This window comes from Myotis nattereri, assembly GCF_964212035.1.
Source record: "Myotis nattereri genome assembly, chromosome: 3".
Lineage (NCBI taxonomy): Eukaryota > Metazoa > Chordata > Mammalia > Chiroptera > Vespertilionidae > Myotis > Myotis nattereri.
The window spans coordinates 96,173,495-96,245,583 of NC_138077.1; positions in this window are offsets into that span (position 1 = coordinate 96,173,495).

Here is a 72,089-nt window from a genome sequence, read left to right on the forward strand (position 1 = left end):
TGTAAAGAAGCAAGTACTGCCTTGCCTGTGTTGCTCAGTGGTTGAGCGTCAACCTATAAAACAGGAGTTCATGCTTTGATTCCAGGTGAGGGCATATGCCGTGGTTGCGGCTGCATCCTGAGTAGGAGGCATGCAGGAGGCAGCCAATCACTGATTCCCTCTCATCATTTATATTTCTATCTCTCCCGCTCCTTTACTCTCTGAAATCAATAAACATATATTTAAAAAATAAGTAGCAGAAAGTACTGAAGAGAGAGTTGCCAGTGCAAACATTTAATAAAGAAACAGCACCTGTGAAGAAGTGGGGACAGAAGCAGAATCAGGCAAGAGAAACCTACAGACCACGATAAAATCCATACCAGTCAAAGGAGAGTTTCAGAGAAAAGCCTCCTTAGAGGAGCTCTGTTACTGTCCAGGGCTTTTCTGGAGAAGGGCTTGTTCTCACCTAACACTAGCATTTTGCTCAGTCTTTGGCTTGAAGAGATCATCTCAGCTCAAAAAACACCAAGGTGAATCTTGAAGGACCTAACAGCTAAAGGCTGTCAGCTGGACACAGTCCAGAGAGCTGGGCAGCTAATCATTTCTAGAAGGGCGAGCGGAGTAGCCCTTCTCCATGTCAGCCACAGTCTACCCTCTGTACTGCTGTGGTCCACTTCTCTGTGGAGGGTTGGGAAGGAGCTCCTCCCTGATTCCTGTGAGAATCTCTTCCTAAGGGGAAAATTACAAGAGGGAAAGAGAGGAAAGAACCACAGCCCCAGCTGCTCCAGTGGCCCAGAGTCAAAACTGATACTCATTTCTCCTGCTTTCACCCTTCCTCCTAAATCCTCCCCACGTTTAGCTTCCCCTTTGCTGGTCACAATGATTTATCTGTTGAAATAATCTAAACACTCCTGAAATGTCTGAAGTCCTATCTCACGTATCTTCTTAGGCTGGAAACACTGCACTTGTCGTTTACAGTTATAATTAGGCAAAATCTTGAGTCACCCAAGCAAGGCAACTGAGTCAGTCAAGCTCTATAGGTATCCCTCCCCGTTCTCACTGTAAAACAACAGCCTGACATGCTCCTGATGATCAGGTTCAATTAACCTGAAAAGATAGTGCCTCATTTTATCTCCTGATGATCCCGAAAGTGTCTAAATGGCATCACTAGCTTACAGCATTTTGAGACCCCCTGCTGTGCTTCAGGCAAGAGCACACTCCTGTTAGGGACCAGATCCAGGACCTCTACTCAGCAGCATGCAAAGTTAAAAGGATGGGAAGCACAAAATTTCTAGTGGGCCATAGGAGGTAATGGGAGGTGGAACAACGTGTGCTTCTATACCTAGGTTCCTAAATCTGTGTGTTCATTTTGTGGATACAGTGCCATGTAGTGGTCTCTGATGAAATGCCTATACTGAATCTGGAAAGTGGTACCTCATTTTTATAGACATTACCTCTGGGCTGCCACTTCAGCTTTATCTTCCACAGACCATTATAGTGTCCATGGTTTCTAGATGGTGCAAAATGTAGTACAACCAGTGGATCTCATGATGATTGGTCTATTCCCACATCTCTTTTATTTGAAGTTGTTTCCTTGATTGCATGATGTATTGTGTAGAAGTCCATGCCTGTGATCAGAATTTCTGTAAGCCCTTAATACTGAGGCTGAAGGGCCTGCAGAAAGAAGATATAAACTCTAGCCTAAAAAAGTATTTATTCCTGGAGAATAAACCAATGGCCCTTCTGGGAGAGAAAGGACAAATGTAGTTAATTTGTCACTAAGTGGTCATTTTAAAAATCTTTATTGTTGAAAGTATTACAGATATCTTTTTTTTTCTCCACTGACCCCTCCTTGTCTGCCCCTGCCCCCTTGGAGCTATCATGTGGATGGCCAGTGGCAACAGTAGCAAGATGGGCCCTGGCAAGTGGGAACCTATGCTATTGAGCCCTCACATTGCTTCCATTTGCTCCACAGTGATCCCTAAATTCATGTGCTCATCATTCCAGCACTGGAGAGAATCCCAGAAAATGCTGCTGACACCAATGTTCTAAGTCATTTTGTCTACTTGACTCTTTAGTGGTTTTTCTATGGCAGCTGTTCCCTGGTGGACATGTAATACAAAGATTCTCAATTCATACCCACTCCCACATGTGTATGCAATGTCCTCACCACAGTTCTCTTTGTTCCTCATCATCCAATATTTTCCAGAGCATTATACACACACACACACACACACACACACACACACACACACACACACACACACTAGAGGCCCGGTGCACAAAATTCATGTGTGTGTGTGTGTGGGGGGGGTCTTCTCAGCCCAGCTTGCACTCTCTCCAATCCGGAACCCCTTGGGGGATGTCTGACTGCCGGTTTAGGCCCCATCACGGGAATCGGGCCTAAACCAGCAGTCGGACATCCCTCTCACAATCCTGGACCACTGGCTCCTAATTGCTCACCTACCTGCCTGCCTGGTCGCCCCTAACTGTCCCCCCCCGCTGGCCTGATCACCCTTCACTGCCTCTGCATGCCAGCCTGATCACCCCTAACTGTCCTCCCTGCCAGCCTGGTCACCCCCAACTGCCCCCCTGCCAGCCTGGTTGCCCCTCACAGTCCCCCCACCAGCCTGGTCACCCCATGCAGCCTCTGTTCAGTTGTTTGGTTGTCCCTCACTAACCCCCCAGTTGACCCGGTTGTAGGCAGCCATCTTGTGAGGGTATGAGGGTTAATTTGCATATTACCTCTTTATTATATAGGATTCTAAATTCAGGCCACTTCTTCTTCCACACAGAGTGGATTACCAGGTAGACTTCCTACAGTTTTGTACATAAGGAAGATTCTCTCTCATGCTGTGTTTTTAAAGCCACTTCTGGGTGAAGTTGCATTGCAGCTGACAGTCATTTCTTAATTTCTTCCTCATAGCAAGCTTACCTATCTATAAACTAAGTTATGTCTTTTTTTCTTTGTTCTATGTCAATCATACAGAGCACTCATAGAGCAGTGTATGTGAGCTGAGGGAGGGATGCTGATACAATCATGGTGGTTACAAGGGAATCTGGGATAACTGTACATGATCTTGCTTGTGCCCTCTGACCAGAACCTTGTGCTTGACCCAAGATATATCATTTCCAATGTTGATGACCACTTACCCACTTTACTTAATGTCTTGTGAGTCCAAAATAGCCCAGCCTGATATGGGCAGTTCCAGGAACATTGTCACTTGGTACCCTATGATCAAACATTTTGTCTTTATCTGGGCTCAGTCAAACCCCATAAGCTGTATATTTCTCTGCTGCAAGTAGGATGGCTTTGTTCCAAAACCTTGAGTCCATGCTGTACTCTCCTACTCTCAGTTGCACACTGCATCTTTTCCTACTGCTGACACCCAGGTATTGTAATGTCCAAAGATTACATGGCCCAAATGGCACACTGCTTTTTCTGTAGGCTGGACCTTCTCTTTCCTGCTTTAGGCCCAACTCAAAACTATGCACCTTCTATTCTAAAGACCAGAATGGTATTCCAAGCTACGAGATATACTGTTGCCAGAACCCAGAGAGGTCTCCCAGGTTTCGTGTTGCTTTATTTGTGTAAGGAATAGAAGCTGCATCAATTAGTCTTTTAATCTGGAGAAGTTGTCCTAAATCATAGGACTCCTAACACTTTCCTGAAATGGCAGAATCTGAATCTTTATAGGTTTTGTTTCCCACCCTTAGGGCCACATGTATTTTACCAAGGCCTACAGCATGCTAGCTATCTCTTGCACCTTCTATCTGATCAGCATGATGCCTATAAGCAAAACTTCCAGGAGATACTTCTGAGAAATTAAAAGAGAACTTTATTCTGTTATGATTTACAAACCAGAGACGATAGCCTTTGGCATAAACCAAAAACACACTGTGAAATGGAGGAGATAGGACATGGCTTTTAAAGAGGCAAGTCACACAGGGGTGAGTAGCAAAGAGATGGGTTGCTAGGGAAACAAGGTCTTAAACCTAGATCATTCCTTTTCTGATTAGAGGGGCAATTGGACCTTTAATGTTCAGCCAGTTCAGTGGTCAGCAAGTGGGAGCAATGGGTAGCATGATCAAGCACTTATCAATGTCTTAGCCTCAGGTCTGCAGAGCAAAGTGTTTGGTGTAGGGAGTGTTGCTTATCAACTGTAGAGAAGGTATGATTTATCACAAAGTACAGCCAGCACAGAGAGCTGTTTGTCCTGTGCGTGGTTTTGGAGCCCAGAGAGAAAAGTCATGTCTTGTAAGCAACTTCAGAGTCCAAACTGCAAATTTTCAAATTTGGGGCCATGAATTCTGGTATTAAAGTTCTTATAAGCCCTCATGCCTGTGGTATAGTGAATTTATATGATGTTCTGTAGAATTCTGAGAACTCTTTGGATTATATCATGGCAAAAGATGGGAGGGTTAACCTAGATCTCTGGGAAAATAAAGATGAATATTCTTGTGAATGAATGTGAATTTTATTTTATTTTATTTCCTGATTGAAATATGAAAGGATGCATTTATTTATTTAAGTATCAAACATCATATACCTGAGCCAAATTAACCTGCTCTAGTTCAGGTAACACATCTGGCACAGTAGCTATGATCAGGGCTCTGAGCTTACAGTAACCCAAAGTCATTCTCTGCCTTCATTACATTTTTGAGATTGTCATTAATTTCTGCCATACGCACCCACTTCCAATGTGATACTGTTTTTATTTATTCCTATGCTAGGGACTCGTTTTAAAGATTTTCAACTTGCTTTTCCTCATGATGATACAATGTGGGCGTTACTCCAACTTCCAAGTCTGTCCATCCCACTTACATGCTCAAAGGCCCGCAAAATGATCACCAGACAAATCCAGAGACACATCGAAAGCCAGTGTTCAGTCAGGTGGCCACTTATTTCTGGCCTCCATATATTTTCTAATTTAGAAAACATAAGATGCTTCAGGTCCCAGATGTCAATGTCCATCCAGAGCTGGAATCCAACAGTAAAATATGTGGTCATTTTCCTTTAATCATTGTAAAATCACTTAAGTTAATGGCCTATGGGAAAGGACTAAGGGACTTCTTTACAATGTATAATAGCCACGACAGTACCCAGTCTTTCTCCATAGCAAAGCAGCCACTTATTTTATCAGTGGGTTTGGTGTCTGAAAATTGGATCAGTTCCAGAAACTAGTCAAGGAGTTTTGAACTTTTTGTTAGTGCTGCTCTCAGCTTCTTCTTCATCCAATTTTGCTCTCTTTTAAGTAACAATATTAAGCTGTTCCCTTGTTTACTGCTCATCTATTTTGTCCCTAGAAAAGGCAAGCTTTATTAGCCATCCCCATTAATCTCGATTAGTCAGATCCCTTGGGTTGCAAATCTAACTCTCAGGCACTATAATAATTATGAAACGTGCCTGGTCTGGTCTCTAAGCACTATTACCTGCCTGCACTCTTCCAGAGGCCTCGAAACCCCATTGCCAGTGAGCCCGATGCTGTTCTGAGGAGCCCCTCACTTAACATCGCTGAACTGCCTAATGATGCTGGTGTCTCTTCACTAGCACACTTCAGATGCCCTTTCCAAAAGCAGTATTCTCTGCACTTTCCCATGGAATGTAATTCATTGATGGGACTTTGTATCGTATCTATCCAGCTTGCCCATTTCTATGATCTTCTAGCATATTTTTCTTTCTCAATAAAAGAAATGTGTATCTTCACATTGTTCAGTGTGACCAATCTTTATTTCAAGGTTTCTAGGGATTACTATAACTTTGAGTTTATATTTACACACTTCAAAATCCATTTCCTAGGGTCTGGCCCAAGAAATACAACCCTCCAAATAAGTTTTCCCAAGTCAATAAACTCTCCTTCGATGGGTCTTATTTTCTGGTCTCCTTAATTGAATGCCTTCAGTATCGATTCAATCGCATGGATAGTCCCAGCCTCCTGCCAGTACATGTTGGCTAGATTTCACTCCTTAGAATTATAGTCCCCTTCCTCCCTAAAAAGATCCAGCACATCCCTGGATGGACTATATGTGTTTTAATCTGATTATCAGCCTGGAAGCCAGGGTAGAGTATAGCAGCTGAAGACTGAAGTATCAATTTCCATATTGCATATTGGGCGGGTGTGTGTGTGTGGGGGGGAGGAGATAAGTTATTGATGAGAAAGAATGGGCCACTACTGAAGACTCAGAAGTTTCAGAAAAGTCTGGGAATTTTAAATGTTTGGGAAAATTGACCCATATATCTGTATTCCAGAAGTCAAGCTTCCAGGTTTATACAGATAGGCTCCTGCCTTGTTAAACTCTTTTAAATATAATATTGCAATAATTCTTGACACAATTGAGTGATGAGGTGGTAAAGTCAACAAAATGTAATTTAAATTCTTATAATATTTAGTTACTTTGAAATGAGAGACATTTTCTAAACTTTCAATTATTATTTGGACTTCCCTGATACTAACTAGTGCTAATAATTAATTTATTTTTATGACACTTAATTCCCTAATATTCAATATCATATTCATCATATTTGACTCTACATTCAGACCACAGAGGGTTCATTGTTATTAGTAGTCTAGAAATCTGGCAGACAAGCTAACTTTTATTTTTAATATTACAATTCCCGACCCTAATTCTGATGTGTGTGCATATGTGTATGTTGGTGAGGGATCAACATCATCACAAATGTTCTGGCCACCAGCTGTATGTTCTACAATTGTATGCAATTTGACACAATCTACCTGTAGATAGCTTTATATCCCATATATTAAGTCATATGCCAATGTCAAGTCTAGGTTGTCACCTGGGCTTCTGATTAATCCACTAGACTGAGACTGAAAATTCCAACACTTGCTTCCTGGATGCAATCAATTTTCTAGAGCAGCTTACTAGATTACAGGTTTGTTATAAATGGATGTAACTCAGGAAGAACCAGATAAAAGAAATTCACAGGATGAGGCATAAGGCATGGGAAAAATCAATTAATTTATTGGGGTTTTTTTTAGAGAAAGAGGGAAAGAGGGAGAGAGAGAGAGGGGCTTGTTGTTCCACTTAGTTATGTATTCATTTGTTGACTCTTGCATGTGCCATGACTGGGATTGAACCCACAACCTTGGTATTTGGGGATGACATTCTAACCAACAGAGCTACCCAGCCAAGGCAGAGAGCTGCTATGCTCTCTCTCTGAGTGTACCACTCTCCCTATATCTCCAAGTGTTCACCAACCCAGAAGCTCTCTGAACCCTGATATGTTGGGTTTTTATGGAGGCTTCCTTACTTAGGCATGCTTGATTAAATCATTGGCCATTGGTAATCAATCTCCAGCCGCTCTTCACAGTCCAATGACCAGGGGGTAGGAGTAAAAGTTTTCACCCAATTTACTTGGCTGGTTCTCTAGACAACCAGCTCCCATCCCTAGGTGCTTGCCAAAAATCACCTCAATTGCCACTTAATTTCAACTTATACATTATTGAAATATTCTGACACTATATGATCATAATAAATGAATTCAATTGACATAGAACAAAATACATGTCCATTAAGGAAGCAGTTATTTACATTTGTTAAAAGAAATTGAATCAGGTTTGGCAAAGAAAGGACTGAGTCACTATGCTAACCTAGTCTTTCAGATAGAGAAAAAAATTCAAAATATAAGCTAAATATTATGGAAGAAAAATTCTGAAATTATTTAAAGTGGGTGAGATTTTGTAATATGGTATTATGAAAACACTATAAAACACACAGAGGCTACAAAAATATAGCAATACTAACTGATTACCATTCACTTGTCTTGGTATCTGTTATAGAAACATTTATTCACAGACATTTAGTTTACTGGGGTAAAAACATTATAACAATAGTCTTTCAAATAGAAATGTATATCCATTATCACTCAATGCAGTAGCCTGAATTGAACAATATATATATCATAAGAAAGGAGAATCATAAATATTAATGTAATTAATAATAATTTACTCAGAATTCTAAAAATAAATACACAGTAATTATTTAAATGGTGAATATAAAAAAGTTAATTTTTTGATATTTCAGTGCAAAGCATTTTAAGTTAAGAAAAGATGTATTGATTTCTAGCTAATTTATTTATTTTTCTTGTGTACACCTGAGTCTTTTCAGATGAGTAAACATATCATAAGATATATTTTAAAATTGTGGAATGGTTAATTCTTAAGAAAGATATTTTATTCCTCCAGAAATGTAAAATTCTCTTATAATACATTGTAATAGATATACCATACTGTTACCATGTTGCCAAGGTCATTAAAGCTTTGAATTTCCTAAGAGAAAAGACTATTGAATATTTTAAAGGTGCCTGAGGGTAACTCATTTATATATCATGTCTGTACTTACCCAATGCTAAGAATAACTTACTTGTCTGTTGGATATTTGCTTTTTATAAAACTTCATTTTTTAAAAAAATTGATAATTAAAATTATATGATAAGTTATGTAAATTATTTCACAATAACCCAGGAAAATATTCATTATGTATCAATACAGCACAAATTTAATACTAAATACAAACATACTTATTTAGATTTAAGTACAGAAACTGATTCAAAATTGACAAAAGTGTCACAAGTTAAATTAGCAGTCTGAGGAAGTTAATAACTACTTCCTTAAGTTGGCCTTCAACATGCCATATAACAAATTGAAATTAGTGACTTCATTTCAAGTCTTTCTTTATATGAGAAAAAAAATATTATGCCCTAGAAAATCCAACCTTAATAATTTTTGAGGAAAATATTTAGTATTTTAAGAAATTATGACAGATACTATATATCATAGTATCTCATTATATAATTATGATATTTAAGGTAGAAACATTTTAATTGCTTTTTAAGTGTTTTTTTTTTTCCTAAGTTTTTTTTGTGAAAAAAAATTGATATATGTTCTGCACCTTTGTTATATGGTTGTTGAAGGTATATAAATTCGGTCACCATTAAATAGATACATTATATTGCCCTAGGATTATGAGGTTAATTCCATATATGTGAAGATTATCATAATATTTTCTTCATTGTATTTCATGCTTATATTTGCAAAAAGCCTTAAGTGAGATCTCACATTAAAATGACAGCGAATGCCCTGGCCAGTGTTTTTCAATGGTTAGTGTCAGCCAGTGCACTGAAGAATCCAGGGTTCAATTCCTAGTCATGGGCGGGTACCTGGGTTGCAGATTAGATCCCTAGCCATTCAGGGATCAAATGGGAGGCAGCCAATTGACATGTCTCTCTCACATCAATGTTTCACACTCTCTCTCGCCCTCCTCCCTCTATTCCTCCCTTTCACTTTCTCAAAAAAGCAATTGAAAAAACATATTCTGGTGAGGATTAAAAAAAACAAATAAAATAACAGTGAGTTATTTTGCTTCAATGTTTTCATATGTGAGATATTGAGAAATTAGATATTTTGAGAAGATATTCCTTCATTTCAAATATGTGCCTGCCAATATTGATAGAAATTACTTTTTTAATGCAGGCATAATAATCATTGCCTGTAAAGCATTTTGTCTAGAGATACTTATGTGTAATATCTTGGTGAGAATGATTTTCAAATTCTCCAAATGAATTTTTTTTAATGTCTGAAGCAGAATTTTCCCCAAATCTGTATAAGTTCAGGATATAATATACTCATTTTAGCAAAACAATCAAATTAGAAAACAGTCTAATCCTCTCTGAAACATCAATGTTTATATTCAAGGACATCTTCTAAAAGCTTGCCTAAATCTCTTATTCTGTTTATATGTAACTAGAGGCCCAGTGCACGAATTCTTGCATGTATTCAATCGGGAGGAGGAGAAGATGGCGGGAAGTTGGTCGGCCGGCTCTTCCCAATAAGGGTCCCCTCAGGGCTGGGCTGGCTGGGGGGAGGGGTTGTGGGTGATTGGTCAGTGGGCCCCACCCCCGATTGGGGTTGGGGTGTTGATTGGGGGTGGGGCCGACTGTGGGGAGGGGCTATGGGCAGTGGACCAGATGGCCCTGCTCATGAATAGGGTTGGGGGAGGGATCATGGGAGGTTGGCCAGCCAGCCCCACCCCCAATTGGTATAGGTCAGCCGTGGGCAAACTACGGCCCGCGGGCCGGATCCGGCACATTTGAAATGAATAAAACTTAAAAAAAAAAAAAAAAAGACCGTACCCTTTTATGTAATGATGTTTACTTTGAATTTATATTAGTTCACACAAACACTCCATCCATGCTTCTGTTCCAGCCCTCCGGTCCAGTTGAAGGACCCATTGTGGCCCTGGAGTCAAAAAGTTTGCCAACCCCTGGTATAGGTGGTTCTCAACCTTCTGGCCCTTTAAATACAGTTCCTCATGCTGTGACCCAACCATGAAATTATTTTCGTTGCTACTTCATAACTGTAATGTTGCTACTCTTATGAATCGTAATGTAAATATCTGATATGCAGGATGGTCTTAGGCAACCCCTGTGAGAGGGTCGTTAGACCGCCAAAGGGGTCGCGACCCACAAGTTGAGAACTGCTGGTTTAGGGGGAGCTGATTTGGGGTGGAGTTGGCTTGTGGAAAGGGCCATGGGCCAATCAGGGTGGTGGGGGCCCATTGCGGGCAGGGCCGGCCTGGGGAGGGGCCACAGGAGGTTGGACAGCAGGCCACACCCCCTGAACTGGCTGGTTTGCTAGCCACAGTGAGCATCATAGTGACCAGTCATTCTGGCCATTACGGCATTCTGGTCTCTGGCTTTTTATATAATACTAGAGACCCGGAGCACAAAAATTTGTGCACTTGGGGGGGAGGGGGGTCCTTCAGCCCTGCCTGTGCCCTCTCGCAGTCTCGGACCCCTCAGGAGATAACGACCTGCTGGCTTAGGCCTGCTCCCGGGTGGCAGAGGGCAGGCCCAATCCCTAGGTGCAGCCCCTGGTCGGGCTCAGAGCAGGGCCGATTGGGGAGTTGGGGCGCCGCCCCCTGTCACACTCAAGGCAAGGTCGATGGGGAGGTTGCGGCACCACCCCCTGTCACGCACAGAGCAGGGCCCATCAGGGGGTTGGGGCACCGCCCTCTATCACCCACAGAGCAGGGTCGATCAGGAGGTTGGGGTGCCGCTACTCTCACACTCAGGGCAGGGCTGATGGGGATGTTATGGCTCTACCCCGTCACACACAGAGCAGGGCCTGTGGGGGGTGGGGGGTGGGGCACCGCCCCCTGTCACACACAGAGCCACAGGGCGATCAGGGGGTTGGGGAGCTCCCCCTTATCAGGCACAGGGCAGAGCTGATCAGGGGGTTGGGGTCCCTTCCCCTGTCCCAAACAGAGCAGGGTGGATAGGGAGGTTGTGGCCCTGTCCCCTGTCACACACAGAGTCACAGGGCAATTAGGGGGTTTAGGTGCTGCCCCTGTCACGCTGATCCCGGTGCTGGGAGGCATATTTCCCTTTTACTATATAGGGTAGAGGCCTGGTGCACGGTGGGTGCCGGCTGGTTTGCCCTGAAGGGTGTCCTGGATCAGGGTGGGGGTCCCCACTGGGGTGCCGGGCCAGCCTGGGTTAGGGGATGATGGCTGTTTGCAGCTGGTCACACACCCTTCAGGGTGGGGGTCCCCACTGGGGTGCCTGGCCAGTCTGGGTGAGGGGCTTGAGGGCTGTTTTCAGGCTGGGGGTGACTGAAGCTCCCAACTGCTCCTTTTTTTCTTTTCTTTATTCTGGGCCAGCTTTAGCTTTGAGGCTTGTCTCCAGCTCTTAGGCCTCTGCTGCTGAAAGTAGGTTTCTGGCCTTTGCTTACAATGTTGCGATCCTGCTGGCTGAAGCCCGGCGGACTAAAGCTGGTTTCTGGGGTTTTGTTTAGCTTCTATATTTGTTACATAGTTGCTTAGAGTTGCAGCTCAGAGGCCTGCAGTGGCAGGCGGGGAACATTGGAGTCCTCCGTCACTGAAGCAAGCATGCCTCATGTTAGTTTCAAGCTGCCTGGCTGCCCGCTGCCATCTTGGCTGGCAGTTAATTTGCATATTGCCCTGATTAGCCAATGGGAAGGGTAGCGGTCATACGCCAATTACCATGTTTCTCTTTTATTAGAGAGGATATAGATAGTATTTTACTGGATTTCATAAAAGGCAGAATAACTGCCTTGTTTTGAGCTCTCACAAAATAACTCTAAACAGTCTCTGATGTATCCTCCAAATGAAGTTGCTTCTAGCTGCTATCCTGTTATCAATGGAATGATAGTTCCGCTTCAACTCCTCTTCTAACTGATCTTTTATCACTCTGACACTCTTTACCACCAAACTTCTTTAACAAGCTGTCTTACATCATAGCTCCTTTTCTTTACTTTCCAAGAATTTCCCAACCTAGCCTAATCTGTCTTTTGCTCTATTACTCCAATGAAATGGCTCTCGCTGAGGTCAGAAATGGGTTCCATGTCACTAAAGGCAGTAGACATTTAGTGTAGTTCTTATTTACTTGACTTTTTATAGAATTCAATACTTCTGGCATTGTCCTTCTTCTGGGAACCCTCTCTTTGTATTGTTTTCAATTATACCTTATTCCTGATATTTTCCCTATCTCTCTAGCCATTTTTCTCAGTGTACTCTATCTTTCTTAAACTAGAAAATATACCTTGAAGTTCTCCGAGATTTATCTGAAGCATCTTTTCTTCTTGCTATAGTTGTTCTTTAGGCAACATTAACCACATTCATGGATTCAATGATTATTTGTTACACTATTCCCATTTTTATAGTTTATCCTTCTTTCTGAATTTCAGACCATGTATGTCTAACTCTATATCCATCTTGTCAATTGATTATTGCATATGAATCCAAAATGTAATATTTCTAAAACAGAATTCATGATCTTAATTCTTATAATACTTCCAATATTTTCAATATCAATGAAATGACATCACCAGAAAACCAAGTATACAAGCTAGATATGTGAAATCATCTTTGACATTGTCTTTGTAGTCTGTGCTTTCCCCAAATTACTTTATTAATTACACTTACAGGTTTCACTTCATTGAAGCCCTTACGATATTTCCCCCATACCTTTATTATAAATCTGATCCTTTTAAGTCATCTTTTGTCTGGCCTTAAGCAGTGATTCACTAGCTAGTCTCTTTCTCTCTTTCAATTGATTTTCAGTTTCACAATGCAGCCAGTGTCATTTTTTAACTGAATTTATTGGGGTGACATTGGTTAACAAAATTACATGGGTTTCAGGTGCACAATTCTACAAAACATCATTTGTACACTGTATTGTGTATTCATCACCCCAAGTCAAGTCTTTGTCCCACCATTTATCCCACCTATACCCTCCTCTACCTCCCCTAAACCCTCCCTTTGGCAATCACACTGTTGTTTATGCCCATGAGTTCTTGATCTTTTTTCCTTTTTTTCTTTTTTGCTCAGTCCCTCTGCACCCTACCCAGGCTCCCCCCCAACAGCTGTCAGCCTGTTTTCTATCTATGAATCTGTTTCTATGTTGTTGTTACTTTATTTTGTGCATTAGATTCCACAGGTGAGTGAAATCATATGATATTTGTGGTGAGAATTCAGATTTATAAAGCCACAATGGAATACAGTATGAAGTTACCTCAAAATATTAAAAATGGAACTGCCTATGACCCAGCGATTTGACTTTTGGAAATTTACCAAAGAAACCAAAACATTAACTCAAAAGAATACATGCACTCTTATGTTCATTGCAGTGTTATTTACAACTAGAGGCCCGGTGTATGAAATTCATGCATGGGAGGGGGAGTTCCTAAGCCCGGCCTGCACCCTCTCCAATCTGGAACCACTGGTTCCTAACCGCTCACCTGCCTGACTGCCTGATCGCTCTAACTGCCTATCTATGCTCCCCTTCTGGCCTGATCCCCCTAACTGCCTAACTGCTACCTTCTCTCTTCTCCCCTGGCGCTAGCCTTCTCACCTTCTCTCTTCTCATGCAGTGCTGACCATCTCCCTTCTCCCTTCTCCCTTCTCCCTTCTGCATTCTTCTGAGGTGCCTCTGTGGCCTTGGCAAAAGGGACTGTGGTGCTGGACCAGCCCTCACAGCTGCCACGGCTGCAGGCCCGCAGCCCTTGCAGCTGCTGTGGCTTTGTCTGGAAGGATGTCCAGAAGGACATCCGGAAGATGTCCAGTCTAATTAGTATATTACCCTTTTATTAGTATAGATAGCCAAGATTTAGAAGCAGCCCAAGTGCCCATCAGTAGATGAGCGTATAAAAGAGCTGTGGTGTCCTGGCCAGTGTGACCCAGTTGGTTGAACATCCTCCTGTACATGCAGGGTTGTGGTTTTAATTGCTGTGGTTTCAATTCAGGGCATATACCCAGGTTTTTGGTTACATCCCTAGTCTGGGCATATACAGGAGGAAGCCAACTAATGTTTCTCTCTCACAGAGATTTTCTCTCTCTCTCTCTCTCTCTCTCTCTCTCTCTCTCTCTCTCTCTCTCTCCCTTTCCCTTCCTCTCCAAAAAAAAAAAAAAAAAAAAAAAAACACACACACACAACAAAAACAAACAAAACACACACACACACAAAAAAACACAAAAAAAAACAAAAAACATATGCTTGGTTGAGAATTAAGAAAAGAAAAGGTTGGTACATTTACACAATGGAATACTATTCAGCTGTAAAAAAGAAGGGACCCCCCCCAAAACCAGTGTCATTTTTTCTAACTAAAAATCTAACCATAACCCACACATTCATGCATGCAAAATCCTTTATTGGATTCCCAGACGTTTAAATAATGACCAAAACCTTACCATGGTCTATAACTTCTCAACTTATTTAGTGCTTTAATTCTCTTTGCCTTCTCCTCTCCTTATTCTTTCTTTTTATGCTGGCTGCAGGGAAACTGTATAAGACTTATTTCCATTTATCAAATGTTCACTCTTCTCTTTAGCTACTTTGTTCTACATATATTGTATCCTTTGCTTGGAATGTGCTTTTACTTTTCATTAAGTTAAAGTCATACCCATTCATTCCAAAGTCAGCTCTAATGTCTTCAAAATGTCTCTCCTAATCCCTCATAATAAGTGGATCATTATGACACATGACATGTGAATTCTCTGGGCATAATGTTTTATACTCTGTGTTATAGTTTCTGTGGCTTAGATGGTCATAGCCTTTCCATTAATATGAGAGCTCCATAGTGGCAAGGTAGGATTTGTATTTCCTGTACCTAGAACCATGGCTTAAGCATAGTGGGTACTCAATAATATAGAATATTACTATTTATTTCACTCTTAATACACAGTTGAGTGAACTTCTGAATATGGGGATTCTTGTAGCACAGCTGCAGTGTTGACCTCAGGCTGGCCTGTAGCTGATGTTGTCACGAGCATTTTAGAAATTATCAAATTTAGTTTCAAGTACAACCAAGTTAATAATAATAAAGTCCTTGGCATCTGGTTTACAAAGGTCAGCCTGATCTTTCTAATCCAGTGGGAAAAAATGCTAGAGAGAAAGTATCAACTACAAACAAATTGAAAAGCTCTATGAATTGTGCAATAAAATGTTGCACATATGCTAAAGTGGTGATAATGCCTAAGGAGTTATACTCAGTATTATAGAGTCCAGGACACGATTACTTTCCAAAAAGCAATAGGCTAGCCTGAAATACCAGAGTATATACCACTCTATCATCATCCCACACTTTAAAAATTGTGCAAATGTACAGGTTAAGCAAAATGACTAGGAATAAGAGCTGAGGAGAACACTCTTGCTCTATGGCAATAATTTTTCATGAAATGTAATATAATCAATTTTACAATATTCTGTATATGAAAGAATGAAAAATTCAAGCATCTAAAGAATAGTGTTACTGCCCTTAAAAGATTAATACATTGTAGAATTTTTGCACTCAGATCTACTAGAACCAATTTGTTCTCCACTGATCCAAGATACATAAGCTTAGCAATAAATTATATATGCGTGTACTTATGTATTAAAATATATGAATATATACTTAAATTTCATATGCACACACTTTTTTTTTTCAAATTCACTTACACATATATTTAATTAACACATAAAGTACCAAGATCCAGGCCCAACCAAGATCATTCTATCAATGTATAAGAAAAAGAAGACAACTAAATATTTAATAAATGTATGACACTGAAAAATTGGTACACACACCTATACATCTAGTCAGTTGATCATACTTAATTCTCACAATAGCTCTATGAAATGGATTTCGCAAATGAAGAAACTGAAGCACAGAAAGGTCAAGTAACTCATCCAGTTACCAACAAACCCAGAACTAATTTATTCTAATGTTATGCTTGTTTTACCCACCATCATAGTACAATGTTTCTGTATGCCTGACATATATTAAAATATCGCATAGTAAGCTATATACATCAGTATCAGGAAAGGAATGAAGTGCAATGTTTGGAATAAATTTTAAAATGATTTTAGATTATAAATTGTCTATTTAACTGATGAGAAGCAGAGAGAAAGTGTGTGTGTGCACATGCATAGGAGAAAATAATTGGAAACAAAAGAAAATTTAGGAATATTATGTCTAGTCCTCTTCACTTTACGGAAGAGAAAACTAAAATAAATTAGTTGTCTAACATTATGCTTTCTCTTTGTTTATACTTTAGCTACTACTGATATTACAGGCATAGATACATTTTTTATGGTGAGTCTCTGGGTAGAGCTTCTTAAAGTTAAGTCTCTAAATACATGTTTATTCTAAAAAAGTCAAGGGCATTCCAGAGGAGCAGAAACATTGAAAGAGCCCATCATTAATTGGTTCACTTTTCTTTGGTTGGCCAATGAGTAATTACCAAAAGGAAATTATAAAAAAAAAAAAAAAAAAAAAAAAAAAAGAGGAGCATGTTTACTAGAATCCTTGGTATCTAGCTACAAAAACACTTGAGGACTAGCTTCTAAAAATCAAGAATAGAGATCTTGTTTCATTTCAAAAGGAAATAAAAGCAGAATCTTACAGCTCTTCTTTTTATCCTGCATAACTGCTCACTATTAAAAATAAGCAAATAGCCAGACCGGTTTGGCTCGGTGGATAGAGCGTTGGCCTTCGGACTGAGGGGTCCCAGGTTCGATTCCAGTCAAGGGCATGTACCTTGGTTGCGGGCACATCCCCAGTGGGAGATGTGCAGGAGGCGGCTGGTCGATGTTTCTCTCTCATCAATGTTTCTGACTCTCTGTCCCTCTCCCTTCCTCTCTGTAAAGAATCAATAAAATATATTAAAAAAAAAATAAGCAAATAAAGTAGTAAATGAGTGGATGCAATTTGTGACTCAGTTTCCTTGTTACAGATCTTGTTGTACAACCTTTTCCCCTTTGTTTTAAAATCCCTATCAAGAGGATTCTAATCTTATTAATTAATTAATTAATTATTTTCAAGTACCCAGTCCTTTTTCTTAAAACTGGTTAGGAACTCTATTTTATTGTGAGAGGTAATTACCAAAAAACAAAACAAAACAAAAAAATTCTCAGAAAATGTTCAAGAATTGTCTATTACAGTGAAGTTAGTGGTGCAGTCTTTTTTCTGTTTGTTTGTTTGTTTGTTTTTTAAAATATGTTTTTTATTGATTTTTAGAGAGTGGAAGAGAGAGGGTTAGAGAGATAGAAACATTGTTGAAGGAGAAACATCATCAATTGACTGCCTCGTGCATGACCCCTTCTGGGGATTGAGCCCACAACCCAGGCATGTGTCCTGACTGGGAATCGAACCACAATCATCTTGGTTCCTAAGTCAATGCTCAACCACTGAGTTACGCCGGCTGGGTGACATATCATTTTTTAACTATGGGCCCAGTACACGAATTTGTGCACTTTGAAAGGAACTGTGGGCCGCTAGGCTGCGGTAGGCATAGGGGCGGGTCTCAGCCCATCCTCTGCACCCTCACCCAGCCCCTCCCGCTGCAGTCCCCGGTGCCCTGTCTGCCGCTGCCACTGCTCCCATGTGCTAGCCCCACTTGTACTGCTGATGGCTTGGAGAAATTGGGGCCTGATGTCGTGGAGTGATTGGGTCCGGCAAGTGCGGCCAGCGACATCAGTGGGGTATGAGTGGCGGCTGCTGCCCTAATCGCCCATCAAGAGCAGGGGGAGGTGGAGAAGCCCTCAGGGGTGATCAGGGCCAGCAGCTGCCGATCGCACCTGCTGATGGTGCCAAGTGATGGGGACTGGAGCCAGGTGCTAGCAGCGGGTGCGAGTGGCAGCTCCAGCACCGGCAGCGGGTGAGAGCAGGGCAATCTCCAGCAGTGGGTGCAAGAGGTGGCTGCCGACCCCAGTCGCCCCTCAGAGGTAGGGGGAGATGGAGAAGCCCTGAGGATCGATTGAGGCCTGGCAGCCGCTCCTCGCACCGGCTAACGGCACCGAGCCATCGAGGCTGGCACTGGGCGCCAGTAGGAGGTGCTAGCTCCTGGTGGGACCACAGCACAGGAGCAAAGAATTTTCAATAACCACCAGAGACTTGCCCTGATGACAGTGACCAGCGCTCCCCCTTGGTTTGTCTGCCCCCCCCCCCCTTCCTCCCGCTCATCTGCTCCACCATCCCACCATGGCTGATGCCTGGCATTTTCCACTCTCTGTCGCCTGCTGCTGTCCCCCGCCATGTTCCTCGAGTGCCCCCTTGTGGTCAACACACTTCATAGCAGCCAGTTGTTTGGTGGTTTGGTTGTTCTGCCTTTCGGTCTATTTGCATATTAGGGATATATATATATATATATATATATATATATATATATATATATATATATATTACATCAAACTTAAGTTAGTCTGGATTGTTTTCAGAGTAAGAAAGAGAGAGGGAAAGAGAAAGGAAGAACAAGCACTCACTACTACTGTTAGGTAACTAGCAAATGACAGAGAAACAGATTCACCCACAGCTACACAGCTATAGGATATGACTCTGGTCAACATGGTGATGGAATTATCTATCATCTATCTATCTATCTATCTATCTATCTATCTATATCTATCTATCTATCTATCTATCTATCTATCTATCTATCTATCATCTATCTCTATCTATCTATCTATCTATCTATCTATCTATCTATCTATCATCTAGCTAGCTAGCTATTTATCTATTTCTCTATGCCTACACTAGATGTTTGTGGCAGATATGCCAAGCTGTAGATTGACTCTGTATTCTTCCTAGTTACTGCCCTATCATGCATTTTCTTTTTAAATATATTTTATTGATTTTTTTACAGAGAGGAAGGGAGAGGGATACAGAGTTAGACACATCGATGAGAGAAACATCGATTCAGCTGCCTCTTGCACGTCCCCTACTGGGGATGTGCCCGCAACCCAGGTACATGCCCTTGACCGGAATCGAACCTGGGACCCTTCAGTCCGCAGGCTGACACTATATCCTCTGAGCCAAACTGGTTAGGGCAATATCATTCATTTTTACCTGTGAGTTTATTTTTCAATTTTCATACCAAAATGACCTCTTAAAAACTGCCTAAATCATGATCAAAAAAGGATTTGTCTATCTTGAAGCTAGAATACCCATCAGAGTAAGAGTAGCCCTGAGCAACATGCAACATCAAGGAGTTGATCATTTTATTGGGAGAAATGGGGAAATAATGTCCCAAGTGGATTTGAGAGGAAGCTAAATCCTTGGGAAAGGATGTTTAGAAGATGGTAGAGATTATAGATTCCCATGCCATGTCTCCAAAGCATACAGCCAAACACACCATGAAGCTGAAATAAGTCTGTTTAGGTAAAGTTTTAGTTTGTATTTGTATTTGCCAGGGATTAAGGCTGAAGATACGTTCTTTAATTTTTCCCAAGACACTAAAGAATAGAGGTATAAGCAATAATGCTAAGCTCACAAATATGATTATCCATTCTATCATGTTTGCTGACATCACAATAGTCCTGAAAGCAAGACTAACATACAGGAGAGGAGGTTATAATATAAAAATTAGAATAGGAGAGACCTAAAATCAGTGTCACCCAAAAGGTGTTGGAACGATAAACCAAGTGACATACATTCTCATAAGTTTAACTGGTATACTTAAAAGCAAGAAAAAATAAAACATGAACAAAATGTTCTATGCCCAAGACTGAATATGCCAAATTTATCATTAACATTTCTATATTTTCTTCAAGCTCCGAGAGAAAACATGTTTGTTTTTTTTAACCAGATAATATACTTCCTATTTACACGAACACAGTCTTATTGCTAAAATGACAAAATATTGGCTCATCATTTTAGATCAACTGATGTATATTTTACTTCTTTCTTATTACTGGAATACTAAGTATTTAGCCTATGTTTAATATATCCCTTCTGATTGATGGGTGTAGATGATCCTATCAGTATGGACCTATAGATTATATGGCAGACTACTTAGACACTTGAGAATACAGTCAGGGGAGTTTGAAAAATCAATAGGAAAACTGGCACTTCCATTAGGAAATAAATAAACAAATAAAAACCAATTAAGCTCTTTCAGAATTGACATTTACAGCTCTAGCATCCTGGGAAAATACTTTTTGGTTTATTACTAAAGAGATTATGTTATTGAGGATGCTGTCAACATGTGGTTCACTTAGGGCTTGCTTTTTCCTCCTTCATGGCCGGCTGATAAGATATGTACTATATCCCAGGATAACTGAAAGGAAAAAAAGAAGAAGAAAGAAAACAAGAGAAGTTGCCTAATATCCCTGACTCAATTAAGAAGAAACTTTGAAATGACTTTGGCTGCAGTTAAGACCTGTAGGTCTTAAATTGTCTATGCACAGCTGGAAGTAGGAAAGAAGACAAAGGGCAAAGATCCTGTTTTCACTGAGCAGACCTTTGCATCCACTGCACGTTTGTGCTGGTTTACTTTCCTTAGACATTCAAAGCTATTTTAAGGTCTAATGGCTAAAAGACTTGTGTTAACTGTTGGTTTCCACATAACTTTTCAGGTCTCCTTTAAACTTTTCTAAGCACCCAGTGCTCCTGACATTACTCTGGGAGCCCTCCTTTACATCCTGCACTATGGTCTGAAATCGAGGGTTCTTATGATTTTGGTTAAACTAATTTTAAATCCTAGCTCTTCTCAGAGACTAGCCTCTGCCCTAGTAATCAACAACCCCATAGGCAGCAGAAGACAGTAGCCCAGACCTGACTAATGGTCAAAGGTCCAGACCTCTATGCCCTGACTGGTTTGGCTCAGTGGATAGAGCGTCGGCCTGCAGACTGAAAGGTCCCAGGTTCGATTCCAGTCAAGTGCATGTACCTTGGTTGCGGGCACATCCTCAGTGGGGGGTGTGTAGGAGGCAGCTGATCGATGTGTCTCTCTCATCGATGTTTCTAACTCTCTGTTCCTCTCCCTTCCTCTCTGTAAAAAATCAATAATATATATATATATATATATATATATATATATATATATATATATATATATGATCCAGACCTCTAGCAGGCTACAGATAATTTACGTTTCAGCTCCTGAGCCCTAAGTAATCCCTTGGCTACTTTCCTGAGACTGGACACAGGGATGCTGGAAAAGGACTTAGAACTTTCCTCAATACCTGAAAAAATAATTTTACTACTCTTACCTCACCTCCAACCAATCAGCTCACAAAACGACCCTGAAACACCCCAACACATGGTATTGTTAATGTAAAAAACCATTGAAACCTGTAAAGAATTTTTGTGAGTTTATTTGAAACAAACTGTCCACATATGCCAGGAAGCAGAACCTCAAGGAATTGAGCTAATGCTCCAGAGAATGGAGGTTAAATCTGTATTTATACATTGAAATCCAAGGAGGGGTGTAGGTAGGTTACATGAAATCAATTGGTGATAGACTAGAGAGGTGGGGGGAAGCAAAGGGAGTTGAGGGGGGGGGTGGGGGAGGAACCCCTGGGATTGGATCAAAAGTAAAATGATGGACACATACTTAGGTGGGTGCAGAAGCAATTAACATGATAATGAAGGAATTTGTGGTATCTGTCCTGGCGCCCAGCACATTAGGTTGTGCTCCAAGGGGTCCAGAAAAAGAGAAGTCACAAGTTACCCAGACATTTCAAAGGGTATGTTATAGATGCAAAAAGATAGATAGGCTCAGTTAAGGTAAAGGTTAACCTTGTCAGTGAAGATACCGGCCTAGGAGGTGATTACCCACTATCACTGCTTTTACTTAAAGTTTAATTTCAGACCATCCTTTGTGGTTACTGTAGGTCTCTGAGTCTGCAAGACTGCCATGCAGGCCTCCCCTGAACCTGTCAGGTTAGTATGTGGCCCCTTTCGTCCACAGTATCTTGAGATTTTGCCCTTTATAATCTGTAACATACACACCATCATATCAGGGAGTCAGATCTTTAGAGCATAAACTCCTTTTCTCCATAGTGGCCAATTCAAAATTAAACTATTTTTTCTTTCAATTCTGAAAACTGCTGGTTGTGCATTTCTTTGGGCCACTGCACACACACAGGTAGACTCAAACCAAAAACAAACACACAAAAATACCACAACATTGGGGTTTCAGTAATAGTTCCTCCTTCATTATTTTCATTTGATGAATTTGTTAATCCACCAGCTTGATCCTTAATTGCACATCCCACATTCTCCTCAATGATTACAGCATAGCCAGTAATGTAGCACCTGACCCACCTATGGCCACTGTCTCTCAGAAAATGGCAGTGATACGGAATTTTTGAACTGGAACCCGGATTCTTTGTCCACCGGAATCAAAAAAAGAATCCATGGACAGAGGGTAGTATAGCAAAGAAGGAGGTTTATTGAAGAACAAGTACAGACTCCCATGTGGGGAGGGGAAAAGGGTCCCACCGACTTCCTGTTTCCATGGTTTGTAAAGGCTGTAGTTCCTGTGTTCTGATATCCCCTCTGATTGGTCAATATTACCTTTCAAATTGGTTACTATAGTGACTCCTGAGGCCCTCCTCCTTGTTTGTCCTCCTATTCCTTCTGGGCTTTCTTCCTTTTTTGTTTTGTAAATATAGACCTTTTTGGCTACTTCCAGCTCCCTTGTCTTATGGAAATATACCTGTTGCTGCTCCCTTGTCTTAGGGAAATGTAACTGCACCTGGCTTCCTTGTTTTATGGAAATGTACCTTCTCCCCTTTTGTAGCCCTATGTTTTTTTCCATGGACCTAAATTTTATGTTCCCCTAAAATTCCTGTTTCAGCAGCTTCTCTACATAATTCCTGAGAAAGAAATTCTGTACCCAACTAATTAAAAAACCAGATGTTGACTAATTTTGCAACTCTTCTCCAAGAGCACAGAGTGACAAGCTAGTTAGATCTTTTGGCAGCCATACACCCAGATTCACAACCCAGACCAGACTCCAGGAGCCTTCCCCTGATGTGTTCCATATTGCTGAGAATTTAAATTATTATACCTGAACTGTCATGTTTTCTCCCAAGATCAGCTGTATGTTAATCTAATAAGTTTTTAAAGTAATCATTCCTCTAATTTTCATTGATAATTATCTTCATTAAAATCTTCTAGTTGCCTAAATATTTAAGTCCAAAGAATTAACAAAAATCATTTTCTCAAATATAGCCTATTAATAATCTTTTTTTAAGAGACACATATTTTTTACTCTAACCCTATTCTTACCCTTCATCCTAATCCTGACCCCACTACAGGGATAATAGTGCTTAGGTAAGTAAAAAACTTACTTAGGTAAGTAAAAGACTAGATTGCACCCAGCCTGTGTGGCTCTATTGTTACAGAAGACCAAAGAAATACCAAGCACGCTTCCTAGAGAAAGGGAAGGATCCCGTTTATTAACACTAGTAGACTCCGGGGGAATAATTTCCAAACCAGAGTGAAGAAGCATGCAGAGAGCCTGTCTATGTATATCCCGCTGGGGTCTTTGTCTTGAAGATATGCCCTCTGCCCCCCTCGTGGCCCTGCAGGAAGGCCCTCAGGTGTCAGGCCACATCTGATGGTCCTTCCTGACACCGGCATAACAACTGCCTCCCCCCCCCCCCCCGCCCCCACACCAGGGCAGTGCATTGTGCACAGTTCCATGGCCTCTTCATTTAGATAACAAGTTCTGCAAGACCAGTTTCCTCCTCACTATGATTGAGCATCAACCCAGGAACCAGGAGAACACAGTTTGATTCCCAGTCAGGACACATGCCCCGGTTGCCGGCTCTGTCTCCAATAGGGGGCAAGCTTTGATGATTCTCTCACATCATTGATGTTTCTATCTCTCTTTCCCTCTCTCTGAAATTAATGAAAACTGTATGGTATTTCAACTAATGTTAAGAGCTCTCTCTGTGTTATAAGTTGGGAAATACAGGATACGGACGATAGACAAAGCTTTTTAAGTCATGGAACTTGGTAATTTGCAAGGTCTGTGGTATTAGGAAAAAAAGAAAGACTTTAAAACCCTTTATTTAAATTTCTAACCACCTTTAAACAATGCTTTATACATCCTAAGCAGAACTCTCTCCATTCACCCTTTTGATGTTCTTACTTTTTACTTATGATAAATGAAAAGTTCATAGGAATGTGAAAAATAAATACAATTTTCTAACTCAAAATGAAAGGAATTTTTAGCAGTGAAATAGGCAGGTTTAGGAAATTTAGAAAATTAAGGGATTAATAAAAAAAGCATAAGGCTACAGAGATGCAAAAGGGTACATTTCCATAAAACAAGGGAGCTGGGAGTAACTAAAGGTACACATTTACAAAACAATAAGGAAGGAAGAGAGGAGAGCCTCACATGTCCCATGTGAGGTTCAACCTCTGAGCTTAGGGTTGTTATAGTGACCAAATCAGAAGGGGATAGTGACTAATCAGAGGGGATATCAAGGCAGAAAGATCTGCAGTCTTTATAAACCATAGGAAAAAGGGACTCAGTGGGACTCTTCTCCCCTCCCTACCTGGGAGTCTGTGCTTATTTCTCAATAAATTTCCACCTTTGTTATACCACCTTTCACCTGTGGTTTCATTCTTCTACTCCACCGGGAACCATCCTGCCCAAGGGAACACCAGGCGTTTTCAGTCCAAAATTCCCGTATCAAAAATATAATTAGTTTTTTTATAGTTAAAGAATGCTTTAAACCAAATAAAAATTAATTTTTATTTATTAGTTTATTATAACAATTTTTAAGGGGTATAGATAAATAATAATAGAAATTCTGATGTATAAAATATCTGCTATTAATTTGGCTCTACTTTTGTACATAATTTTCATAACAACAGGAGAAAAGTCTTTAAAGTGATGGAATAATGGAATAGCTAAATGGACAAAATAACACCTAATTTACCTCTTAGTTTTGTATTCATTCATAGTCTGCCAGTACCCTAATATATTCATAGACTTCTTTTGTAAGCTAACTGCCCTTCTCTTCACTTATCATAAAGCATCTTAGGTTGCCCTAGAGGTGTGTTGTATTGACTTACTTACATATTAAGATGTAAATTTAAGATCACTATGCATAATGTTTAAATTAACACATTAAATGAAATTGCCTGAAGCATAGTTCTTAAGTGTGTTTGTTTTCAAATCAACAAGATTAGATTGTAATTAACTTTACAAAATAAGGAAAGAAGTCCTATATTTATTAAGAAAGTAAAATTAATTTGGGGATTCTAAAATCTGATTACAGGCCAACTGCAATTACATATTTTTCTTTGCAAATTTTCTATTTTATTTAGAGTCATGAAATAAGAGTTAACACCACCACACTTTTTTGACACCAAAATTTTATTTCACCCTCTAGTTTCTATCTGTCATTTTAAAATGCACACTTACTATAATCTTTATCTTGGCACATTTCCCAGACTCATGTGTCCTCCACACATTGCTGCAGTTAATTACTTATGTTTTTTATTTGATGATTATCTCTGCCAAAACCATTCTTATTGCTAATGCTAAAATGTTGTGAGGTAAAACACACATGTCACTTTCCTCAAGGTCACTGATAGTATTGGATCCATATGCTTAAGTATCTTATCTTGTATCCTCAGTGACATTGTAAACTGAGACTACTTCTTGCTATTGAGAGTTCATCTGATTAAGCTTTGTCATTCAATCTATATATCCTATTTTGAGTATGTCATCTATATATAAAAAGCTAATATGCAAAGTGAGTTCGACCAGGAGACCTAGAGTTCAATCACTCCCTATGATGTGTGCTAACTACCAGGGGCTGGCGTGGAACAAGGCGGGCGACCAGCAGTAGTGGTGGGGGTACTGAGGGAGTGAGGGAAGGCGGAGGCGGGGAGGCAAGAAACCATGCCATGGCGTCTCACAGGCAGTGAGGGAAGGAGGAGGCGGGGAGGTGGGGAGGCTGTGGGGAACTGCATGGTGGTGGCATGTGGGCGGCAAGGGAAGGAGGAGGCAGGCAAGTGGGGAGGTGGGGAGGCAGGAAAGCTGATTGGCCCTGATCAGGACCAATTGGGACCTACTGGCTGCTGGCCAGGGCCGTCCTTCATTCTGTGCAACCTGCTGGTGGTCAGCACATGTCATAGCGAGTTATCGAACTCCTGAGGGGACACTTTACATATTAGCCTTTTATATATATATATATATACTAGAGGCCCAGTGAACAAAAATCTGTGCACTCGGGGTGGGGGGGTAACTCAGCCCAGCCCGTGCCCTCTTGCAGTCTGGGACCCCTCAGGGGATTACCACCTGCTGGCTTAGGCCTGCTCCCTGGGAGATTGGGCTTAAAATGACAATCAGACATCCCTCTGGCAGCCTGGCAGTCCTCGGGGGATGTCCACTTGCCAGCGGGGAGCAGGCCTAAGCTGCAGTTGGACATCCTTAGCGCTGCTGAGGAGACGGGAGAGGCTCCAGCCACCACTGCTGTGCTGGCAGCCATCAGCCTGGCTTGTGGCTGAGCAGAGTTCCCTCTGTGGGAGCACACAGACCACCAGGGAGCAGTTCCTGCATTGAGTGTCTGCCCCCTGGTGGTCAGTGTGTGTCATAGTGACCAGTCATTCCCAGTCATTCTGCTATTAGGGTCAATTTGCATATTACCCTTTTATTATATAGGATAGATGAAAAGAGATATTGGATTGACTTTATTGTGTGTGTTTTTTTTTTTTTCTGAATGCTAGTAATGCTGTTGTGATAGAGAAAATTATCTGAACTAATAATGAAAAGGGAGGTTATTTTTTTTTTATTTCAATGCTTTTGTGCACAAATTAATAAAATACTTCTCCAAAATAAAGCACCTCCTTTTTTCCACATTGACCTCTGGCAGCTTGCCAACAAATTCTACATATAAATTAATTTTAAAATATTTTATTGCAACTCTCTGTGATTATTGCTGAAAAAGTAAAGAAAAATGAACATTGGTTTGGGCTAATCTATTCAAACCTCTAAAAATTTCAGTGACAAATGCAATTAGAAGGTCCACTTCCATGGGAAGATAGTGACCTATGCCTACAAATGGTATAACAAACTGTTTTAGAAAAGAATCCAAATAAAAATACTTTTAGAAATCTATCTTGCAAAGTCCTGAGGTCTTGACAAATATTGGTTGAATGAACAAAGTAATGACTTTGAAAATAATTTTTATAGTATCAAAAGGATTGAGCAGTTACCTTATGAAACAGTTTTGTTTAATTCACCAACAACAGAAGAAACACAAACACTTTCTGTTTTAAAAAATCAGAAATGCCCTGGCCAGTTTTGCAAACCAAATTTTTATACAATGGTCATAGTAAAGTTGGGGGCACAGGTGTTTATATTGAGTAAGGTAAAATGGGTAGAATTTTATTTGCAAGGCAGTTAAGTCTAAAGATTTTACACTCTCTAAGGTGGGAGGTATTGACTATTTGGAAGATTTATACAAATTATCTATAAACATTTCTTGCACACACTCCACAGTCAATGTTAAATAGCAGTCTACAATAAGTTACTGCAACACAGCCCATAAGTTACAACAATAGACATGTATAAATATGCAAAACTCAACCAGAGGAAGTGCAATAAAGGCTCCAGAAGAAGTGACATCTGAGTTTTGTCTTGAGGATAAACTAGTTTTGTGGACAGATTCATCCAACACTGATGTTCAGAATGAATTAAATAAGAGAAGGACCTGATACTGGGTAGAAAAGATAAGAGGCAATGCAGTAAAATAGATAATATGGGTAGAGGCTTGATCAGTTGCCAATTTTTTTTAAACATGATGGATTACTGGTCAGAAAAAGAATTAGCCCTAGGGAATTAAAGTTTTAAAGATGACTCTGGGGCAGTTAATTTGCTTATACTATAGCAACCATGATGCTAATAAAACCAGGGTTAAGAAGTTATTCACTTTGTTTTATGACTTTGGAGTACAGGCCAGTTAGGACTTTTAGAAGTCTTTGCAAAAGGCAGATAATGTGAAAACCTCTATAAAGTTCACACCTATGATGGTCAACATTGAAAAAGATGAAACCCTCAAAAACATTTATTCAGTTAAGTGTGGGCCAATAACACCATCACATAAAACTGTAATAGAGGATGGGGCAAAATAAGTTTACTAGTAAATTGTTTGTATGGAAAATAATACAATAATAATCCTATATAATAAAAGCCTAATATGCTAAGTGTCTGGTCATCCATTCAACCAATCAAAGTGTAATATGCTGATGATATACTAGGGCTGCTCAACTGCTTGCTATGACGTGCACTGATAACCAGGAGGCAGACAGTCGACCTGTCAACCAGTCGCTATCATGTGCACTGACCACCAGGGAGCAGACGCTCCAACTGGTAGGTTAGCTTGCTGCTGTGGTCCGGCTAACTGGTACTGAGTGAGATGGGCCGGACACACCTTGGAGCCCTCCCTTGGTCCCTCTCTGGCTGGCCAACCTTCTGCATCCCTCCCTGGCCATGATCTTGCCCCAGTGGGGTCCCTTGGCCTGGCCTGCACCCTCTCGCAATATGGGAACCCTCGGGGGATGTCGGAGAGCTGGTGTCGGCCCGATCCCATAGGCCAGGCCGAGGAACTCCACTGGTGCACAAATTCATGCACTGGGCCTCTAGTAATACAGTGGGGCCTTGACTTACGAGTGTCCTGACTAACGAGTTTTTTGAGATACCAGCTGTCTCTCGGCCAATTTTTTGCATTGAGTTGATAGAGTAATTTGAGTTAATGAGCTCCTTAATGAGCTCGGTCTCGGAACGAATTAAACCTGTAAGTCAAGGCCGCACTGTACAATAATAAACTTTGTGTTTCTCATACTCACAGATGTGAACCTACTTTTGTCCCACCCTGTATACTAATCAGTATGATTTCTTCTGAGCTTCCCAGACAGAAGTGAATATTGGGTCATACCTGCATAAGGCTTTATTTATTCATGAACAGTGTCTCCAGCACTATCTATCATCTCTGTAATCTTTACTACTTCTGCCTAATAATGACAATGATAACAACAATAATAATGAAGAGAATAATATCTATTATGCTTCAAGTAATTTTGAAATCAGGTAGGGTATGAACAAATAGGTATAATTTATTTAGCACAGAACATTTTTTTCACATTTTATTAATTAGGAATTTTTATAAGCTTCTATTATAGATGAATAAAGTGAAACTCTTAGAGCTAGTGGATGTCTGAGCTAGGACTGAAACCTGGGAATGATCGCATAGCCCAGTGAATTATCTACTACTCTACTTCTTCTTACATAAGCATTATTTAGGACCAGGAGAAACATTCTGATTTTTTATGCTTTCCTGTTTCAGCTGTCTAAAATAAGTGTTTTAATAATTGCAAAATATAGAAATGTAGATTTTAAAAAAATACAAGGATTTGCTCATAACAGTGATTAAAAAGCCACAGCAGTTCCTGCAGTTCCTTTGTGGCATCCCAGAAATTTAAAGTTTAAATTATAAATCCAAATTCCCATTGCAAGAAAAAGAGAAATATCTGTCCTCAAATCCAATCCCTGAACAATGTAAGATTCATCCTATGGTCCTGTCTCTGGGCTTCCCTACCACAGGCTCTCAGCCTGCCTTTTCTTTTCCCTGGCCTATAACACAGGGTCTAGTTCTTGAAATCACAATGAGGAGAAGGGGTGGAATGAGATTCCAATGCAACAGCCTTTTGTCCTAGATCCTCACTCTTTTGTCATCAAAACTGATTCAAAAGTTCTCCCAATTGCAATCACTCTCTGGGCAATCTCTTTGGGCATCATGCCAAGGCAGACAGAGGATCTTGGGAAAAGACAGTGTTTTCCTTTTAGTTAAACTGCGTGGACTTTAAGGCCTGATCCAGCTCTAAAAATTCCACAGTTTTAAGAAAGTTAATGAAGTTGACCCAATATTATTGATATTCAGGAAGTTCAAAAAATCTGGTATTTTTCTCCAGAATTTCTTTTCATTTACCCTCTTGTTCTTTCCAGAATTGATCTACTGCCTGAAATTTTTGTTAATGATTTCAAATATTTACTACAAATTCATTTAAACAAAGTGATAAGCCTCTAGCATATGTCAGGCCCAGTATTATGCACTGAAAATAAAAGAACCAGGGGGATTTACTCCCCCAGGAATCCAGGGATATTACTATATCTTGTGGTTTAAGACCTAAGTTTTAGCAAGAGGAAAGTTAACTGAAATTGTATAACATGTTTTCATCTACATTTTTCCCCCAGATAGAGCAGCTTCTGGTGATGGGTGGGATGATAGATGACTATTCACCAAAATTTGCATTATCATCAATAAAATAAGTTTTCTGCTATGTTTAATGGCAATTTTTTAGGAGATAAGACTTGTGGTGAATGTAAATTTAAGTAAAAATACATCAAGGATGTTTATCATCAAAAGTGCACTGAATCCACAAACAAGTGTTGGCAAGGATGTGAGAAAAAGAAAACCCCCTTGCACTGTTTGTGGACATGCAGATTGGGGCATGCAATGTGGAAAACGTGTGGAGGGGCCTCAAAAAACTGAAAATGGAACTGCCTTATGACCTAGCAATTCCATTTCTAGGAATATATCTGAAGAATCCCAAAACACCAATTCAAATAATATTATGCACCCCTACATTCATTGCAGCATTGTTTATAATAGCCAGGACATGGAAGCAACCCAAGTACCTATTAAGAGACCAGTGGATAAAAAAAGTACTGGTACATATATACATGCAATGAAATATTACCTGACTATAAAAAATAGTGAAATCTCAGCATTTGTGACATCATGAATAAACTTAGAGGGTATTATGCCAAGTTAAATAAATCAGTCAGAGAAATAGAATTATTATATGATTTCACTTACATATGGAATCCAAAGAACAAAATAAACAAACCAAAAAAATTGAATCAGATTCATAGATACAGGGAACAGACTGATGGTTGCCAGAGGGTAGGGGGGTTGGGGGACTGGATAAAAAGGATGAAGGGATTAAGAAGTACAAACTGACAGTTGCAAAATAGTCACAGGGATATAGGTACAGCATATGGAATATAGAAAATAATATTGAATTAACATTGTATGGTGCCAGGTGGTTACCTGAAATACCGGGAGAAACTCTTATAAAGTATATGATTATCTAACCACTATGCTGTACACTTGAAACTAATACAGACTAATATTGTATATAACTGCAATTAAAAATAAAATTAAAAAGTGTCCTGTTGAAAGGATTCATATGATTTAGTTTTCCAAGCTGAGTCTTAGACATCACGATTATCCTGAATTTCTGGCAGCACAAAGAGAAATAAAACCAGCTTTAACTTTGTTCTAAATGTATTGCTTTATGTGAGCTTCTAGACAATTACCAAAAATGTTTAATGATTCAATTTTCTGACTAATTAACAAAGAGAGTCCAGTATGATCTGCCTGATTTGAATGCTTACTTGTACTGGTGGAACCAGTAGAAAAATTTCTTCAGGCTTTGGACCCCCAACATAAAACATGGTGTGCTTTTTCTTTTCATGTTTTTGTTTGTTTGTTTGTTTGTTTGTTTGTTTTTCTAAAGATAAAGTCAGCCTGATGTAAAAGCTAACCCAGCACACAGGAGAAAAATGCTATAGAATGACTGACTGCTGAATTAGTGGCAGTGGAAGACTTCGTGGATTCCTGGGGCTTGAGCGCTTGGAACGCGGGCAGTGTAGACAAATCCGAAAGTTCTTGCTTTTTAGTACTAGTTATTAAAATTAATATTATCTCCATTCCTCATGAACTGCCTCCCTGAGGTCACTCCCAAAGTTGACAGAGTATTTCCAAACTGGAAGGTTTGAGGAAAACTGTTGTGGTTCAGAGAGAAAATATGCTATGAAATCTGGATGGCAAATGACTGGCTGCTACACCAACAGCATCAATAACTCATGTCTCTCTTCTTTCCAATGTGATGCTCCTCCTATGCACTTAGTAGTCATCTGTCTTGTTCCAGACATTCTGAAAGGAGTTTTTAGGGGTAAAATAGGCAGGTTTAGGGAATTTTAGGAATTAGGGGGGCCTGGAGGGAGGGGGGTGTGGGGGTAGGGAGTCATAGTTGGTTAGGGACTTGGAGCTGCCAAAAGGCAAACATTCACAGAGAACAATAGGTGCAACAGGATAAGGGGAGAGAAAGACATCCATTCACAGAAGATAAGGGGAAAGCCACAGAATAGGAGAAGACACATTCACAGAAAATAGGAAAAAGCGCCACAGGGGTAGAGAAATGCTGACAAAAGGGAGAAAGAGGAAAACAGATTTTCACAGGGGATAGACAATTCTACCACTGAAGGGGGAGAGAAAGGGGGGGGGGGGTGGTGGTCACATGGGGTTTGAGCTTTCAAGCTGCTATAGTGACAAATAAGAAGGGAATATCTGGACACAAAGAACTGCAGCCTTCATAAACCTTAGAAAAAGGGGCTGAGTGGGCTACCCCCATTGGGACCCCTTCCCTACATGGGAGTCTGTACTTGCTTCCAACAAATTTCCACCTTTTCATATACCACCTTTTGTCTGTGGCTTCGTTCTTCAAAACCACTTGGACAAAAACCCGGGAAAGAAATCACCTTTGCATCCTACTTAGAAGAAATCACACGTTTCAATTTGGTTCTGCATTTCAATTCTAATAGGTACTTGAATTATACAGTATTTAATTAAGAATTCCTAATGTGTGCTTGAGGTAAATTTGAAATATTCTTTTATTAGATGTGAAAAAAAGCCCTAGACAGGTAATCAGCCACATTCACAGCTATATAGTGAAGGAAATGTGATCCAAACTCAAGGCATATATCTGTGTCCAAAATTTCTTTTTTTCTATTCTTACACTGCTTTAAAGATGCACAGACCAGCATAAGAGAATATTAACTACTAGAGGCCTGGTGCACAAAAATTTGTGCACTCGGCGGGGAGGGGGGGATCCCTCAGCCCGGCCTGTGGCCTCTCGCAGACTGGGACCCCTCGGAAGATAACGACCTCCTGGCTAGGGCCTGCTCCCGGGTGCCAGAGGGCAGGCCCAATCCCTAGGTGCAGCCCCTGGTCGGGCTCAGAGCAGGGCCGATTGGGGGGTTGGGGCACCGCCCCCTGTCACACTCAAGGCAGGGTCGATAGGGAGGTTGCGGCACCAACCCCTGTTCGCACAGAGCAGGGCCAATCAGGGGGGTTGGGGCTCCATACCCTGTCATGCATAGAGCAGGGCCCATCAGGGGGTTGGGGAGCTCCCCCCTGTCATACACAGAGCAGGGCGGATCAAGGGGTTGCGGCGCCAACCTCTATCACCCACAGAACAGGGCCGATCAGGGGGTTGGGGTGCCGCCACTGTCACACTCAGGGCAGGGCCGATGGGGAGGTTGTGGCTCTACCCCGTCACACACAGAGCAGGGCCCATGGGGGTGGGGTTTGGGTCCCGCACCCTGTCACACACAGAGCAGGGCTGATCAGGGGGTTGGGGCGCTGCACCCTGTCACACACAGAGCCGCAGGGCGATCAGGGGGTTGGAGAGCTCCCCCCTATCAGGCACAGAGCAGGGCTGATCAGGAGGTTGGCGTGCCTTCCCCTGTCAGGAACAGAGCAGGGTGGATAGGGAGGTTGTGGCCCCACCCCCTGTCACACACAGAGCTTCAGGGTGATCAGGGGGTTTGGTCTCTGCCCCCTGTCATGCTGATCCCGGTGCCAGGAGGCCTCGCTGCTCCGCTGATCCTGGTGCTGGGAGGCATATTACCCTTTTACTATATAGGATAGAGGCCTGGTGCACGGATGGGGGCCAGCTGGTTTGCCCTGAAGGGTGTCCTGGATCAGGGTGGGGGTCCTGCTTGGGTGCCTGGCCAGCCTGGATGAGGGGATGATGGCTGTTTGCAGCTGGTCACACCCCCTTCAGGGTGGGGGTCCCCATTGGTGTGCCTGGCCAGTCTGGGTGAGGGACTGAGGGCCGTTTTCAGGCTGGCAGGTGACTGAAGCTCCCAACCGCTCCTTTTTTTCTTTTTCTTTAATTCTGGGCCAGCTTTAGCTCTGAGGCTTGGCTCCAGCTCTGAGTCCTCAGCTGCTGAAAACATGTATCTGGTTTGTTTGGGTTCTATAATTGTAACACTGTTGTGGTCCTGCTCACTCCAGCTCTGAGATCCCGTCTGGCTGAAAGCAGGGATCTGCATTTGTTCTATAATTGAAACAATGTTGTGGTCCTGCTGGCTGAAGCCTGGCTGGCTGAAAGCAGGTTTCTGGGGTTTTGTTTATCTTCTATATTTGTAACAATGTTTCTTAAACTGCAAGCTCAGAGGCAGGCAAGGCAGGCGGGGAATGTCACTGGCTTCCTCCGTCACTGAAGCAAGCAAGTCTCCTGTTGGCTTCAAGCTGCCTGGCTGCCGGACGCCATCTTTGTTGGCAGTTAATTTGCATATCGCCCTGATTAGCCAATGGGAAGGGCAGCGGAGGTACAGCTAATTACCATGTTTCTCTATTATTAGATAGGATTATAATTACTTGTTTCTATTTTAATTGAGATAGTAAGTATCTAGTTTCTGTTTCTAGGATGAATAGCTTATCCCAGAATATGCATTGTTTGAGCAAAGAATAGATATCTTATTTTTCTATATGTAAGCTCTCCTTTGCTCAAACAATGTACCATGATTTTTAAAAGACAGTGAAAAGGCATTATAATAAGTGGAATATCAGTCAGAGAAAGATAATTATCACATGATCTCACTCATTTGTGGAATATAACAAACAACATAAACTGATGAACAAAAATAGATCCAGAGACAGAGAAGCATTGATCAAACCATCAAACTTCAGTGGGAAGGCAGGGGAGGGTGGAGAGGAGGGTAAGAGATCAACCAAAGGACTTGTATGCATGCATATAAGCATAACCAATGGATACAGACACTAGGGGGGTGAGGGCATGAGCAGGGTGGAGTGGGGGGTAATGAGGGATAAGGGCACATATGTAATACCTTAATCAATAAAAAAAAAAAGATTTTAAGAAAAGACACCACCTGTCTATGCCTGAATTAACCATTGACTTACTTGAAGTAACCAACATTTCTTCTCCAGTTTTTTCACTCTTTTTAAAATCATGGATTATTTTAGATAATTAAAAAATTAAATATTTGTTACTTAGAAATTAAAATAAAGTATCCACAAACATTTTTAAAATAACCTAAAGCTATAAGCAAAGAACAATTAAATGTTCTACTTGTGATGGTGACTGGCTAAGTTTCTTTTATGGAATGAACTGAAAAAGTGCCCTTTGAGTTTAGTTAGCAACTTAACTGGTTTGGATTATGGTATTTCCCTGGTCCACAGCCAGAGGCACTCAGTATGTGTGGGTTCTTTAGGTGGACCAGCAGCAGAAATCGCACGAGGTGCAGCCTGGATCTCATTTGCTGGCTGAACTTGGGGTAGGAAAGACCATCTAGGCCTCCATTTACTCAATTGTCAAACAACACTAGGAGGATTGGTATAAGAATGAAATATATTAATGTATAAAATAAGCTAAGCATACTATCTTATACATGAAGACTTTTTAATTACCTATATTTCAACCTTAATTTCAATTGCCTTTTTCACTGATATTTTTTTGGCTCTAATAGTCTATATTTAAAACATTTCTTAATTGTAAGAGAGGTAAATGCCTTGAAAGAAAAAATGCTAAAATAAGAAGCATGGTACATTGATACAAAACTAAATCATTGCTTATTCTCTGAAAGTTGATGAATTACATAGTTCTGTTCATTCTATCTTCTTTTTTTGTGTGGTTGTTTTTCAATCTAATTTTGCCTGAATAACCACAGAAACCCCATGCTATGCAGTGACTCAGACACACTTTGCGATAATAGCTATGTTAACTGACTTTTAATGCTATTTTACTTCCCAATTGCTCTCCGAATGTCCCTGAAGTTTAATAAAACTGAAAACATTTTATTTTATTGTCTCAAACTATTGATTATCTTCTTAATGTAATGTTGAAAACTCCATGATTTATTGCCTTTGCTACATTGATTAAATGACTTATCTTAAAGAAATAAGAGTTCTGCTTTAAAGCAAAGAACCCTAATACAGAATAAAATTGTTTCTTTTCGACATTACTTGTGGCTCCATTAGAAAAAACACACATCTTATTCTCAGTATTGCAATGGAAAGAAATTTGATTGTTTCACAACTGATTTAGATATTCCTAGGGGCATTGCATGACAACTTAGATTTCTTCTCTGGATTTTATTGCTAACATAAGATTACTTAAAGAAATGAATAACAAGTCACTTCCTTCAGCAAAATGGAAACAATAAAAAAATATTTTTTGAATTTTTGACCTCATTAAAAAAAAAACACAAAAAAAACTACTTGAGACAAAAAGAAAGCACTGAATAAGAGCAAGAAAAAAGATGACACTATTTAAAGTGATCTGAAGAGTTGTCAATAATAATACAGATTAATGAAGAAACAAATATGGGTAAAGTACTATATTTGTTTCCTAGGGCTGCAATAACAAAGTACCCCTGACTGGTGGCTTGGGCGAGACATCACAGGCTACACACCAGAGAGCTAGATGACCTCAGTTATTTCTTCCGAGGCCTCTCTCCCTGGCTTGCAGATGGCCAGGGAAAGAGGCACTCTTTCTGTCTTCACATGGTCTTCTCTCTGTGTGTATGTCTTAGTCTCCTTTTCTTAGGAGGATACTAGTCATATTGGATTAGGGCCCACCCCAATAACCTCATTTTAACTTAGTTACCTTTTTAAAGGCTCTATCTGCAAATACAGTCACATTCTGAGACACTGAAAGTTAGAGCTTCGACATATGAATTTTGGAAGGACACAATTTAGTCCAAACAACCGCTTAATGTAAGGATGATGTATGTATTCGAGTCCCTTCATTCATCTTGAGAGTATGGTGTTAAGACATAGTATTTGCTAACAGAATTTATTCACTTGCAGGGGTGCACTAACCTGCAGAAACACATTCCACTGACCGCAGAACCAGCCCGAGACATTGTATTTCCTCCCAATACCTTTTTCCTATCAGAGGAATAGTATGTACATCTTATCAGGGAACAGCCATTTTCTCTTTACCCCAGCATCTAAACAGGTTCAAATGGGGTTACCCTTTTCTTAAATATATTCACATTTGACCACACTGATTGGTCAAGGGGAGAAATGTGTATCTGAATTTCAGAAATTTCTCAGCTTAATATTTTTTATTAAAAGTTACCTTTTTCTATTTAAATGAGTAGCATTAAAGCTAATCTATCTATATAATAGAGAAATATGTAAAGTAGCCAGGATGCTGTAATGTCACAACCAAACAGCAGGGACCTGAGGCTGCATGGCACTGGCTGGGGCAAGGGCATCCGCCACCCCGGCACTGGGTGTGGAGACCTCAGGCTGCGTTCCCTGTCCTGCAGGGCTTGACAGGGGACCTCAGGCCGCATCCCCCGCCCCATTTCTGGGCGGGGGACCTGAGGCTGTGCCCCCGACCTGAAGGGGCTTCACGAGGGTGGGCTGGCCGGGTTTGGATCACCTCCTTTTTTGAAGTTCATGCGAGTGGTGAGTAGAGACTTGACTCTAGGTCCCATGGCGCATCCCAGACACTGATAGGAGGGAGATTTTCATATACATTTTACTAATTTTCTTTCGTCTCTAACAGTTCTATTATAGAGAAAGTGCAAATAGCAATATTAAAATATATCCTCTAATTAATTCCCTTCTAATGTGCACAAATTTCATGCACTGGGCCACTAGTAAGACATAAGTAAAGATGATTATCTTAATGAAATTATTCCTCCATTTTATTAATGCATATGTATGCGTTCATGCATATGTGTGTGTGTGTGTGTGTGTGTGTGTGTGTGTGTATGTAAGAAGTTATTTATGGAAAAGAGGAAGGACTTTGGATGTTTTATTTATTATTTTCTTCTTACTTTTAAATATTGCTTGATGTTTTTTAAAAAGAAAAGTTATGCTTTCTTTTTTAATAGATAAAACTATTATTACTCAATGAAAGGGTTTGCTCCATCAATGGATTTGTGTCCTAATGTTATCTACACTTAATTTTATATTTAAAAGAAATAAATTGTTTTCTTTAATCCAACAAAAATCTAAACACTTCTAGTCTTATTTTAATAATTATAAATTATAAATGATAATTTTATAATAAAATTAAAGATTTAAAAATTGTTGATTTTCATATTTCCTTTTTTATTTATTAAATTGATTAAGGTGACATTGGTCAACATAAACATATAGGTTTCAGGTGTGAGTTTCTATGTTACAAGATCTGTATATTGCACCATGTGCCCACCACCCAAAGTCAAATCTTCTCCTGTCACCTGATATTAAGATCGCCTCCCCCCTCACCCCCTTCCAGTGGGCAACTACCACACTGCTATTTGTGTTCATGATTTTCAGTTTTATATCCCACTTATGAATGAAATAATATGCTTCTTAGCTTTGTCTGACTGACTCATTTCACTTTGCATAACGTTCTCAAGGTCCAACCATGTTGTTTCAAATAGCACTATTTCTTCCTTTCTTATGGCTGAGTAGTATTCTATTGTATATATGTCCCACATCCTCTTTATCCAGTCCTCTATTGCAGTACACTTTGGTTGTTTTCATGTCTTTGCCACCATGAATAATTGTGCAATGAACATAGGCGTACATATATGTTTGTGAATACATGATTTCGTGTTTTTCTGGTATATACCCAGGAGAAGGATTGCTGGGTAGTATGGTAGCTCTATTCTTAATTTTTAGAGGAATCACCAGACTGCTTTCTGTAGTGGTTGTATCCACCAGCAGTGGATGAGGGTACTTTTTCTCCACAACCTCTCCAACACTTCTTACTACTTGCCTTGCTGATAATGGCCCCTCTAACAGGTGGTAGGTGGTATTCATTGTAGTTTTGATTTGCATTTCCCTAGTAGCCAGTGAAGTTGAACACTTTTCATATATCTACCGGCTGTTAATATGTCTTCTTGGGGAAGGATATATTTTCAGGTCCTCTGCCAACTTTTGGTTGGGTTGTTGGTTTGTTTGGTGTTGAGTTTTATGAGTTCTTTATATATTTTGGAAATTAAACCTTTGTAGGGACTACTGTTTACAAATATCATCTTCCTGGTTGGCTCCCTCTTTGTTTTGTTGCCAGTTTCTTTTGCTGTGCAGAAGCTTTTTAGTTTGCTATAGTTCCATTCATTTCTTTTTGCTTTTACTTCCCTTGCATTTGGGGTCAAGTTCATAAAATGTTCTCTACAACCCAGACTCATAAGTATGCTTACTATATTTTATTCTTCTTTTTTAAAAAATATATTTTTATTGATTCCAGAGAGGAAAGGAGAGGGGAGATAGAAATATCAATGAGGAGAAAGAATCATCATTTTTGCCTCCCTGCATACCCCAACTGGGGAACGAACCCACAACCCAGGCATGTGCCCTGACCAGAATTGAACTTGACCTGGTTCATAGGTCGATACTCGACCATGGAGCCACACGGGCCAGGCAACTCTGTTTTCTTCTATGTGAATTATTGTTTCTAGTTTTATATTTAGGTCTTTGATCCATTTTGAAATAATTTTTGAGGGAGAACCAAGATGGCGGCATAGGTTAACGCCGGAGTTTGCTGCCTTGAACAACTACTTCAAAAGTGAAACTAAAAAACAGAACGGACATCACCCAGAACCACAGGAACGCTGGCTGAGTGGAAGTCCTACAACTAGGAGGAAAGAGAAACGCATACGGACACTCAGAGGAGGCGCAGTGCTGAAGTCAAATTCTGAGGTGCAGAGTGCGCAGAGCGGGCTGGCGGCGGAGGGCGCAGCTGGCGTTTACAATCAGGAGGGAGTCGCAGACTCTGAGCTCCAGATACAGGCGAGTCTTTAGGGACCCAGACTCAAACGGGAGAAGCGGGACTGTCTGGCTTCGGTCAGAGCGAGTGCAGCTTTCTCTCTGAGGTTTGCAGCTGTTGCTGGGACTCAGAGAGGCAGAGCCCCTGGGGACAGGACTGAGAGCCACCATAACTGCTCTCTCCGGCCCGCCCTGTTGATCCTGTGCGACCTGCCCTGCCCAAGCCCTGCACAGAGGCATTTGCCAGATAGCCTCAGGCAAAGGCTAGATTAGCACCTCCCTAGAGGACAGAAGTTCTCTCACTGCAGACACAGCTGATTCTCATAGCCACTTGGCCTGGAGGTCAAACCCTCCCTGGTATTAGCTATAACAATCAAGGTTTAACTATAAGACTGCGCACAAAGACCACTAGGGGGTGCACCAAGGAAGCATAACAAAATGCGGAGACAAAGAAACAGGACAAAATTGTCAATGGAAGATATAGAGTTCAGAACCACACTTTTAAGGTCTCTCAAGAACTGTTTAGAAGCCGCCGATAAACTTAATGAGATCTACAAGAAAACTAATGAGACCCTCGATGTTATATTGGGGAACCAACTAGAAATTAAGCATACACGGACTGAAATAACAAATATTATACAGACTCCCGACAGCAGACCAGAGGAGCGCAAGAATCAAGTCAATGATTTGAAATGCGAGGAAGCAAAAAACACCCAACCAGAAAAGCAAAATGAAAAAAGAATCTAAAAATGCGAGGACAGTGTAAGGAGCCTCTGGGACAGCTTCAAGCGTACCAACATCAGAATTATAGGGGTGCCAGAAGATGAGAGAGAGCAAGATATTGAAAACCTATTTGAAGAAATAATGACAGAAAACTTCCCCCACCTGGTGAAAGAAATGGACTTAGAGGTCCAAGAAGCACGGAGAACCCCAAACAAAAGGAATCCAAAGAGGACCACACCAAGACACATCATCATTAAAATGCCAAGAGCAAAAGATAAAGAGAGAATCTTAAAAACAGCAAGAGAAAGAAACTCAATTACCTACAAGGGAATACCCATACGACTGTCAGCTGATTTCTCAACAGAAACTTTGCAGGCCAGAAGAGAGTGGCAAGAAATATTCAAAGTGATGAATACCAAGAACCTACAACCAAGATTACTTTATCCAGCAAAGCTATCATTCAGAATTGAAGGTCAGATAAAGAGCTTCACAGATAAGGAAAAGCTAAAGGAGTTCATCACCACCAAACCAGGATTATATGAAATGCTGAAAGGTATCCTTTAAGAAGAAGAAGAGGAAGAAAAAGGTAAAGATACAAATTATGAACAACAAATATGCATCTATCAACAAGTGAATCTAAGAATTAAGTGAATAAATAATCTGATGAACAGAATGAACTGGTGATTATAATAGAATCAGGGACATAGAAAGGGAATGGACTGACTATTCTTGTGGGGGAAAGGGGTGTGGGAGATGCGGGAAGAGACTGGACAAAAATCGTGCACCTATGGATGAGGACAGTGGGTGGGGAGTGAGGGCCGGAGGGTGGGGGGGAACTGGGAGGAGGGGAGTTATGGGGGGGGGAAAAAGAGGAACAAATGTAATAATCTGAACAATAAAGATTTAATTAAAAAAATAAAATAAAAAATAAAATCTGATTAAAAAAAAAGAAATAATTTTTGTACATGGGGACAAACTGTAATACAGTTTTATTCATTTGCATGTGGCTTTCCAGTTTTCCCAGCATTACTTCTTGAAGAGACTATTTTTATTCCTTTGTGAGTTTCTGGCTCCTTTGTCAAAAATTATCTGTCCGTATGCATGTGGTTTTATAGCTTGGCTCTCTATTCTGTTCCATTGATCCATGTGTCTGTTGCTCTGCTAATAGCATGCTGTTTTGAGTATAGTAGCTCTGTAGTATAATTTGAAGTCAGGTAGCATAATACCTCCAAATTTGTTCTTTTTTTACCAGGATTTCTTTGGGTATTCAGGGTCTTTTGTGGTTCCATACAAATCTGATGATTTCTCATTCTATTTCTTTAAAAATGATATTGGAATTTTTATGGGGATTGCATTAAATCTGTATATTGCTTTGTGTAATATGCCATTTTAAATATGTTGATTCTTTCAATCCATGAACGTGGGTTTTTTTTCATTTTGTTGTGTCTTTTTCAGTCTTTTTTAGTAATACTTTTTAATTTTCAATATATAGGTCTTTCCTTCCTGTTCTTTGTTAAGTTTATTCCTAAGCATTTTATTCTTTTGTGAGCAGAAGCCCGGGAGGCTCCTGTCCCTGTCTGTCTGCATTTTATTTTTTTGGTTGCAATTTCAAAAGGAATTGTTTGTTATTGTTTTTTCATTTCTTTTTCCGAAGTTTTGTTGTTAGTACACAGAAAGGCAATAGATTTTTGCACATTGATTTTATATCCTGAAACTTGACTGCATTTGTTTATTGTTTCCAGTAGTTTTTTGTTTGTTTGTTTCTTTTTTTGGTGGCCTTTAGGATTTTCTATATACAAAATCATGTCATCCCCAAAAAGTGACAGTTTGACTTCTTCCTTTCTTATTTGGATGCCTTTTATTTCCCTCTCTTGCCTTATTGTTCCGGTTAGCACTATGTTGAAGAAGAGTGGTAAGAGTGGACATCCTTGTCTTGTTCCTGACCTTAGAGAAAAAGCTTTCAATTTGTCACCATTGAATATGATATAAGTATCATGGATGGTCTTTATTATGTTGATGTAATTTCCTTCTATTCCTATTTTATTGAGTGTTTTAATCATAATGGATGTAGTATCTCATCAAATGCTTTTTCTGCATCTGTTGATAAGGTCATATGATTTTTATCCTTTCTTTTGTTAATATGGTTTATTAGGTTGATTGATTTGCGTATATTGAATCATCTTTTTGCCCCTGGGATAATCCCCACTTGATCGTGATGTATTATTTTTTGCATGTACTATTGCATTCAATATTCAAGCATTTTGTTTAGGATTTTTATAACTGTATTCATCAGCATATTGGTCTGTAGTTTTACTTTTTTGTGTTATCCTTGCCAGGTTTTAGTATGAGGGTTATATTAGGCTCATAGGATGTGTTAAGAAGTATTGTCTCTTCATTTTTTGGAAGATTTGAGAAGGATATGTTTTATTTTTTTAATTTATTGTTTAAGGTATTAGAAATAGTAGTAAATATGTATCCTTTTTTATCCCCATTGACCTCCCCCCTGGGCCTCCCCTCTCCCCCCGGTACTTGCCCTCACTCCCCCAACCCAGTGTCTTGTGTCTACTGGTTGTGCTTATATGCATGCATGCAAGTCATTCGGTTGATCTCTTACCCAACCCCACAACCCTCTTCTACCTTCCCCTTGTAGTTTGACAGTCTGTTCCATGCTTCTTTGCCACTATCTATTTTTGTTCAACAGTTTATAATGTTCTTTATAGTCCATAAATGAGTGAGATCACGTGGTGTTTATCTTTCACTAACTGGCTTATTTCACTTAGCATAATGCTCTCCAGTTCTATTCATGCCATTGAAAATGGTAAGAATTCTTTATTTTTTACAGTAGTGTAGTATTCCATTGTGTATATGTACCACAGTTTTTCTAATCCATTCATCTGCTGATGGACATTTAGGCCAATGTTTGGTAGAATTCACTGCTTAAGCCATTTAGTCCTGGACTTTTATTTTTTGAGAGATTTTTGATAGTTGTTTTGATTTCCTCACTGCTGATCAGTCTATTTATATTTTCCAATTCTTTGTGATTTAGTCTAGGATGGTTATATATTTCTAGGAACTTATTCATTTCTTCTAGGTTATTGAACTTGGTGGCATATAGTCTTTTATAATATTCTAGTATGATTCTTTGTATATCTGTGATGTCTATGGTAACTTCTCTCTCATTTCTGATTTTGTTTACATGGGTCTTTTCCATTTTTCCTTAGTGAATCTAGCCAGGGGGTTATAAAATTTATTAATATTTTCAAAGAACCAGCTCTCTGTTTTATTAAATTTTTATGTAGTCTTTTTTTCTCAATTTCATTTAATTCTGTTCTAATTTTTATTATTTCCTTTTTTTTCTGCTGACTGGGTTGTTTTTATTCTTCTTTTTCTAGTACTTTAAGATGTGATGTTAGGTTGTTTACTTGGCATTTCTCTTGTTTCTTGAGATAGGCCTGTAATGATATAAGCTTCCCTCTTATTACTGCTTTCACTGCATCCAAAAGGTTTTGATATGTTGTGCACCTAAAATGGGGATATATTGTATTGTCATTCTCATTTGTCTCTACATATCTTTTGATCTCATCTTTTATTTCTCCTTTGACCCAGTCATTTTTTAGTAGTATGTTGTTTAATCTCCATGTATTTGTGGGTTTCTTTACTTACTTTTTTTTCAGTTGATTTCTATTTTCAAGGCATCATGGTCAGAGAACATGCTTGGTATATTTTCTATCTTCTTGAATTTGTTAATGCTAGTTTTGTGACCCATCCTATGGTCTATCCTTGAGAATGTTCCATGTGCACTGGAGAAGAATGTATAATCTGATGTTCTGGATTGAAAGGTTCTGTACATGTCAATTATATCCATTTGGTCTAGTATTTCATTTAAGGCCAATATTTCCTTATTGATTTTTTGTTTTGTTGATCTGTCTAGAGCTATCAATAGAGTATTAAGGTCTCCAACTATGATTCTGTTTTGATATGTTTCTTTCTTTAGTTCTGTGAGTAGTTGTTTAATATATTTCGGTCATTCCTGGTTGGGTGCATATATAGAAATAAATGTTATGTTTTCTTGATATAGTGTTCCTATTATTATTATTGTTATTATATAGTGTCCATCTTTGTCTCTTGTTATCTTTAAATGTATTTTGTCAGATATAAGTATGACTATACCTGATTTTCTATGGATGCTATTTCTTAAAGAACCATTTTCTACTTTCTTACTTTGAATCTACCCTTATCTTTGCAAATTAGATGTGTCTGTTATAGGCAGCATATGGTTGGATTCTGTTTTTTTTTTTTTGTTTGTTTGTTTGTTTTGTTTTGTTTTTATCTACTCTGCTACTCTGTGCCTCTATTGGTGAATGCAGACCAATTACATTTAGGGTAATTGTTGATATATGAGGATTTCCTACAGCCATTAAATCTTTTGTTTTCTGGTAGCTCTGTGCCTCCATTGGTTCTTTCCTTTGTGTTTCTGTGTATTCTTTTTGTTTGGTGGTATTCCATACTTCTTTCCTCTGTCTCCTCTTTTTATAAGCTATGTGTCTTAGTTTGGGGATTTTTGTGTGCAGTTACCATTAGGTTTATAAAAAATAAACTTGCATATATACCATAGCTGTTTTTTCTTTTGAGTGCATCTGATCTTCACCCTCCTTTGCCAGTTCAGACCTTTACCCTTTCCCATTTTATGCTTTTGTTGTTACAAATTATCCCTGTTTATGCTGTAAGTGTTTTGGTGATCTTACTCATAGTATTGTGAACTTATATTCTATGTTTCAGGTAGAATGACTTCCTTGAGTATTTCCCGCAATGGAAGTTTTCTGGTAATAAAAACTTCTGTATGTCTGTGAACATCTTTCTCTTTCATATCTAAAGGATAATTTTTCTGAATATATTATTTGTGGATGATAATTTCTCTCTTTCATACATTTGAATATTTGTTTCCACTCTCTCTGGCTTGTAGACTTTCTGCTGAGTAGTCGGATAAAATACTGATGGATTTTCCTTTGTAAGCCACTTCTTTCTTTTCCCTGGCTGCATTGAAAATTTTTCATTGTCGTTACTTTTTCACCGCTTTAATACCAAGTGCTTTGGAGATAGCTTCTTTGGATTGAGGTAACTTGGTGTTCTGTTTGCTTCTTGGATTCCAGGATCTAGTTCTTTCCATAGGTTTGGGAAATTCTCATCACTATGTTTGAATAGACTCTCTGTTCCATGCTCCCTCTTCTTGTCTGAAATGCCTATAATTCTAATATTGCTTTTTCTGATGGAGTCAGACAGTTCTCATAAAGCTATTTTTTTCTTTCTTTTTTTAATGTTCAGGTCTCTCTTTTCTTCCCTCTGCGTCATTTCTTGACCCTTATCTTCGATATCATGAGTTCTTTCCTCTAACTGGTTGTTTCTGTTTTCTCTGCTCAGCAGTTAACTCTCAATCTCCTTAATTACATGGTTCATTTCAAGGATTTCTGATTTATTCTTTTTTAAAGTTCAATTTCCTTGGAGAAATTTTCATTTTGCTCATTGATTTGTTTTCTGAGTGCATTGAATTTCCTGTCAGTATTTTCTTGCATTTCATTGAGTATTTTCAAAACTGCAATCTTGAAATCTCTGTCACTGATGTCACGTATTTCCCTGTGTCCCAGCTTGCTTTCTGGGGATTTTTAATTTTCTTTCTGGTCATTGTCATTTCTGTGGTTCTTCCTGGTGTTTGCTGCCCTCCTTTGTTTTCTCATTTATCTCTGAAGAGGTCTTTTTGCTCTAAATGTAGCTGAATTGCAAGATTTTTACCTCTGTAGCCACACTGATTTGAACCTCTGAGGCTTCTGTAAGACAGTACATCTGTGCTGCTTGGGGGTGGGGTTTGTTTTGCCCTCACCATTATGGTGACCCCTGACCTCTGCAGCTCCTGCCGAAGCACCCTTCCTTGGGATCAGTCATAGAGGAAAATAGTAATTCTACTGTACCAACTCTTGGTTATGGATAATACTAGAGGCCCAGTGCACAAAAATTTGTGCACTCTAGGGGGGTACCTCAGCCCTGCCTGTGCCCTCTCATAGTCTGGGACCCCTCTGGGAATGACCACCTGCTCCCCAGGGGATTGGGCCTAAGCTGGCAGTCAGACATTCCTCTGGCAGCCCGGGAGTCCTCGGGGGATGTCCACTTTGCATCAGGGAGCAGGCCTAAGCTGCAGTCAGACATCCTTAGCGCTACTGAGGAGGGAGGAGAGGCTCCCATCACCACCACTGCTGTACTGGCAGCCATCAGCCTGGCTTGTGGCTGAGCAGAGCTCCCCCCTTTGGGAACACACTGACCATCCGGGGGCATCTCCTGCATTGAGCGTCTGCCCCCTGGTGGTCAGTGTGTGTCATAGTGACCAGTCATTCCCAGCCATTCTGCGGTTAGGGTCAATTTGCATATTACCCTTTTCTAATATAGGATGCTCCTGGAGCCAACTCCAAGGGCAATGGGGGGTGTTTTGGGGAGTCCATGCAGCAGCAGGATTCTGTGGTTCTGGTTCTTTGTCTGAAACACCACCACCCAGCCCAACAGTGGGGAGCTGCAAGGCAGAACTCTATGCTCTGTTGGGTGTCTGCTGACTCAGATGCTGTTCACTCTCTGGCTGCTTGCTGATCCCCATGCTGTGCTGCCCCCACAGGTCTCTGTTCCTTCTACCAAATGAAGTGCCTGCTACCACTGGCTTTCCCTCCTCTCCCAGTGGCCAAGCCATGAGCTCATGGCTGCAGGAATGCACTTGTGGGCTACCTGCAGTTTACCTCCTCCTCGTTTCCCCATTTCTTCCTGGATGCCCACCTTTACGTACTTCAGTGTAAGGGCCTCTCAGGTGTGCACTCATATGGAATAGGGGCTTCTGTGTTGAATTACAGGTGGTTAACTTGTTGAAATGTCAGGGGGAGATGAAAAGACCTGCCCTTACTCTGCCATTCCTTTTATGTCACTCTGGATTTTCATAATAAAAAAGTTACTTGTGATTAAAGACATGCTTTAGAATTGTCCTTTTATTACCTGATATATCTTTATTGATTTCAGAGAGGTAAGAGAAGTGAGAGAGATAGAAACATCAAAGGTGAGAGAGAATCATTGATTGGCTGTATAATGCATGCCCCCTACTGAGGATCTGGCCAGCAACCCAGGAATGTGCCCTGACAGGGAATGGAACTGTGACCTTCTGATTCGTAGATTGATGCTCAAACACTGAGCCACACAGGGTGGGCTTGTTCTTTCATTTGGAAGTTTAATATTTAGATTACAAATATTTTTTTTTTTTTACTTTTTTATGCTTAAACCACAATTGTTAGACAGATACTAATATTTATGACATTGCTCATATGATTCATCTCTGGGCAAAATCTACAAATCTTCATCACTCTTCTTTCACTAAACAAACAAACAAATAGACAATATAGCACTATACTAGGAAGCAAATAATGCATTTTTTATTGTTTGTTTTTTGTTGTTGTTAATCCTAACCTGAGAATATTTTTCACATTGATTTTGAGAGAGAGTGGAAGGGAGGGGGAGAGACAGAGAGAGAGCAACATGGATTTGAGAGAGACACATCAACTCATTGCCTCCTGCACATGTCCCAACCAGGGCTGGGGATTGAGCCTGAAACCAAGGTACATGCCCTTGACTAGAATCAAACCCTCAGTATGAGGGCCAACGTTTTATTCACTAAGCCAAACTAGTCTGGGCTTGAATAGATATTTAAATAATTATAATAGATGGCATATATTGGCAGATTAGAGAAAAATATTGAAGACAGGTTGCTTATTATATACTTTGAAGATTGGGTTAAATTTCAGAAAGCAAAAAATAGAAGGACTAGAAAGAATTTCATGAGAAATAGTAGCATCAAAGTGAAAAAAATGCTTTTGAAAGTGTCGACAATTTTCCTTAAGCAGGAGACATAAAGAGAAGTGGTCAAGGATGCTGGAAAAGTAGGCTTATCTTAAATGTTTAAGGTATTGGTTATTTAAATAAGGATCCTGTATTTGATTCATGCATATCAGGAATTCATGAAAGATTTGTATACTTAATTAACATGATTGAAATTTATCTGTCTGCCATATATAATATGAATCAGGAGAGGATAAAAGGATAGTGGTAAAAAGGTTATTTCAGCACAGGTAAGAAGTAATTAGTCCTTCACTAATTTGATAGTAGTGGAATGGGAATAATGGAACAAATCTTAATAATAATAGGTGTTGATTAGCATCCAATGAAACAGGTTGATGGTTGAATGTAGATGGTAGGAAGAAAAAATAAATAAATAATAAAATTAATTTTTTGTGTGTTCATTTATTTTGTTCTTTAAGTTCCACATATAAGTGAAATCATATGGTATTTGTCTTCCTCTGTCTGAATTATTTCACTCAGCACAATACCTTCTAGGCCCATTGCCAGAAGGAGGCATTTGGGAGGTTTAGTGAAAAAGGTCAAGGGATTAAGGAATGCAAATCAGTAGTTACAAAACAGTCACAGGGTTGCAAAGTACAACACACTGAATATAGTCAATAATATTGTAATAACTACCTATAGTGTCAGATGGATACTGATGAGTGATCACTTTGTAAATTATATAAATGTCTGATTACTATTCTGTATACCGGAAACTAACATAATATTAAATGCCAACTGTAATTACAAGGAAATTTTTTTAAAAATCTTGTTTTCAATTCAACTTTCAATGCAACACAAAACACTACAGCGAACCCCCAAAAAAGAGGTAGAATTGTTTGGAGGTGGAGATGGGGCACTATAATGCTGTATTTCAAAGGCCTGTGAAACAAACGGGTGATTTTTTCTTTCTTGTTGTTTCTTTTTTATTTGTTTTATTATTATTATTATCATTGTTATCATTATTAATTTGGCCTACTCTCATTGCTTTAGAAAATTTCCCACATTCTGGATTTACTAAATTTTTCAGCTCCATTCTAATCTTATGGGATCAACATGCAGTTTGTTATTGACCCAAATTTCATTATATGACACATACCTAGTTAAAATTATTTAAGAGTGTATATGTAAACTTAAAAGAAAATTTAGTTCGTCCTACCAACAAGAAATAGAACATTGAGAGTAAAGACAAAGTTGAAAGTAAACAACTAGTTTGAAACTTTCAATCATAGAGGTGATAGTGAAGAAGGTAATGAAGATAGAAGCTTGTCGTGAGTTGTGTAGAAAGAATTATCAGAAGTCTGAGGCCAGAGGTCTTGACAGCTAAAGAAGAACTTTTCTCAAACATCATGTTTGTTGTACTTATTTTCATCTAACACTGCATTTATAGATATCTAGGACACAAATAACAAAATTACAGTTGTGACTATTAATTGCAGCTCATTTGAATTAAATGTAATCTTAAAGTCATCCACAGAATAAATTGTGGCACAGACTTTAATACCCATAGGGATAAACCACAGTATGAACATGGAGATTTAATGAATTAGTGGTAGACTAAAAATTCTTGCCTGTGGCTTAGAAATCTCAGAATTCTAATTGGGATATAATACTCTCATTCTGTCTCCTGTGTTCTCCTAGAAAAATTCACTAGAGGGTTTTTATTTTTTCACAGAGATGCAAGGCTTTTGTTAGTTATAATATTAAGATGATATTATTTAGGTGAAAAGTTTTCCTGAAACCTTTTAAAAGTTTTGGGTTTTTTTGATATGTATTGTTGCATAGAAAATTGTTCTTGCCATTTAACTTTTTCTGTTCTTTCATTTATTTAAAAAATCATTTTATGTAAAGAAAAAAGAGAGGAAACTTGCGCATAAGAAGGCAGATCTAAAAGTATGTTGAATGTAAAAAGGAAGCTTAGTACCATTTTTATTATTTTTTTTTAAATCCCAGGTAACTTCACAGGGTCCCTTTAAGGTTCTTGAATTTTATTTTTCATTCTGTCACCATTTAATCTTCTTGGCTCTAAAGTCAGTTCCTAGGACAGAATGACAACCTCACATCTATAATCACAGTTTCTGGTAAATCAGCAGAGCCACAGGCCAAAATTCTCTCCCGGAAGAGCAATGGGCCCAGACCCAAAGACAGCTCAGGAGATCGATGGTAATAAAACCACTATTTCTTTTTCAGAATTATTCATTCTTAAATAAGAAAATTTTTGAACTAAAACTCATGGTCTACAACATATCTTAACTTTTCCAAATGTTTCTGAACAGTCTGTAGTACAAAATGAAAAGAAAGTAAATATAAAAATGCAAAATTGTCTAAATAACTAATTATTGAATAAATGGAAAAATGCATGAGTGAATAGAATGCTTACCTAAAGATGATCACTTAATGCAATTATTCAAACTGAATTCAGGTGAAAATGAAACGTGTTAAAGATTCTATATAATTCATTAGAAGGAAGTTCAATGAAAAATCCAAAATATTTGTATAATTGTATTACTGCTATTTTGCCTACTTATCAACTAAATGACTAAACATATTTATCATCTACTAAAACAAGGTTCATCAGTACAAAGCTGTGTTTAACTCTCTTTGTATCATTAACTTTGAACTACCATATCAGAATGGGATTATCTAAAATATGATTCTTAGCATTAGTGGGGTTTTGTCTTGTAATATATTTTTTTATTCAGTGCCTTCTAATAACCAGAATCATTTGGAAAGAAAAGTCACTTGAAAATTTACATTATCATCATTAGGTGTCCTATTCTGCCATATAGAAGCAAGTTGAAACATGTCTTATGCTACCTCTGGACATTGAGACTAGAAGATATAGGTACGAGGGCAGGAGAGAAGGACAAGTGCTAAGTTAATAGTGATTTTATTTTTAACTTTATACCATTTGAACTGTGGTCTTTTCTTTCAGTATTTTCATACTAAAAATGACTACTTTTATACTACAATCAGATCTACAAGGATAACATTTATCTAAGGGTTTTGTGGGTTTGCTTATATGTAAGTTGAATATGTATCTGAAGCAATGCTATGACATAGTTTCTTTCAACCACTGTGGTTTATATAAGACTAGAAGCCTGGTGCATGAAAATTCATGCACTGGAGCGGGGGGGGGGGGGGTGGTGTCCCTCAGCCCAGCCTGCCCCCTCTCACAGTCTGGGAGCCCTCAGGGGCAGGAGGTGACCCAGCAATCAGGGGAAAGAGATGCCCCATCACACCTCTGCTGCTGCCACTACTGGCAGCACAAGCCTCAGCCAGCCCTGGTTACCTGAGCCTCGAGCAGCTCTGGGAGGCTGGGAAGCTACCATCCGAGGCTTGTCTGCACCTCGGGCCAATCCTGGGGGACTGGGGAACTCCGGCGGGGCTGAGGGAACTGGGCGCTGCCATCTTGTGGCTGTGGGCACCGCCATCTTTGAGGGCAGGGCAGTCAGTTAGCATATTCCCTCCTTATTGGCTGTGGGCACTGCCTTCTTTGTGATGGTGTGAGGGTCAATTAGCATATTCCCTCTTTATTAGATAGGATATGCCCATTGGAATATCCTGGCCATTGCTGACCATGACACTAGGAGCATGTGTGCTAGGTAGTTAATGGTTTTACACACACACACACACCACATATATACACTTGGAAGGTTAAGTGTACATTACAATGCAGAGACCTTATTAACCATTATCCAGTATTGCTAGAGCAAAGCTCATGGTTATTGTGGGCCATGTCACTGAATTTCATGACTGAAACATCATCCACATATTCACTGTGATACATATGGGGATGAATCTTGCCCTTTTCACAACATGCCAGAGAGTCCCATCAGTGACACTGTGCCTGTTACAGTCATTTGTTCAACACATATCAGTTAAATGACTATTATGTGTCAGTTAAACTGGATCTTGGAGATGTCAAGGTAAAGTATGATTTCTGTCTTTTCTCTTAAGGAGATTTGCATTTCCATGGGCTGATCTCCCAAACAGCCACTCAATGAATAATCTGTCTTAACTTACAGTCTTGATGATGCTTTCTACTCCCTTCTCTCATAATTTCTTTTTGTATGGACTTCTGATTTCCCTGCTGATTCAACATTGAAATGAACCAAGTATAATTTTACAAAATAGACACACTGGCTTCTAAAAAAATCCATGAGCCTAGAATATTAAAATGGCCAAATTTCTTACTTCCATTTTATTTATTCCCTTCCATTCTTTTTTAGATATATTTTTTTTAAATTTAGTTTTAGAAAGAGAGGAATAGAGAAATAGAAACATTGATGAGACAGGAGCATCATGCATTGGCTGCCTCCTGCACACCCCACACTGGGGATTGAGCCTGTAACCCAGTTAGACACTCAACCTCTGAGCCACATCAGCCAGGCCCTTCCATTCATAAACATTAAATACCTTAATCCTGGATGGTGCACCCAGACTTCCATGCTTCCATTTCCTTTCTTGCCAATTTGACTATGGAATTATTCTTAGCTTGTATTAATTCATGTAATGAACAAAATAAGGAATACTCTGTAGTATAAAAAAACTATGAAAATATTTATAAGAATATTCATTTCTGGTAATTGGATACTTGCAGCTCCTTTCTCAGTACTTCCAAATGAAGTCAGCCATCAGCGACCAGTAGAAAGACACAGATCCTCTCAGCTTGGCAGAGTAGAATTATAAAAGGAAGAAGGATCAAAATCCTAGAAAGGACCACAAACAGAAAGATTAGCTCTTCTTAGAATATGGAAACTATATTATACTCAGGAGGATAATGAAACCTAGAAAATACTCTAAAATGTCCCTATGGAATTTTATACAGCCCTTTTGGCAATCAAGTCAGGTGGGAAATATACATTTTAAAAATTAAATATAGTGTGAAGACTTTTTAAATAATTAAGACGATTATTTGATCTTTACAAACAATTGTGTCTACAGCGTCTTGGAATCCCAGCAGACTGAGAACTCCTGCATAGCCCTGTGGTCACTGCGGGGTGTCAGAGAACCAACAGAAGAAGGACAGTGTCTGCATGAATGGGGGGCTGGGGAGCAGATCTGAAGGGAGCTTTGTTACATATAAGGAGATTGACTTCTATTTATTCATATATTTATAAACACAGAAACACATACATATGCATACCTTCATGCATGTATTATGTAATAATGGGAGCCATGAGTCTGAAGAAAGACTGGTATTTTAAGGGTAAGGCAGGAAACATATAAAGTCAAACTAACAGATCCTATTGTCCCAGAAACAAGGAAGTACTCACAGAATGGTGAAGACATATTTGTACACATTTACATCTACATCTGCAATTATTTACATAATTTAAAATTAACTTACAACAAAATCATATTGATTGCAAAGGGGAAAACAATAACTTTACAGTTGAGAAGCCTGGCAGGCACCACCTTGATTAAATGGTAAAAGTGAACATCATCAGCCAAAGGGATGAGTCAAACTCAGGCGCCATCATATAGTTTATTTTGGAGATGGGGAAAAGTCTTTGTCGTGCACTTACAACTTTCTCTTCGGTTTGAGGGTGTTTCAAAATGAAAGTTTTAAAGGCAGACATTGAGTACACAAAGAAGTAATTCTATTTCTATATCCAGAGGTTGTATAACTAAAAGGCTTCAGCATACCAAATACCACAGAGGTTGAGTTTTGTCAGGGGATTTTCCAAGTTACTATATAATATTTGCCTAACCTCACTATGTCTCTGATATCCTTTTGCTCCGTCTTCCCCCCACCCCGCCCCCGCCCTTTTGAGTTTAACTCAGACACAAGTTACCTACACCAACCTATTACCTCCCCATCTATAATTAAATTTCCCAGAGAGTAACTTTAATGGTTCTACCAAGATAGATCTTTTCTCCTGCCTGATGTACATATGCTCCAGCTATAGCCCATCTTCTATATGCTTTGGAGGCTGCAGAAACTAGTGACTAAGGATAAGAAATTTTTGTTTTTTTAAATGTTTTTATTAATTTCAGAGAGAGAAAGGAAAAGGAAAAAGAGATAGAAACACCGATGATGAGAATCACCAATTGACTGCCTCATGCATGCCACCTACTGGGGACTGAGCCCACAACCTGGGCATGTGCCCTGACCAGGAATCAAACCTTGACCTCCGGTTTCAACCACTGAGCCACACCAGCCGGGAAGGGTGAGAACTTTTTTTTTTAAATATATCTTTATTGATTTCAGAGAGGAAGGGAGAGGGAAAGAGAGAGAGAAACATCAATGATGAGAGAGAAACATTGATTGGCTGCCTCCTGCACGTCCCCTAATGGGGATCGAGCCCGCAACCCAGGCATGTGTCCTTGACCGGAATCGAACCTGGGACCCTTCAGTCCACAGGCTGATGCTCTATCCATTGAGCCAAACCAGCCAGGGCAGGTGAGAACTTCTTAAGGCATATTTCTGGATTCAAATTCCTCTTATGAGCTATGTGAAGAATGGCAGGTCTTTTTAATTATTCTGTGATTCAGTTTCCTCATTTATAAAAAGAAGTTAATAATATCACTTATCTCATGTTAGTCTTAAGAGTTGAATACTATATTATGTATAAAGTACTTAGAATACTACCTGAAACATAAGTACTGTAAGTCTATTTGGTGTTATTAATGCTATTTTAACTGTATTGTGATATTCTAAATTATATTAAATCTACTATAGAAATATCAAAGTCTTTGCCACCCTGAATCTTTTCTGCACACGTGGGAAAGTTCTAGATTCTAATGACAACTACTTTGGTTAGGGGAAGTGGCATATAATAGAGAAGATTCATCTTCTTTAGTGTTGGGAAAGATTTTGTCATCAAGGAGTTGTTATTCTCTCTGATAGAATGCATACTTCCATAGCAAAAAAACCAATATTTATCAAAGGTCAAGTAAGTCAAAGTTGACATATGTTTCTTTTTATAATTTTGTCACCAATGTCAAATGTCTGGAAACAGACAAATTAATAGAATTGAACTTTCTACTTTGTGATTATGTAGCCTAAGGTGTGGTTTCAAGTAATGTACTGCACTGTTAAAACAGGCATATGTGATGACAACTGGATTCATCTTATTGATGTATTCCCTGAGGATTTGAGCCCTTAGAAAAATATTTCTGACTGTTTGGGGGGAAAAAAAGAATCCGTACAGGGAAATAACTTGTGATAGTGATATCAATTCTTATTCAAAGTCTTCCTATATATACATAGGTCTACTTAAAATGAAATGGAAAAGTAGAGATTATAAGTACTAAACGGTAACCACTTTGGAGGAGAATGACAGAAAAGGCATATAAATGTCCATGGTAACTTAGTATTTTTTTCTGCTAGGGGTGTCTTCTCTGGTTTGTTAAGCTAAACTATATCTGACTTGTGCATTGTTTATATGTCTCATATTTTTGAAATGTGTCTTAGGTACCAGACAGTATTATTTATGTTTGCCTTAATAATAATTAAAATATGATCATGGTAATAATTTTATAGGCCTGTACATTTGCATCAACCTACTTTAATTAATTATGAAAAATTACAAAAACACAAAATTTTTAGATAAGATATGAGATAAAAATAATAAAAAGTGCATATTTCTGTATCATCCGTCATCTTAAGAGAGAGAACATACCAATTACCTTGTAAGTAACTGAGATTCCACCCTCAAATTCAACTTCTTCCCTAACCCCTCCTCACCAAATTCTATCATGAGTTTTTCTTTTATCATTGCCTTTTTAAAAAATAAGTAGTTTACCATTTATGTCTGCATATGTGAAAATGTTTAGTTTTGCTAATTTTGAATGTTTTCTGAATGAAATTATACTATACTAATAGCCCTGCACATGGATCCATGCTCAAACAGCTCGCTGCCACTTGCCTCAACTGGCCACCCTGCCAACTGCCATTGGTAGCTCTCTGCAGCTCACAGGTAACTGCTCTGCCCTCCTATAACTCTCTTCCCACTGCCCCGCCCTCCGGTAGCTCTCCTTGTTCATAGCTCACCGCCCCGCCCTTCTATAGCTCCTCCTGCTGGTAGCTTGCTGCCCCGCCCTCCTGTAGCTCTCCACTGCTTGTAGATCGGTTGTCACGTTGCGTCCTGGCTAATTTGCATATTTCTCTATTATTATATTAGATGTATGTGTATGTCTGTGTTTGGTGATATGATTACTTTCCTCCATTCAAAGCACATTTTTTAAAGTGCATTCATGTTAACACAAAAATTTCTAATTCACTCACTTATACTTTCATAGAATACTCCAGCAAATGTATGTCACCAAATTTATTTATTATTTATATATTTTCCTCTAAATGCTTAATTTCTGCAAGGTGCTGCAATTTTCTTTTTCTATTACAAAAATAAGCACTGTTATGGGTGTTGATGTACATTTCTCTTGGTTCACATGTGCAAATGTGTCTTTAGAGTGTATAATTAGAACTGATGAGTGGTAGGATTTATTTATCTTCAACTTCTCTGTAAAATTCATATCTGTTTTTCAAAATGTGTTTTAACAGTTTTAACTCCAACTAAAAGAGTGTAAGTCTTCCCATTGCTTTTCATCAAAGGCATTTGATTTGTCCGATTATTAAATTTTTCTCAATCTGGATGTGAAATAGTACCTCATTATATTTTTAATTTACATTTAATTTGCATTTCTCTGAGGGACTGTCAAGCAAAAGCTGCAGATTCATAGGAAGCAGGAGACACAGCTGCTGTGGAGAAGCCTCCAAAATTAGAAGGAGGCTTGAAATACCCTGGCTTTTCCTCCCCTCACACCCTCCAGTATTCCATAAATGTTTCTAATTAGAAAAGCCTACCTGAAATCTGAGATTAAGGAAGCCTGGGGGATGTAATTACTTATATACAGAGCAGGTCAGAGAAGGGCAGAAGTGAATCTGAAATCAAATAAAAAATGACTATCAACACTAGACAATATTTAACTTGTTACTCTGTGTCTCTTCCATAAAATGAAAGCTAGAAGTAATACATTTTAGTTTATTTTGTTCCCTATGCTTAGAAGAGTTCCTGGCACATAAGATGTGCTAAACAAATATTGAATTAATGAATGAATGGATATTCAAGACCCACATAAGCCATAGCCTTTCACATATTTAAATATTATTATTTAAGCATTGAATTATTAAATTATTATAACTTAATTTTAAGAAATTTTAAGAGAAGGTTTGGGTTAATAGCAAAATTGAGAGATTTTTACATATGCTCCCTGACCCAACATATACATACCCCTTGCATTATCAACATCCCTCACCAGAGTGGCACATCTGTTACAGTCAGTGAGCCTCATCAAAATCACCCAAAGACCATAGAGACATTAGGATTCACTATTAGTGTTTTATACTCTATGAGTTTTCAAAAATATGTAATGGAATGTATCAATCATTGTGGTATCATACAGAAAACTTTCATTGCCTTAAAACGCTCTGTATTCTTCCCTCTTATCCCTCCCTCTCTCAAACGTAGGCAATCATTGATCTTTTTACTGACTCCATGATTTTGCCTTTTCCAGAATATCATATAGTTGGAATCATTGTGCGTGTCACATTTTCAGATTGGCTTCTTTCACTTAGTAGTATGTATTTTTATGTTTCTTCCATTTTTTTAAATGGCATGATAGGTCATTTCCTCTTTATGCTGAATAATATTTTCTTGTGTAAATGTACCACAGTTTATCCATTCACCTACTGTTAGATATCTTGGTTGCTTCCAAGTGTTGGCAATTTTGAATAAAGCTATATAAACATTTATGTGCAAGATTTTGAGTAGACAATGATTATGGGAAGTAGGGAGAAATGATCCCTCAAAAGTATTTGTACTTCTGAAATAATTTTCCAATATTTAATTATATTCTTAAATATATTCTTCTGTGTGTAGCGTAGATAGGAATAATTCTCTCAGACTTTGCCTCCATGTTCATTTCTGCCACTGATAAAATGTACCTATCACCATGGCTCTCTTCCTGTGTGATCCTTCCATCGACCCCAGTCCTCTACCCTGCTTACTGCTATTTTTTCAACATGCTCCCTCAATCTGCTCTTCCCTTTCTTTCATCCATTTACCTGATCTGTTTCTTCTAGGTCTACATATGGCTGAATTTTGTGTGTGTAAGATATTCACTTAAATGTCACCTCCTCAAAGAGTCTTTTTCTGCCCACAATATGTACTGTGGCCTTTCCCTCTTGGTCATTTATCTGTGTAATTTTTTTCATATCAATTGTAATCATCTGTAGTTAGTTTGCATTCTATTTGTTTTATTTTATACTAGAGGCTCAGTGAATGAAATTCATGCACAGGTGTGGGAGAGAGGGTCCTCTCAGCCAGGCCTGCACCCTTTCACAATCCAGGACCTCTGGCTCCTAATCTCTGGCCTGCCTGCCTGATCACCCCCTAATTACTTGCCTGCCTTCCTAATGGCCCCTAACCGCTTCTGCCTGCCTGCCTGATCACCCCAAACTGCCCACCTGCCTTCCTGATCGCCCCTAACCATCTCTGCCTTGGACCCCGCCACCACAGCTTTGGCCGGAAGGATGTTCGGAATGATGTCCAGAAGGTCATTTAGTTGTCCAGTCTAATTAGCATATAATGCCTTTATTATTATAGATGTGTTTCACTCCCCTAGAATATAAGAACATGGTGGAAGGAAATTTGTAGGTTTGCTTCATGTTATATCTGCAGAGACTAGCATATACCTGGCAGCTCTATGAATTTATGAATCTACAGGAAGCACCAGTTTTTTCTCAGGTAGATGAAATAGTCTAAAAAAATGTGATTTTAAATAATGTATAACTATTATACTGGGTTTGGGTGTAGTGGATAATGTTGGGTACCTGCATTCTAGGGGGACATTACAGGGTACAGCAAAAGTAGGTTCACCATTGTTCATATGGAAAATGATGCAATAATTAATGAATAATACTATACAAATAAACTGTATTCTGCTTACTCATGACTGTAAACTTATTTTTGCCTTACCCTGTAAACTTGACTTTGCCTTATTATGAAACTCTTTGCACTGATATATTGTTTTTTCCAAGCTACTGATCATAATAAAGACAAAAGTACATTGTTGACTATCAAAAAATCATCTGACTCTCCTTTTGCACTGAAAATATCCCCAGTTTCTTCAATATTGTAAGCACATTTCATTATTTTGGCTCTCTTTACCCTCTGAGTCATTGTTCCTTGGAAACACCCCAGGTTATTATATTCCTTTCAAAGTATGGAGTCTGGAAATTGACAGTGGTCTAAGTAGTGCCGAGGAGAGCAAAAATGTGAACACTATTGCTTTGCTGCTTTTGAAAAATATATATCCCTAAGCTTATAGGAAGTTGACATTGATTTCTTCACATTTTAAGTACCTGAAAGAAAGAATATATATATATAAATCTCATTCACTTCAAAGACTGGAAATTTAAATATATTTTAAAAATTAAAGTGTTAGGAATATTTTTACAGAAATTCCTTAATATTCATTTAAATTACAATTTATTAACCTGTCTGGTGAATTAATCTAATTTGTTAGAAAAATAAAATTTTCAACTTTATTGGATAGTTTTTAAGAATTAAAGAAAATGTTAAATACAAACTTACAAAGATAAAATTTAGATACACAATTTTTAAAAAGGTCTCCTATGATTTGAAAACTGTGCCATCATAGTTTCGGATCAGTCTTTGAGTTGAATGATATTCTTAAACTCTATAACCAAATATGTGAAGTTGAGGAAACTGAGACGCAAAACTAAGCCTAAGATCCGTCAGGTAGCAGCAGAACCAAGAGTCGGACTTCAGACTTCTGACTTCCAGGCTGTTTCTTCTTCAGTTAGGCCATGTTGTTTAGTATCCAGGAAATATGATTACACAAACTGAAAATGAAATGATTATTCAAGAAAGTCTCTTGCCCATTTTACCAAGAGAGATCAAATGATGCATGTGAAGACAACAGTGGTTAAAGCCCAGATAAGGGGTATCAGGATTCTTTTCTGATACTAGTTGAGTGATGGTGGGCAAATCACTTAGTTTTATTGAGCTGGAGTTTTCTTAGAGGGTGATGATGAAGATTAAATAAGAGAATATGTAGATATATCTTTAACACCCTAAAGTATTATCAGCTGTTCTCTTTTTCTTTTTCTTTTTTTTTTGTTTTTGCAGATCAGTCCTAATTTATTCCATATATAATGTCAAGTACATTTTTCATGCTCCTGGATAAAAACCCTCATGACAAAAACATTATCAAATTAGTTAGACAAAATGTTATTTGTCTGGCACATCTCAGGACTATGTTATTCTAGATGATCAATTTTTATAGTTTATGGTTAATGTTCATCAAATGCACAGATTCCTCTCTTTCAAATCAGATTGATTATACTAGAATAAACCAAAATATACAATGCTGTTACTGAAATGTTTCTGAAAATATATGTATTCAGAATTATTTCTGTGACTATCAGTTTTCTTGGACAATGTGTCAAGATTTCATATGCTAAACCTTTTCAGTTGTTTTTTGTATTCTAGATAAATGACATCATCATGATTGTAAGATACCTTGAAAACATGATCAAATCAATGGGATAAAAGTAATCTTTACTGAGTTTTAGGTTGCTCGCAGATCAATAAAATATATCAGTAAAATTCTTGCATTGCAAACTAAACTTATTTGAAAATTGTAAATTTAAATATCTCTTTTGCTAAAAGAATTTTAATTCACAAAAACTAGTATCATAAATAATATGGAAACAAAAAGTGATGAAATTACAAATGCTATTAAAGCAGTATATGGAGGAAGTCTATTTTCAGGGTTCCTGTTCAGAGCTCCATGAGCTTTTTCCTAAAAAAGGGGAAAATAAAAAAGCTAGAAGCCAAAGAATTATAGGCATTAGAGACTTTTTGTGCTGGCAGGATAGGAGCTATTAGATCATAATGTCCATAATTTTGTGAGTACAGAATTGTTTCCTATACCATTACCCACTTCTTTGTCGGGTCTACATAAATGGCTCAAGCAAGGGCTTTTTACTATGTCCCTTAGGAAACAATTCCTCAGCCTAATAGACCTAACAAGGCTGCCTTTTCTATGATGGTTCCTCAAAAAATTTCTGTACTCAATTTAATCCCATTACTTCCAGTTATTTTCTCTTGTCTAACCTAAAATTTGCTCTTTCTCCCCTTTTTTACCCTATCGATGCTTTCAAGTGATTGAATTTCCCATTAGTCTTTTCACCAAATTAAATGGATACTGTCTTTTAATCTCTGTCCATTAATCATTTCATTTAGACCCTTAATCATTTTTATTGTCCTTTCCTGAAGTTTCATTTGTTTGCATTTTCCTCATAGTGAGAAATCTAGATTGTGGGCAATTAAAAAAAAATCACTGGTCTTCTTTCTGCCTGGACTAATCTCACCTCCCAGGGATGATTCTTTTTGTTGTCCTCAGTAGCATTTATGCCTAGGTTGCACTTTAATAACTATATAATTAATTACCCTGTAGTTTTGTGGGGCTTTATGTACACTTGTCTATGCTATTTCCATAAGCCTTTTAATAGGATAGATTGCTTTTCCTCCTTTTGGGGCCTAGAGTATTCACTGAGCTATTATATGGGATATTCTCCAAAATGTATGCACACTTTAGCAGCAGGTAGCTCAATTTTGAAAATGAAATGTATTTTAATGCACACTGCCTTTATAATTATTCAAAGTGAGTATATACTTTTTTGTGGGGGAGCCCCTAAATAGAGTTAATTTTCAAAAGCACATTGTTTCATCAACTTTATCCAGGAACTACACTTATATAAGCCCCCAAAGTTTATACGCCAGGCTTAAGAACTGAGCCATGGAGTAGTTTTATCTACCTAAATTTTTATTATATCAATGACTTCCCTCCCATCTACTAAATATATTTAGGATTGCCAAGCTAGATCAATTTCAAGAAAATCAAAACATACCTAACCATAGTATCTAGCATTTCGCACCTTATAAAAATTATTGCTTAAAATTTGAGGTCCGTTGCATCTGCTATAGATTTACAGATAAATTCATATCTTTTAGAGCAGACAGAATACACAAAATGTTTATCAGATGAAATATTTTAGCTCTCATTGGAAACTTCACAACTCATAATGAGAATGAGATGTGCAGTAGATTAAGGTAGACTGAGAGAATACATAGATCTTGAAAGCTTTTCCATGTAGGAAAGGATAATATACATGATTGGAATGTTCCAGTGGAGGGCATCTGCATTGTTCAGGACAAGGGGCAAGTTTGGAGGAGACTGGAGGGCTAAAAAATAGACACAAGTGATGTCCATTTCCTTTTAGGATATGCTTCTGCCCCAGCTTTCAAAAAGTCTTTATTTTTCAGAGGTTCAGAGATGCTGAAAATCACTGACATAAATACCAAAAGATAGGACCCAGATTGAATATTGTAAGGTCTTTTATTTTTCTGTACACTAGCAACAGAGTAAATAACTATTTTGAATACAATCTATAGTAATGTTGACTATGTTGGAATGGCAACTTGGAGTAGAATGTGGTATGAACCATATCATTCCTGGATCATGTAAGAATATGGGATTATGATTATTCCTGTGGTGTTTTAGTAGCTCTTTGTAACGTAGAATTCCCTCTAACAAAATCCACAGAAAGAATCCAGAACATATTAATCATACTGGATTTCAAAGTAGCAATTTATTTTTATGGGTCAATGGTTCTCTTCAGAATGCCATGTAATTTGAATGAGGAATAATGTATATAATTTAGCCAATGGGATTCAAAATATTATAGCTGAGTTGTTGACAAAGATTTAGCATTACTTACTTTCTGCAAAATTAGCCCTCAGAATTTGCTGAGATTCTACATTGCTGCTCCTGATGATGATAGCAAAATCATAGACATTTTTCTGTTTACATACCTTTCTCTATTACTAAAACACATATGCCCACTAAAAAAGCAAGTAATTTAAAATTTGCAAAATTCAGCAAAGTCGTGGTTTATGTTCTATATTAGTTCATAAAACATTACCAAACATCTTTATTGAAATAGTCTATTATCGATTTTTACAGCACCCTTCTAAGGATTATATTTCTATAAGACACAAGATCACATGATTTCTATAACTTTTGTGTTACTTATAGTCAATTATCATATAGTTCAATAATAATACTTACGTATACATTTGGATATGAGTTATATATTTGGTTTTCTACTAAAATATTGTGTTTTAAATTTTATATATAAACAAAGTAATTAGTGGTCATATTTTGGCAAAATTTATAATTCATGAGCTGCATCTATTTCTGCTACATGGTTCCAATGCCTTCTAGGTGCCTTCTGATTTGTGTTTAATACTTCATATTGTCTCTATCATTTTCTTCTGTTTTGAACAGTTTGGATTTAGTGATTTTTTAAATGTGGCATTAATCAGTCTATAATTCTACATAATTTGCTGAACTTGATTTTCATATAAATTGTTAATTTAAAGCAAGGTTAATTTTATTTTTAAGATAAATGAATCCATTGCTTTTGTTTGATTTTTAAGAGTAAATATTTAGTAGCCTACAACATTATTTGTGAGAATTTTTTCATATATCTTAAAGTAAAACACTGTGGTTCTCAGAGTTTTATAACCAATTGCATTTATTTCTATCTCCTCTGCCTTCTACATTCTGCACAGGAAAAATAAAAGTCTTGAAAATTCAAACCTGAGATGAGATCAAATAAGGTAGCATGATTATTCTGACCCCTAGATTCATATTTGTATTGTACGCATTATCCTTTAAATAAAGGCTCTGAACATAAACCTTAAATACCTCAAATTTTGAAATGACTTAAAAGGAGAATTAAGGCTTCTCTTGTTTTGGAGCTGTTGTCTTTAGAGCTAGGCAGCTGTAGCATGGGGTTGATGCATGTCAACTTTCAGAAGTGGCTACCGAGCATACAGTCCAGTTTGTAGTTGCTGACTGGCTATATATCAAAAGTAATGAACAGAATCCAGTTTCTTCAATTCCACACTGCATTAGTTAGGACTTCCTAGATTATGCTGCAATAGCTAGTGCTCCCCCAGTCATAGGTGCTTACTATAATGAAGGCTTACTTTTGCTAATGCATTATGCCCTTTGTGAATCACCTGGGCTTTAGATTTGTTTCTTGCCATCTTCACTGGAACACAGGTGGACCAGGTATCCTCTTCTGGAAACACAACCCATCATCTATTAAGGGGGAAAAACATGGTAAGTCATGTTATGGTTCCTGGAAATCTTGCCAAAACTTCATTGATCATTGCTAGTCACATAGGGATGTGTGGTCCTTTTGAAAAGATAGGCACCTCAGGGAGGGGCACTTGATTATTTGCCAAATATTAATGCGCTATATATTACAGCAAAGTTTCCTTCCATTTTCTTAGGTGCCTGGAATGCTCAAATTATTTTTCAATGACAAAGGATATTAGGAGTTCGAATAAAAAGAGGAATTAATTTAGGAATATTGCATCCTTCCTCCCTTCTTCCTCCCTCTCTCCTTCTCACTCCTTTCCTCTCCTTCCTTCTTTTTTCTTTCTTTTTTTAATATAGGTCTGGGATTTGGTATGCTGTGAACTGCAAGGAACAGTGAGACTACCACCTGCCTTGATCATAGCAGCTGACTTAAGTAATAGGTAATTGCTACCTAAGACAGCTTTATTGGCTCTCACATCACACCATTAGTTTGTGTTGAGCTTGGGGTAGGTTTAATGCCATTGGTGGTTGCTCATTGACCTCTGAACTTAATTTTCAAAGATTCTATTACTCAATGTTGCATTTCAGCTTTTTATGCTTTACCTTTTTTTTCCCTTCAGTTTTGAGTGTCCATTTTCATATTCAATTAGTTTTGCAAGCTGTGAACTCTCTCTCTCTCTACTATACCTCAGTTGTGCATTTGATACAGATTTATTTAAAATTTTATCTTGATCTGGCTGGCATGGCTCAGTGGTTGAGCAGTGACCTATGGGCCAGGAGGTCATAGTTGGATTCCTGGTCAGGCCATATGCCCAAGTTGAGAGCTTGATCCACCATGTGGGGTGTGCAGGAGGCAGCGATCAATGATTCTCTCTCATCATTGATGTTTCTATCTCTCTCCCTCTCTCCTCTCCTCTCTGAAATCAATAAAAATATATTTTTTAAAAATATCTTTGGTGTTGAAAGTATTACAGATGCAGGTCCCCCCGCTTGTTCTCCCCCATTGACTCCTCCACTTTGCTCCTGCCCCTCCCCCTGAGGCCTTCACCACACTATTTTCTGTGTCCATGGGTTATGCCTGTATGCATACAAGTTTTTGGTTAACACCCCCCTACCCCATTCCCCTGATAATACGTCAAACTTCACAGGATCAAATGCACAGGCATATAGCAGGACATTGAAATTGCCTTCAAGCTGACATTGACATATCAACACAGGAAGTCCACTTGTTTATTTAGCTACAATCCCACCTAGATCTACTTTCATTCAGGTGATTTTTCTCTACGTTGTATACAATGAAACGAGGAAACCTTGTCAGATGATTACCTGGGTTCAAGATAAACTGTTTCTAAGACATTCTCATGACCTGAAAGCTGTCCAAGTTATCAAAACTAGAAAACAAATTTTGCTACATATGACTCCTTCTCAATAAATACATGCCTTTTTCTGTGCCCTAAAATCCATCCCCTAATTGTTTATAAGATTTTTAAAGAAGCCCATCCTTGAAATTGACAAAGGTATTTGTTATTCTTATTAATTGTTGTATTCCTCATTCCCCTATTACAGAAAATCCTTATGTTTTTGGAGCTCTTAATAAAGTTTTAAAAAGATATTAAAATATATTAAAGTTTAAAAAATATAAATATGGTGATCATATTTGCAACTTACCAAAATAGATATACAATTTTTCTGCTACTATATAGTTGAACATGATTAAAATGTCTAGGTGCTCTTCTAATATTGATTAACATTATTTTTAAAATGTAGAGTTTATAAAACCTTATCACACATTTTATTCTTATAATAATAATGTTTCATTTTTACATTTAAAGAGCAGAAAATAAATAAGTTAATAATAAGAAAACTGACTTTTTGGGCCAAAGTATTGTACAGATATTTAGACTGAAAATCATTAAAATTTGATTCTCTGTTCTAAACAGTGCACACTAATTACCTGCACTTCAAAGCCACTTAAAAAATGTCTCTTTCTGTGTAGCTCAATTGGTTGGCGCATTGTCCCGGTTACTGATTGCCTGTCAGGGAGCATCCCTCTCTCTCTGGGTTGTGGGTTTGATCCCCCAGTCTGTCTTGGTGCATACAGGAGGCAATGTACAGGAGGCAATCGATAGATGTTTCTCTTTCTCTCAATCAATAAAAACATATCCTTGAGTGGGTATTAAAAAAAGTGTCTCTGAGAGATATGCAAGGTAAGTTATTTTAAAAAGAGTGAAGAAATGAGAAAACTACTATATTTACCATATTTCATATTACAATTTATATTCTGCAATCTTGCCCTTCAGTTCTTTTTTATTTAAATAAAAGTAATCTTAATCTCTACCGTAGTTTATCTTTTTTATGTGTCCAGCATAGTGCCATATGAAAAGTAGATTTAATATGCACAAAATGAGCGAAGGACTCAACTTAAAATTAGCTTTTATACAGGCAGAGGTTGGTCTAGGACAAAAGCAAATAGCATTACTGTTTGATTGAATTTAACTACCTAAGAACTATGGTATGTGAATAAAAGACGTAGCTTAAAGTAGTTGCTGTCTGCTTTAAAGACTCCTTATGACTTGCTTATAAAGCATAATAAAGTAGCTTTTAATTATGTTAGGTTTTGGCTAGTAGAGAGTGTCTTCTAAATAATATAACCATTTGTGTCTTTTGAAGGACAAACCACAATGATCATCAACCTTGATATAACAATCAAACAGAAAATTGTATTATTTAGTCCTCAATAAGTGAAAGTAGTGGTGATATAGTATTTCTTATATCTGTATCTAAATCCAATTTTTATTAACTGTAACAAAAATTATCTGACATTTACCAGCATTTTTAGGTGGATTTACATTTTTGTCTTTTTTTTTCACAAAAATATTTGGAGCTTTTATTCACAAATATATTCTTAAGAACTTTATATATATTGATTTCACAGCAGAAGGGAGAGAGAGAGATAGAAACATCAATGATGAGACAGAATCATTGAGACCCAGGCTGTAACCTGGGCATATGCCCTGACCGGGATTCAAACTGTGACCTCTTGGTTCATAGTTCAACACTCAACCACTGAGTCACACCAGCCAGGCAAGAACTTAACATTTGAATTAAAAATGTTTATTAACACTTTCTCTAATTTCAAGGTACTATAACATATGCCTACACCAATTCTATTTAGGTTTGTTTGTTCTTTCATCTTTTGCCAAATTATTTCACTTCTACATTTTTATTCTCAACTTTTATCTTGCTTGCTGTGCAATCTTATTTGTTATTGAGTAAAATGTCCCCCTCTATTTCTCTTTTCCCTGTTAATTTTTATTATAATTCTACATATTTTGAGTATTCCATTCCTGGTGATCATCTTACCAAAATCACTGTACCATGAAGCTCTCATCTCTTCTGATTACTGTCAAATTTAGTTCACCTTTTTAGAGTTTCATATTTCTCTTCAAACTTACCAGCTTATATAAATTTTTAACTTTTAAGTTGTACTTTCTTCTTCTGATTTAGCAATCGATCCAAATTTGTTAATAAAACATGCATTTAAATGTAATGTCTGTGATGTTCTACATTTTTAGTAGGCATTTTAGTGCATCATTTTATTATCATAATATCCTAATGAGCAATTAGTATATTTACTACAGATTTGTAGGTAAAAAGATTCTTATTTCACCACATCCTTACTTTTATATTACTACTTTCAAAGTATAATTTATATGTCTGCTAAATTTGCTTTTCATCTGTCAAAAATCAAACATGAATTAATATATTATTTAAGATAGACAGATGGATTAATGTCTATGGCTTTGAAATTTTTAAATCTATATATATTTCAAAATAATTGAAAATACTCAGAATTTTTAAAATAGCTTGAACAGTAACTGAATGTCATTAGAGTTCATTAAGTTTCATTAAAAGTATAGTATTAGATGTTTACCTTTTAGAAAGCAAGCTGATTATAGTAATGGCATACACAGATATGTCAGGTTTGTTTGATTTCCAACTTTTATAGATGCTCACATTAGCCACAATAAGGCATTATCATCACGATCCAAGGGCATAATGGAAATCAGTTTCTGACAGAGAATATATTGTCCTTGAAAGTGCACTGACAAAATGAGGGTCCAACAATATTTCAAATAGTAAGAAATAGATCAAGGATTCTCCTACAGATTTAGAAATTTTAAAAACAATTGTAGCTTCAATATTACTGTTTAAAATATTTTTGCCTTAGTATCTAAGAAGTAGGGTAAAATATTTTCAATATTTAGAAATATATACAATATGTATTATATATCTATAATACATGCAAATAATTACAATAAACACAAGCAACTTATTTAAGAGATGTAGAGCACATTTTTTTTCTGAAAAACTAATAAGTTGAATATGTGTTTCTGATTAGCTTGCTGGAAAGTTTGAGTCTATAAGGCAGAAAGTGTGAATTGATCAAACACTTGTATGCTAAATGTGTTAATTGGCTGGCTTTGATTTATTTATTTTCTTTTGTTCACTATCATATTTGTCCACTATTCAACTCCTCTATTAAATTATAGTCATAGATAGATTGCATTAATTTTGTATGAACTCTGCCTGAATAAAACACATCTTTTCTCATTTCCAAAAACATATTCATTAAATACAGAAATTTCAATTTGCACTTAGACTGCTAATAATTATTTTTTCAAGTCCACTTGTAACAGGAAGCTGAAAGACCAGCAATATACTTGTTTTAAAAAAGAATTAAATATCAATCATGCCTATTAGCTTTGCATAGTCATTATGCTTTTCTTCCTATACCAAATAATAGCCTTTTTTCTTTTATAGATGAGTCCCTATACAATTATACTGAATATTGTAATAATTTGATATTTTTTCATGATAACTCCATTGTAACTTGAAAATTTTTTAACTTGGGCTAAAGTGATAATAACCCTCAAATAAAATTCACCCCCAAAAGCTGCTTCAGAGATACAATAGCAATGAGGAAATGCAGCAAATTGACTCTATGCACTGCCAGTTGATTATGTCTTTTCACTCCGAATTAGTGGTCATGGATGTTTCAAAAATATATGTTTGGTGAAAACTTTGGAAATATACATAAGAATGTGGGATTTTTTAAGCCCTGAAAGGAAACTCTGACTTCTCAGTCATGTAAGAGTTAATTCTGTTTCTGGAAAGAATATACTCTGTAAGTTAGGTCTGGAAGGCAGCAAAGGCAACCTGGTCTTGAAGTAACACTTCTGTTGTCAAGGGTTACTGATGGGGGAAGGGAAGGGACTGTAAGGGAAGGAGTTATGGAAATGAAGAAGGATTGTAGCACACACTACATAAATTCAAACGCTATACTTGTGTTTGGAATAAGATCTCAATTCTATTGTATTTTTGCATTTTGCCTTTTCATTTATTTAGTTTACACATGGCTGGTGAATTTATGAGTTGGTTGCTACTGACCTTATTCAGTACATCACTGTCTAATATCATTGAACTGTAATTATAGTCATTATAATTTTGTAATTAAATTAACATTACTATTTACATATAAAATTATGTTATTTCCTAAGTTGTAATATCAGCAAATATCTAAGGTGGAACTTGGTGGAGTCTGTGTCATTTTCATTTACATAAGGATTTCTCTTTCTTTCTACAAAATTAAAGGTCAGGAAAATGCATGCTTAAGGGCTTTAAAATCATATATATTAAGATAAACCTATTAATATTCTAATATTTAAGAGAGTTACCTTTAATGATGATGTACAAGTATTTCTGCACAATGTGGTTACAATACTTCAAATTGCCAGTCACCACAGGCCTGCCTCACTTTGAATCTCCTTCTGCCAATTTGCATTGCTAATAGGCTTGCAAAGAGAGAAACTGTAAAAAGAAAACCTGGCAATTAATAGTAAATGCTTGACATATTGTGACATTACCAGCATCCTTAAGTTGATTTATATTTTCCCTGTCAATATTCACAAATAAAATATTTTTTAGTTTCTTATTTGGCAAAATAAAAATGATGTCCATAGCATTGTCATTGGTGGCGTTTTTTTTTTTTTTTCATTAGCATTTTAAAAACATACCCCATGTTTTATAATTGGTACATCCATATTTTAGCTTCTACCATATTGACTTATTTATTTTATTTGGAATTGCCCTGCATTTTCAATAATAAAATTAGATGCTATTTTATTTTAGTGAAGTGCAGGAGTATCTAAGTATTTCGTGGGTTTATATCAGAATAATGTTTAAAAAAGGGTTTTCCTGCCAAAAGTATGTGTGAATTTTTCTCAGGAAAAAAAAAAATGTTCTTTTGAAAGCCTTTGTATTTGCAAAGCCACTCCGCACAGGCAATTAAAAGCAAATATGAAATGATAGATCATATGACAGGAGTTTAAATGTGAGGGTTTTTTTCTCGGTTAAACATCGCAGCAGGCATTACAATACCAGAGGTAACGAATCAATTAAATCCATTTTCCCCTCCGCGCCTCCAAAGCTGCGAGCGTAGTGTTGCTGTGTACTTAGGGCTGAGCAGTAGGACCCAGGGGCCTCCGCTGCCACCAATAGTAGCGCGCACTTGGACCTATTTGCATGCAATGCCTTCTGCTCTGCGCATTAATAGTAATACAGATAACGGGTTTGAAAGAATTCTCTGCTAAAGAACGATTGGATTTTCCCAGGGTGCTGATACTGAGAAGAAACGCGATTTCACTCTCTCCCTCTCCCCATTCTTACATTTGTAAGCGTCAGACCGCTTTTGCCTGGTTTAAACTCGGGAAGGTCTCCGGAGTGCACAGCAAAGTTGGAGGCTGTGCCCGCACACCAAGCCGCTGGATTCCTGGAAACAGTCTTAAGGAAGGGTGAGTCTTCCAGATGATAGTAACGGCAGTGAGAGACGGCTTTAGAATTGTCAAAAGAGACATGCTTAGCTGCATAGCGGTGGTGGTTGGGGTGCAGAAATGGGTGCAGAAAGGACTGCAGTTGGTCAGAAATTGTTCCGGTTGCACCGGGGATTTTCATATAGAATCAAAAACCTTCAGGCTAAATAGGAAATCGCAGCCCTATGCTAAGGCAGAATTCAACAAGTTCCCCTGCAGGGTTGCGACGTTATTTCCTTGTAAATTGT